Source organism: Ctenocephalides felis, unplaced genomic scaffold, assembly GCF_003426905.1.
Source record: "Ctenocephalides felis isolate EL2017-DRISC unplaced genomic scaffold, ASM342690v1 CF-g0.4_SCAFFOLD_00845, whole genome shotgun sequence".
Lineage (NCBI taxonomy): Eukaryota > Metazoa > Arthropoda > Insecta > Siphonaptera > Pulicidae > Ctenocephalides > Ctenocephalides felis.
Window position 1 is genome coordinate 89,167,261 of NW_020536999.1, and position 72,089 is coordinate 89,239,349.

At 29.9% G+C, this 72,089-nt stretch overlaps 4 protein-coding genes across 4 annotated transcripts; 3 read left to right on the top strand and 1 right to left on the bottom strand.

Moving 5' to 3' along the window:
* Positions 1 to 784: 784 nt before the first annotated feature.
* Positions 785 to 10,579, top strand: LOC113362911 (pyruvate dehydrogenase phosphatase regulatory subunit, mitochondrial-like). The gene is made up of 14 exons (XM_026605407.1): positions 785 to 1,749; positions 3,480 to 3,643; positions 3,720 to 3,883; positions 3,939 to 4,122; positions 4,187 to 4,356; positions 4,423 to 4,615; positions 4,677 to 4,832; positions 5,134 to 5,288; positions 7,216 to 7,364; positions 7,556 to 7,853; positions 9,146 to 9,325; positions 9,649 to 9,849; positions 9,950 to 10,056; positions 10,453 to 10,579. Exons 1-14 carry the CDS (start codon positions 785 to 787, stop codon positions 10,577 to 10,579), a joined length of 3,213 nt encoding a protein of 1,070 aa, XP_026461192.1.
* Positions 10,580 to 12,790: 2,211 nt separating this feature from the next.
* On the top strand, positions 12,791 to 30,393 carry LOC113362913 (condensin complex subunit 3-like). Its single transcript, XM_026605408.1, has 14 exons — positions 12,791 to 13,313; positions 13,521 to 13,811; positions 14,902 to 15,040; positions 16,734 to 16,875; positions 16,947 to 17,183; positions 18,782 to 19,009; positions 19,421 to 19,670; positions 22,059 to 22,242; positions 22,506 to 22,705; positions 25,594 to 25,938; positions 27,525 to 27,626; positions 27,783 to 27,971; positions 29,664 to 29,918; positions 30,073 to 30,393. Exons 1-14 carry the CDS (start codon positions 13,086 to 13,088, stop codon positions 30,328 to 30,330), a joined length of 3,048 nt encoding a protein of 1,015 aa, XP_026461193.1. The 5' UTR covers positions 12,791 to 13,085; the 3' UTR covers positions 30,331 to 30,393.
* Positions 30,394 to 39,872: 9,479 nt separating this feature from the next.
* LOC113362914 (protein Jumonji-like) lies at positions 39,873 to 52,927 on the top strand. The gene is made up of 13 exons (XM_026605409.1): positions 39,873 to 40,756; positions 41,222 to 41,876; positions 41,956 to 42,037; positions 42,179 to 42,247; positions 43,548 to 43,677; positions 44,042 to 44,346; positions 45,004 to 45,144; positions 45,219 to 45,270; positions 45,337 to 45,451; positions 46,737 to 46,855; positions 48,726 to 48,898; positions 48,957 to 49,238; positions 52,628 to 52,927. The coding sequence occupies exons 1-13, from the start codon at positions 39,997 to 39,999 to the stop codon at positions 52,925 to 52,927; spliced, it is 3,183 nt and encodes a 1,060-aa protein (XP_026461194.1). The 5' UTR covers positions 39,873 to 39,996.
* Positions 52,928 to 63,157: 10,230 nt separating this feature from the next.
* LOC113363628 (zinc finger protein 723-like) lies at positions 63,158 to 64,290 on the bottom strand. The gene has a single exon (XM_026606118.1). It carries the CDS (start codon positions 64,210 to 64,212, stop codon positions 63,160 to 63,162), a length of 1,053 nt encoding a protein of 350 aa, XP_026461903.1. The 5' UTR covers positions 64,213 to 64,290; the 3' UTR covers positions 63,158 to 63,159.
* Between the last annotated feature and the right edge of the window lie 7,799 nt (positions 64,291 to 72,089).

The following is a 72,089-nucleotide window of genomic DNA, read 5'->3' on the forward strand; positions in this document are numbered from 1 at the left end:
TAGAAGTCAGTATATAAAATACATCTGAAGAACTAAAGTTGTTATCGAATGATATAGAATATATTAATGAGCCATTGGATGTTATAAATCATTCTACAAATTTGATATTTCATCTGATATTAAACCAGAATCTTGTCTAGAGTAGCTGTGTCTTACTAAGAGCACCTTAAGAAGGTATAAAGTTGGTTCTATTATATGCAGTCAATATATAAAATACATATGAAGAACCAAAGTTGTTGTTAAATGATACAGAATATATCACTGAGCCATTGGATGCTATAAATCATTCCATAAAGCAAGAATTTGATATTTCAGCTGATGTTAAACCAGAATTTTGTCTAGAATAGCTGTGTCTTACAAGGAGCATCTTAAAAAGGTATAAAGTCGATTCTATTATATAAAGTCTGTATATAAAATACATCAGAAGATTAAATGATATAGAATATATCGATTAGCAATTAGATGTTATAAATCATTCTATAAAGCAAGAATTTGGTATTTCAGCTAACTTTAAACCAGAATCTTGTATAGAATAGCTGTGTCTTACAAGGAGCACCTTAAAAAGGTATAAAGTTGATTCTATTATTTAAAGTCAGTATTTAAAATACATCTAAAGAACCAAAGTTGTTGTTAAATGATACAGAATATATCACTGAGCCATTGGATGCTATAAATCATTCCATAAAGCAAGAATTTGATATTTCAGCTGATGTTAAACCAGAATTTTGTTTAGAATAGCTGTGTCTTACAAGGAGCACCTTAAAAAGGTATAAAGTTGATAAATATGTCTGAAGAAACAGAATTTGAGGCTTTGCAATATCTAATGAATATTGCAAATCATTTTATAAACGAAGAATCCAATATTTCATCTGATATGAAACAAGTATCTTCTCCAGAAGATAACACAACATGCTCAGAACTCATTATGAAGTCTGATGCAGCATTAGAAAAATATACTAAACAAGATAGTATATGTGAAATATGCAAACAGACTTTTGATACTCCTATCACATTAGCCCAACATTTAACAACACATTCTGAGAAGTCATTAATAAATAAAAATGCTGATGAGGTACCTGTAAAACCTTTAAATAAAATCAAAGAAAGACTTCATGAATGTGAAATCTGTAATAAAACATTCAATAGCCGAAGAAAATTAATAAGACATGCACAAACACACAACAATAAACATACTGTCACTTGTGAAATATGCTCTAAATCATTTTCTACTTCAAGCAGATTAAAAAGACATACTGAATTTCACTCTAAACAACTTCCTCACTCTTGTGATATATGTGGTAAAATCCTTGCAAATCGTGCATCACTAAAATCACATGTACTTACCCATGCTGCACGTTTACATGAATGTGGTAAATGTGGTAGGAAATTTACCCATTTATATGTTTTAAAACGACACATGTTCACACATTCTGATGAACGACAGCATACTTGTGAAACTTGTGGTAAACAATTTAAATTCTTGAATGATTTAAAAGTGCATCAGGTTATCCACACCGGAGAGAGACCTTTCAAATGTGATGTATGCGATAAAACTTTTGCTTATGCGAGTAATGTGAGGCAACATATGGTTGTTCATTCAAATAAACGTCCTTTCAAATGTGAGACTTGTGGTGTGGGCTTTAAAAAAGCGGGGAATCTGAAAGATCATATGAAGATTCATGCTAAGGATCGTCCTTTTGATTGTGGGACTTGTAGTAGCACTTTTATACACCTGAGGAGTCTCATTAGGCACCAGAAGAAACATAAACATAAAAATGTTGATTGAGAAATTATATATTGTAAAAAATATACTGGTTTTGTTTTAATTAAGTAATTTAATAGTCAATATGAATATTGTATCTTTGATGAATTGTAGTATTTGTAAATAATTGTAGTAAATAAACATTATTTTATCATTGTATTACATTTGTTTGATTTTTCAAGAGTTGTTTTTGTTATTAATTTTTAGCAGGGTAAGTTATTGTAATCGTCCAAAAATCGAAATTAAAAATTTTGTCTATCTTCACGTTTCAAAGGTTTCTGAACATTTTGGCATACCTCAGAAAAAATGGTTGTGTGTGTGTATGTATGGATACAATTTATCGTCTACGTTTTTGGGCGCACGGATCAACCGATTTGAATGATTCAAAAAACATTCGATTCCTATTGATAGGGAGATGTGCTGATTAGTTTTTGGCGAAGGCGATTTGGAGTTACGGAGCAAAAAATGCAGAAAATAGAAATCGAGTTTTTGAAAGAACAAAGCATCCGATTTGAATGATCCAAAAAACATTTAATTCCTTATTATGGGGAGAGGTGGTGATTAGTTTTTAGCAAAGGCAGGTCTAGCTGTTTGGGAGATACAGAGCTAAATGTGCAAAAAATGGCAGTTTTTGAGAGAACTAAGTATCCGATTCGAATGATTCAAATAACTTTTCGGTTGTGTTGACGAAACAATTTATTTTGAAAAAAATGGTTTTATTTTTTTTAATACCTTAAATTTTTTTTTCTAAAATTGTTCTTAGAATATTTAATTATGGTACGGGAAGTTCCAGCAATTTGCCTTGAGGCACTACTAGTTATTAAGTTCTATATGCTAATTTGTCCTTGTTATATTATATAATAATAATAATAATAAATGGTAGTCCTCCCGAAGACAGGTTCATGGTGTGAGATCCACCACAAATAAATGATTCCCTTACCATTCGTCTATCATTCCCATTACCACTAATTCCCCCCCCCCCCTCCCACTTTTATATTCATGTATTTTTCTTTCCAAACTTCTGGATCCATTTTTCTTGATCCTGCGCTTCGTCTTTCAGTTTCCTGTATTTTCTCTTCTCGCGTAAGTCATCAATCGTCTGCATTCTTCTTCTTCCTATTCTTTTCATTCCTTTTATTTACGGCACTCTTTTTGCAGAAGGGGTCCGATCCAGTTTCTTTTTCTTCTCAGCATCGTGCTCAGTAGAGTCACTTTTCTCAGGACTTCTTCATTTCTCATTTTGTCTGTTCACTCTATCTTCTCTCATTTGCCTCCAGCACCACATTTTAATACTTTCGAGGTAGTTAATTTTTGTCGGGCTTTATTAGAGTCCATGTCTCCGATCCATACAGAGCTATGCTCCATACAAAGCACTTTATTATTCTCTTCTGCAAGTCGAGATTTATTTTCCTCGTCAGTAGTGTTCTCCTTTTTGTGAACGCCAATTTGGCTCTTGCGATGCTTGTTCTGATCTCTCTCATACAGTATCTGTCTCTGATCAGTATATTAATATATATTAATTGTTATTCGTCTACTAAATTTATTCTAATACGAGAAGTTCCTATTGGACTATATACAACTAGTTTTTTCTTAAATAGACCAGACAAATTTATCCAAAATTAACTAACTTTCAAGATTTTCTAACTTTCAACATCAAAAGACTCTACAAAAAATGGTGTACTCACAGTTAGTGAATTGTGCAAAAAAAATCTTGCAGTTCCTGGAACATCAACTGTGAACTGGTGACTCCAAAGCAGTGCAAAGACTTGTGCCCCCTCCTACGTACGGATGATCTTGTCGGGGGGCTCTGGATTCCCGGAGACGGCGTTGCTGATCCATATCAGACCTGTATGACATTGATAAACGAAGCAAAACTTGGAGGTAAAGATCAAAAAGCTTATTAGCCGACTTCAGTCCTTTACTGTTGTAAATTGATTCCATTTACCATATTTTCCAGGTGTCCAAGTGGTGGAACACTGTCCAGTAACCGGTGTGATCCAGGAAGGGGGCAAAGTAGTCGCTGTTAAAGCTGGCACTGGCTTTGTGGAATGTGTCTACTTTGTTAATTGTGCTGGTTTTTGGGCCAGAAAAGTCGGCCAGATGTCCGAACCACATGTCAAGGTAGTAAATGAATCCAATTTAATCAAAATCTCTTCTTACCATTCTTGGTTTTTAGGTTCCTTTACACCCTGTTGAGCATTATTATCTGCACACCAAGAAGATACCAAACTTGGACCCTAATACACCTGTGGTAAGAGACTTGGATGGACACATTTACTTCCGAGAAAAGGATGGACATTTGATGGCTGGTGGATTTGAAGTTATTGCTAAACCTGCTTATGAGGATGGAGTCATACCAAGTAATAAATTAATTTTTGGAAGTCCAGAACATCATGAGTATTCATATCCAATTGTCTGTTTAAGTGTCAAATTTTGAACGAGTTTTACCAGAAGACTGGGATCACTTTTATGTCCTGCTTGAAGAAATGTTGAAAAGAGTTCCTACTTTAGAAGATGCGGTTTTGGAACGACTGTCTAATGGACCTGAAGCTTTTTCACCAGATGGAAGATGGATCATGGGAGAAAGCCCAGAAGTAAAAATCTCTTTACCTAATATTGCAATTTTGATTGTTTTGAGTCTAAAAATCTATTTCTTCTAGATTCAAAATTATTTGGTGGCAGCTGGCATGAAGACCGTAGGAATGTCTTCGGCTGGTGGTGTTGGACTTTCCATAGCAGAAGTTATTACACAAGGGTACACCAGATTTGATACTTATGAATTAGACATTAATAGATTTCTAGGGCTGCACAATAATAGAAAGTTCTTGAGGGATAGAGTCAGAGAAGTACCCGGTAAAATATACAATGAAGAAGATTTTGGAGTAGCAGTATTAATAGCTGTTTTTATTACCAGGTATGCATTATGGTTTGAAATATCCTTTTCCGGAGTACCAAACAGGACGGAATTTGAGAATGTCTCCAATATATCCAGCACTTCGAGAAGCTGGTGCTGTTTTTGGACAAGTTATGGGTTACGAGAGACCTGCTTACTTTGATCCACCAAATGAAGGTAATAATAGTTAGGATAAAATTATTTAAATTTAAAGTTATTGTTGTCAAAAAATAATATTTTAAGTACAAGGTATAGCGGGGCTTAAAGGTCCATTTAATATTAAAAATAAGGCGTTGGACCTTGTCCTGAAGCCTATGGGGTAAAAAGAACCAGATGACAAATTTTTGTGAAACATTTTTTGGTGAATTAGTTGGGTGTTTTACTAAACATAGTCAAGATACTTGTTTGTTTTATAAGTATGGAATAATGATGGTAAACAATAAGTTCTATTTCTAATCTGTATTTTTTTAATCTCCAGATTCATCAAACGAGTTTTCAAGACCTTACAAGATAGCTTACACGAATACTTTTAACAAACCTCATTGGTTTGATATTGTGAGTGAGGAATATGCAGCTTGTCGAGAGAAAGTTGGACTTAGTGACTATTCATCGTTTACTAAAATTGACCTATGGGTAAGTTAGTTATATTTAATAACTTAAATATCGAGCTGTTGTGGTATAATAATAATAATAAATAGTAGTGTTACTAAAGGCAGGTCCTTGGTATGAGATCACCACAAAATCAATGATTTTCTTCTCCTTCCTTGTTTATTATTCTCATTACCGTTTTATTACCAATAATTAATGACTATTAATCACTTTACATTTGTTTTCATGAATTTTCCTTTCTGCTTTCTTGCTTTCTGGTCCTGTGCTTTCGGCTTTCAGTTCTCTGTATTTCCTCTCCTCGCGTAAGTCATCAACCATCTGCATTCTTCTTCTTCCTAATCCTTTCAGTCCTCCCATTTTGTCTTGGACGACGTCGCGCAGGAGGCACTCTTTTTGTAGAATGGATCCGAACCAGTTTCCTTTTCTTTTCAGGATCTTGCTCAGTAGAGTCATGATCTCCATGTTGTGGAGTATGATAGTTTTATTGAATAGTTACATAAATCTTTAAAATTATTAACCCGCCGAAATACATATTAATTCCTGAATTTGCGAGTGGAAAGGGTTAATTCAATAATGTAGAATAAAAAGTTGATTAATAATTTTAAGATTATATTAATTATGTGATTAACTTCCGGATGAAGAAGATTGTTTTAGCCAGAAAATCCGATTTGCTAACTTTATATATCAAGTCATTCTGAATCTTTTGGCAACGAAAATGGAAAAAGTATGTGTGTAAGACAAAAATTGAATGTATTTGCCAGATAAGTGCAAAATGTTTCGTCCAAATTTTTGCCAAAAATTCTGATACGATTTTGAAAATCCAAATACTGTTTGTTCCGAAGCTTCCAAATACTAGTTAGAAATTTGCTTTTAGTAAAGATCGGCCAGGCCGTTTTTAAATTTTAATAAAACCTTGCATAGTGATAGTGTATGATGTAGTTCAACGAAAATCCTCAAATATTATAGGCTTGGGAAAAGTGGTTTAATTATAAAAAATTGCCGAGTGCCTAAGAGGCCTCATTATTACTTGCAACTTTGCCCTAAGTCAACTATTTGGCAAATTTGTGAAAAAATGGATAATTTTTATATGTTTCTAACGTTATTTTAATTTAATTATTTTTTGTAATATTATTAACATTTCTGTCTTAAATCTCTTGAACTTATTGGGCTATTCTGCCTCATTACATAGCGTTGTCATGGCAACGCTATCTTATGCTTATTTATTTGCAGACAGAATCTTCAATGATGCAGTTATCATAAGATTCTTCCTTGCTTGTTTATATGTGAAATACACCTGATCAGACAGCAAATATCTTTATCTATCTTTTCCAACTATCAATCTAACTCGTATGTCCTTTTCTCTATCTATATTTCTCTAAATAGACTTTTTACTACCAATAAACAAGCATAAGATAGCATTATAATGATAAAACTATGTTATGAGGCAGAATTGCCCCATTAATTTTTAACAATGCACTTTGTTCATAACAATAAAACTCATTAATTGCATTTTTACCAAAAAATATTGTAGTAACGCTTACCATACTTATCCAAGCCTAAGGAAATATGTATGGGAAAGCGTTCTGTTAGGTTTGGACAACATGGTAAGCAGTCATGTTCTTTTTTTAGAATTTTGTGAAAGTTTGTGGAATTTTTAACTTAAATTGCTATTATAAGTTCTGAGACAAGTCCTGTTATTGGAACATCACTCATGTTTTCTTGGATTATTAAAATATTTCGAAGTTGCCTTAAGTTTTATGTTTCTATTTTCAGTCAAAAGGTAAAGAAGTAGTTCATGCAAGTTGCCTTAAAATTTATGTTTCTATTTGCAGTAAAAAAGATACAGAAGTAGTTCATACAAGTTGCCTTAAGTTTTATGTTTCTATTTTCAGTCAAAAGGCACAGAAGTAGTTCATGCTCGTTACTTTAAATTTTATGTTTCTATTTCCAGTCGAAAGGTACAGAAGTAGTAGACACTCTTCAATACTTGTGTTCCAACGATGTAAATGTTCCAATCGGCAGCATCATTCATACAGGTATGCAGAACCGGCAAGGTGGTTATGAGAATGATTGCTCTTTGGCCCGACTTGCAGAAAACCAGTAAGTGGAAATGGAAATGGAACTTCTTCTCCATCTCTCTCTATCTGTCTATGAATATTCTTTTTTTTTCTATTTATCTCTTTTTAAATAATTATCTTAATCACATTTTCTCCCCTAACTATCAGTCTATCTACCTCTTTTTTTTCTATCTATTTATTATTTATATAATTTAATATTTCTTTTATCTCTAGTTATATGATGATTGCTCCAACTATCCAACAAACAAGGTGCAAAACCTGGATCCAAAGACACTTACCATCCGATGGTTCAGTGGCAATTTCTGATGTGACATCAGCCTACACGGCGATATGCATAATGGGACCCTTTACAAGGATATTACTGTCTGAGTTAACAGATACTGATTTGAGCCCTAAGAATTTCCCTTTCTTCACTTTTAAACAACTGGATGTCGGTTTGGCTAATGGGATCAGGGCTATGAATTTGACACATACCGGAGAATTGGGATATGTTTTATATATACCGAATGAGGTAAATAATAATAATAATAATAGTAAAAGTAATGAAGAAGAGAAACCTCGAATTTGAAAATGAAAATAGGATGAAATAAACTCATATTAACTTCCTTAGGGTAAGTTATTGTAATGGGCCGAAAATCGGAATTGAAAATTTTTACATTTCTCGACGTTTTGAAGGTTTCTGAACGTTTCAGAAAAAATGGATGTGTGTGTGTGTGTGTGTGTATGTATGTATGGAAATTTTCAGTCACGTTTTAGGGCGCACGGATCAACCGATTTGAATGGTTCAAAAAACATTCGATTCCTATTGATAGGGATACGAGCTGATTAGTTTTTGGCAAAGGCAGGTCCAGCCGTTACGGAGATACGCAGCAAAGAGTGCAGAAAATAGAAATCGACTTTTTGAGAGAACGGAATATCCGATTTGAATGATCTATAAAACATTCAATTAGTGATGATTGGGAGAAGTGTTTATTAGTTTTTGGCAAAGGCAGGCCCAGCCATTTCGAAGATACGGAGCTAAATATGTAAAAAATGGCAGTTTTTGAGAGCACTAAGCGTCCGATTTAAATGATTCATAGAACTTTCTGCTTGTCTTAAGAAAATAATTGATTTTGGAAAAAAAAATTGTATAATTTTTTTTTTGTTTTTTGTTTTTTGTATATCGAAAATAATTACAATAATGTTACAATATTTATAATAATCTATTTGAAAACATTCAGTATTCCTCGAACATTTTGTTACGGTACGGGAAGTTCCAGCAATTTGCCTTAAGGCACGATGCCACACACCCCACTAGTTTTATTTTAGTTTCTTTCTGGACAAAGCAGTAAAAAAATGGATGTGATAATAGTAGAAAAATAAATAGTTTACTTAGTTTAAGAAAGAAGAAACAAGTTATAAATAGATAGATAGTTTGATAGGGAAAAAAAGAGGTGGATAAAGATCAATGGATGTATCGATATATTAGATTAAGAGAGAAAATATGAGTGGTAGATAGAGAGATAGAGAAAGAAAGTTATAAAGAGATCATCTGTGAATAATATAACATTGCAATTATAATATTGTATAATAGATAAATCCATATTATCCCATATTCAGAAATATAATTTTAACATATTTGAAAATAAAAGAAACCAAAATAGCCATGGAGAAGTATCAAAACTTACAAAATAGGCATATAACAACCCCCTGCTGAGCATGGGCTTGAAATCATATTATTATGTATAATAATATTAATATTATTTAAGTAAAATAAAAATATTCTGTATAGTAACTTAGTATATTATATTTTTCTATTTCCAGTTTGCTCTGCATGTGTACAGTGAGCTAATAACAGCCGGTCAAAAATATGGTTTGAGACATGCAGGTTACTATGCAATGAGAGCACTTCGAATCGAGAAATTTTATGCTTTTTGGGGCCAAGATTTGGATACTGCTACTACTCCATTGGAATGTGGAAGGGCTTGGAGAGTTAAATTTGATGTAAAAAGGAAAAATACTTATGATAAATAGATACATTTTAGAGAGTAGATAATTAACAACTTGTTATTAATTTTAAACTCAACTAAGAATTACTTATTAAGATTTTTTAATTAAAAACACACTTTGAAGTCAACTAAGAAATTATTTTTCAAAGGTTTTAAATTAAAAATGTTTTCGAAAACTTATTTAATAGCCATTATTTAATGTTAAGATATTGAATTCAAAGGAGCTAAAGCCTATTATTAATGATACTTTTGGGTTTATTAATTTATCACTTCTTCCATTTAACAAATTTTATTTTCAAATTTCCTTTTCTTTTCTAGAAAGGTGTAGATTTTATTGGAAGAGAAGCTTTATTAAAACAGAAGCAAGAAGGTGTGAAAAAAATGTATGTTCAGTTGTTGCTAAATGATCATGATCACGAAACAGACATTTGGAGTTGGGGCGGTGAACCAATATTTAGAAATGGGGTTTATTGTGGGATGACTACGACTACTGGATATGGATTCACATTTAAGAAACAGGTAATAAATTGAAATATGTTATAAAAAATTATGTATATATATATATATATATATATATATATATATAATTAAATATTATAATTTTCTGTTTTTGTTTTAGGTTTGTTTAGGTTTTGTGATGAATTTAGATGCTGAAGGAAACATGCAACGAGTAAGCAATGAATACATTTTGTCAGGAGATTATGAAGTTGATATTGCTGGCATCAGGTATAAAAAAATAGCAAATTGGTGACAATTTTGCTTATTTATTTAGTATATCACTGATACTTGACTTATTTCTAATTAATTTTATTAATAATTAATTATAATATTATCTAATCACTATCTTTAAAATAAATTCTCTAAAAGAATTCTTATAATTTTTTCCTTGGTTTCTTTATTGGAATCTTTTTGTTAGATTTAAATCACTTGATATCTTTTTTTTCTTTCCATCAGACAATTTTTCATGATGATGATACAAAATATTACTAATGATATAAAATAATAATACTTACAACAAATATATCCATAACTATATAATTATAACTTTATTATCCATATTGAGAGTATTTAATTAATTATATGTATATAATTCTTTATTTATTTACTATTTTATCTATTTAGATATAATGCAAAAGTGAATCTCCATTCACCCAACTTGCCGACTAAATATCCTGATCAAGAACGTGAGGCTTACAAAGCTACGAGGGACAAAATTGATGAAACTAATATTCTCACTGTTGGAAGATAAATGAAAAGAATATAATGTATTGAAATATAATTAGATAAAGAAGATATAGTATCGACAATCTTCAATAATTTGAAATATTTATTTATATAAGTGTTTAATAAGTTGATCTGAATATTTTATTTTATTGTTTTACCAAAGTTTTATATGGTATTATGTTATAAATAAATATTGTATTTATTCTTGTTTATTGTATATATTGTACTTTATTTGTTTATATTATATTTAGATATATTATAATACAAAGAATATTATTGTTAAAGGAATTGATGAAGATTTATTAGTAGTCAAACATATAAAGATGAATTGTATCTTTGTTTTCTGAAATGTATAAAAGAAATTTTAATTAATTATTAACGAATATGATTATTGATTGATAATGTAATAGCTTAAAAAAATAATTGACATATTAACAATTTTATTTTAGTGCATTTGAATACTGTTTAAAGTTTTTGCTATCATTTCAACAGTTCTAACAATTGAATTATTATATTTATCACAAAAACTGTCCAGATGTATTTAGCTAATAAATAAACTGTCTGAGATATTGATAGAATAAATCAATAAGATTTTTACACAATTTGAATCATAAATTAGACAATGTTTACGAAATGTGAATAACAAGTTTAAGAACTTTCTAATAATATATATGATATGATATTTAATATGATATATTTATTTAACTCATAAATAAACTGTCTAATACATTGATAAAATAAATTAATAAGATTTTTACCATCACAAATTTTAATACAAATTTTAAATATTAAATTAGGCAATTTTTACAAAATGTTTAAGAACTTTTTAGAAATATAGAATATTTAATAAAAATCTAAATTTATAAATATTATATATTATTAATAATAATAATATATTAAGTAACAATTTAATTCTATAAACATAAAAATCACCATTGTTATGAAAATATTTTATTAAATTATAATATGTTTAAAAAATTACAAAGGTCTGTTAATAATTTAATTGTTTTTAATGTTGAATTAATTTTTACATTTATGTGAAAGTAGAGATTACCGTAAATTATAAAAATAAATTTTTATTTATTTGTGTATAATTTTATTAAATATAAAGTAGTACATATATCATTTTAAAAATATCAATTTGAAATTAAGCGCCTTTTTGACAAATTATAAATTGCACAAAGTGTACGAAATATAAATAACAAGTTTAGGAATTGTTTTAAAAATATTTTTTTTATTTTTAACTTCCCGTAGGGTAAGTTATTGTAATGGGCCGAAAATCGAAATTGAAATTTTTTACATTTCTCGACGTTTTGAAGGTTTCTGAACATTTTGGCATACTTCAGAAAAAATGGATGTGTGGTGTGTATGTATGTATGGATACAAATTTCCGGTCACGTTTTCGGGCGCACGGATCAACCGATTTGAATGGTTCAAAAAATATTCGATTCCTATTGATAGGGAGAAGAGCTGATTAGTTTTTGGCAAAGGCAGGTCCAGCCGTTACGGAGAAACGCAGCAAAGAGTGCAGAAAATAGAAATCGAGTTCTTGAGAAAACGGAGCATCCGATTTGAATGATCTAAAAAGCTTTCAATTAGTAATGATTGGGAGAAGTGATTATTAGTTTTTGGCAATGGCAGGCCCAGCCATTTCGAAGACACAGAGTTAAATGTGCAAAAGATGGCAGTTCATGGGAGAACTAAGCGTCCAATTTAAATGATTCAAAGAACTTTCAGCTTGTTCTAACAAAATAATTGATTTAAATTTGTATCATTTTTTTATATATAATTTTTAATTCTGACTATAGTTCTAATATACTTTAAACAAATAATTTCAATTTTGCAATTCAATTTATATAATTTTTATAAATATTAGACAATGTTACAATATTAATATAATAATCTATTTGAAAACATTCAGTATTCCTCGAACATTTCGTTACGGTACGAGAAGTTCCAGCAATTTGCCTTAAGGCACGATGCTATACACCCCACTAGTTTTTATTTTAATTACAATATTTATTACAACTGTTAAATAAATATAACATCTAACAATAAATAAATTTTGGACAGAATTATTCAAAGTTCTAACTGTGAATTTAAACTTCGCGCGCGTCGTTCGTACTGTCAGAACGACGCGTTATTGTTATGTTGGCGACATGTCATGCAAAACGCAATGTTCACGTTTTGACATGACTTTTCTTCAACGCGTTATTATTTTGTTGTGGGTCAATACGATAGTTTGATTGTTAAAATTTAATCCCTAGAGAATAAATAATAGACATTTACACTTGAGTTCAAATGTTGCAATTCATTTTCTGAGTTTGCAAGTTAAGATTCGTGCAGGATTTTTCGATTTAACTTGTTAGACACAGAGATTAGTTGTTTAGCGATGCTCACTACAGAATTCATTGTTTCAGTTTAACGTCAATTCGAAATATTCGTTATGCTACCCGATTAAAAACAATAATTGACAGCAGTTGCAGTTATAATTATTTTATATAAAATTTAATATCGTGAAAAATTACAACATGAAGCGCCCTAGAAGACCTGCTAAGAAACAAACAACATTACTAAAGGATAAGACTTATTTAGCTTTCGGTGCTATTGTGGTGGAAGCTTCAAAGTCAAATACAACACATCATAAATATCTTGCAGAAGCCCAAAAAATTGCAAGCAAAACAGCTGAAGACCGTCTATTCGACATATTAGTTATTTTATCTAAAAAGCACATTGCTCTCGGAGATGACATGCCACAGGTTTTTATAATACTTGGGATCATTCAAGTATTACGTAAGCAGATTTATTACAATTATTTAAAACCACCCCCCCTCCCCTTTGTCACCAAAATAAGCAAATCAATAATCCCCCTGCCTTCCTATAGTGCTTACGTAATACTTGAATGGCCCCTTTATCATTTATTAAGCCTTTAGAGTTGCAATCAATTTGTAATTTTGTTGTTTTAGGTGATTTGTTTTATGGAGTTTATAGCATTATTTTTGAATAATATAGAGAAAGAACATCAAACAATGTTTCATACTACCTTTGGAAAAGAAGCTGAAATGCATGGGTTAATGAAAAACATGCTACGATTTCTTATGGAAATATCATGTGCCGAATGTAGTGATACAAGAAAACTATCGTTACAATTTATTAATATAATATTGAATAATATGGGTGATAGATCTATAGATGACGATATGTTTGATGACTTAACTAAATGTGTTTTAGAACGCGCTCAGGATGTTAAGAACAAAGTGAGTGAAATTGTATTTATTTTTCATATTAGTAACATATTTTATTATAGAGTTTATATTTTGGAAACTAAACTAATACTTAAAAATATAGATGAACAATATCCCATTAAAAGTGGATATTTAGCACACTGTGGTTTGAAATAAAGTTAGACTAGCTGTAAGTGCAAAACTTTAGGACATCGTGCCTTAAGGCAAATTGCTGGAACTTCCCGTACCAAAATTTATTATTTTTTTAAAAACGATTAACATTTTTGAAAAAAAATTACTTCAAAAAAATATGATTTTTGAGAAACTATAAATTTGACAAAAAATTACTTGTTTTGAAAAAAAAAGTTTTTTTTATTTTGACATATTTTAGAAGATCTGAGCTTTTTTTTCAAAGCAATCGTACTTCTTTAACTGCAAAGAGATAAAATATAAAGCGCGTAAGCGCCGCGTCGCTTTTTAACGGGTAAACATTGGTACGGAACCCATAGGAATGTAAACAAAATTTATACTTATTGTTAAAATCTCTATAAAATATCTGATAATTTGATGTGCATATGTCTAATGATCATTTTTGACCGCCAAAATGGCATTTTTTTTACTTTTTTCGTTAGATCTCCGAAACGCTAGATCTGCCCTTATGAAATTTTGATCAATTTTTCATCTTGTCAATACAAGTAAAATGTTTTTTGAATTATTAAAATCGGACGCTCCGTTCTCTTAAAAACTGAGGTACCGTTTTTGGCACTTTTTGCCTCATATCTTCGGAACGGCTAGACCTACCTCCGCCAAAAAGTAATCAGCACGTCTCCTTATCAATACGAATCGAATGTTTTTTGAATTAATCAAATTGCTTCATCCGTGTTCCCGAAATCGTCGACGAAAATTTGTATCCGCACACACATACATACACGCACACACACACACACATACATCCATTTTTTCTAAGGTATGCCAAAATATTCAGAAACCTCTGAAACGTAAAGATATATAAAAATTTTCATTTTCGATTTTTTTGCGATTACTATAACTTGCCCTACGGGAAGTTAAAAATATATTATAAAAGAAAATGTTGCGTATATGTTAATAGTTTTTTTTTTTTTAGATACGGGCAGAAGCAATTCACACTGGCAAAAGATTACAAAATCCACACAATCAAGATGATTTAATATGCAAAACATACAAATATCATTTAAAAAGTGATCCTTCGGTTGTTGTTAGGAAAGCTGTCTTAGAAAATATTGGTATGTTTTTGTTAATATTTTTAGCACAAGTCAAAGATGCATGAACCTATTATAACTTCAATCCTGTTTTTATTTTCTTATCCATAAGTATTTTTCTTTATATTTTTATTTTTACTGTACAATATTGAACATAAGTTGCTAATAGTTAACATAAACTAGTTGGTTTGGTATTTAGCCTTGAGGCAAGTTACATGAACTTCCCGATATGTTTAAATAATTGACTTAATCAATAAAAAATAAATTAATTTATGAGTCATTAAAAGTATTCCGAGTGGATTTATTACACATAATTGAAACGAACGAACACTTTGACTCGGAGTATTTTCTAAAAGCAAAATTTATATAATTGAACCAGTTTTCAGGACTTTAATGGTTTATTATGTTCAAGACCAAGTACTCTATCATTATACCAAGTAAATAGTGTAATTTTAATTTTAACAAATCTCAAAAGAACTACTCATTTTTTCAAACTTTGTTTAATTTTTAAAATCAAACTATTTGTCGTAAGGCCGTAATATTTCAGTAAGTTCTATAAGACCATGGTATACATCACTAAAAAAAAATCCATAAAAATCAGCTTAAATTTTTTTTTCAACAGTTAATTACAAGAAAACTGCTCGGTAGATTTTCACCTAAAACTAATCAGTATCATTCCCAACTAATATCTTTGAACAATTTTTGATTTTTTTAAATCGGTTCGGTAGGATGAGCTTAAATGTGGACGAAAAGTTTAACACTTTTTTTCAAATTATAAAGAAACGGCTTGGCAGATCGTCGCACAAAACTGACAAACTATAGTTCTCACCGAAATACATCAAATGACTTTTAAATTTCCGAAATCGGTCAAGGCGTTTTTGAGAAAACGTCGATCAAAGATCTCATTTTGACAAATGTCAATAAAACGATACCAATTTTTGCAAACTTTGACGAATTTTTAAAGCTAAACGAGTTGTCGTAGGGCCGTAATATTTTAGTATGACCTAGAAAACTATGATATCTACCGTCAAAAAAAAAATCATAAAAATCGTCGAATTTTTTTTTTTAAAACTTCATTACAAGAAAACAGCCCGACCGATCTTTACCAAAAACTAATCAGCACGATTCCCAACCAATATCTATCGATTGGTTTTTGAATTTTCAGAATCGATTCAGAATTGCGGGCTAAAACGTGGACGAAAAACTTTTCACTTTTCTGCAATTTACAAAGAAACGGCCCGGCCGATCGCCGCACAGAACTCAGAAACGATAGTCCTCATCGAGATACATCGAATGGCTTTTAAATTTTTGAAATCGGTTCAGGCGTTTTTGGAGAAAACGTCGATTTACGACAAAAAATCTGTTCACACATACACACACACACACACACATATACTTTTTCCAAATTTGATCTCGTTCGATTCAGAATGGCTTGAAACGTCGAGAAAACATAAAATTAGCGAATCGGATTTTTTGATGAAAACATAAACTTCTCCTTCGGGAAGTTAATAACTATATTCTTATATTTTACTAAATAATATAATTTTTATAAAAGTTTCATATAATTTTCTTTCTCTTCAAATTTTTTTTATGAAGTTTTCATTCATTTTTAATATGCTGAACTTCATTTGAAGTATTTCTAACACAAAGTTTAATATATTGTTTTAGGTGATAAAAACTAAGGCTTATGTAGTGTATATTTTTATTTATTGCATAGGTTATTCTCAATTCACCAGAGAAGCAATAATTTCACGAATAATGGATGTTGACGAAGGGGTTCGTTTGCTTGCGTTTGAAAGGATCCTTCAAATGCCTTTAAGATCTATTAAATTGGCCCAAAGGCACAAGCTACTTTTCATGTATGAAATTGTGCACACTTGGAATTGTTTTTAAGTTGAACTTAGAATTTACAAGTCAATTTTATTTTCAGAGGTTTTCAAGATGGTTCTGATAAAATAAAAAACTTTATTGAAAAAACACTATTACCATCTTGGCTCAATCAGTCTGATAAATCTGTTGTATATCTTATCGATACTATTAGACATGATACAACAGATAAGAAAAAAGAAGAGAATGATACTGTGATAGAAAACGTTCTAAATGTTTTATTTAAACTTTTACCATTGCAAGAATTATATAATGATTTAAACTTGGATGATGAGAAGAGGTATGTTTAAATATATATTATATGCTGTTTAATATTATATTTCATGACATGCTTTCATGACATTATTCATAACAATTAATTTCAAAGTATTTTTTGATGTTGCCCAAAAAATGTAAACTAATTTTTCAGTTTGTATTTCTGGCAGTGTGGAAGTTTGAACTAATTTATCACTAGCATAGTTTGAGAGCTTGTTAACTTCCCGAAGGAGAAGTTTATGTTTTCATCAAAAAATCCGATGCGCTAATTTTATGTTTTCTCGACGTTTCAAGCCATTCTGAATCGAATGAGACCTAATTTGGAAAAAGTATGTGTGTGTGTGTGTGTATGTGAACAGATTTTTTGTCGTAAATCGACGTTTTCTCGAAAACGGCTGGGTCGATTTCAAAAATTTAAAAGCCATTCGATATATCTCGACCAGAACTATTGTTTGTCAGTTTTGTGCGACGATCGGCCAAGCCGTTTCTTTATAAATGGCAGAAAAGTGAAAAATATTTCGTCTACGTTTTAGCCCGCAATTCTGAATCGATTTTGAAAATTCAAAAACCGTTCGAAAGATATTGGTTGGGAATCGTGCTGATTAGTTTTTGGTAGAGGTCGGCCGGGCCGTTTTTTTGTAATAAAGTTTAAAAAAAAAAACATTCGACGATTTTTATGATTATTTTTTTGACGATAGATACCATAGTCTTCTAGTTCAGTTTTAAAAATTCGTCAAAGTTTGCAAAAATCAGTATGGTCGGTCTTTTTGGCATTTGTCAAAATTAGACTTTTAATCGACGTTTTCTCAAAAACGCCTGAACCGATTTTAGAAATTTTAAAGCCATTTGATGTATTTCGGTGAGGACTATCGTTTGTCAGTTTTGTGCAACGATCTGACAAGCCGTTTCTTTGTAATTCGAAAAGAAAGTGTTAAACTTTTCGTCCACATTTAAGCTCATCCTACCGAACCGATTTTAAAAAATCAAAAACTGTTCGAAAGATATTAGTTGGGAATGATACTGATTAATTTTAGGTGAAAATCTACCGAGCCGGTTTCTTGTAATTAACTGTTGAAAAAAAGTGTTAAATTTTCGTCGACATTTAAGCTCATCCTACCGAACCGATTTTAAAAAATCAAAAACTGTTCGAAAGATATTAGTTGGGAATGATACTGATTCATTTTAGATGAAAATCTACCGAGCCGTTTTCTTGTAATTAACTGTTGAAAAAAAAATTTAAGCCGATTTTCATGGAACTTTTTTTGGCGATATACATCATGGTCTTATAGGACTTACTGTAATATTACGGCCTTACGACAAGTAGTTTAATTTTACAAATTCGTCAAAGTTTGCTAAAATTATTATCGTGTGTTAAAGTAGGATTGATGAAGTATATTATTTACACATTTTTTTTTTTGATTAAGTCGATTATTTACACATATCGGGAAGTTCATGTAACTTGCCTCAAGGCTAAATACCAAACCAACTAGTTTCTTGTTTTGCTCGAAATATTGTTTCAATTCAAAATTTAAATTAATTCAAACATGAAAAAAGCCTAAGCTTGTTTTATAAATGTTAATCTTCTGTTTGATAAATGTGACTAATTCTCTATGAATTTTGCAGAATTTCACCACTTGAGAAGCTGTCACCTCAAAGATTGATATATTGGCGCAGTTTTGTTCAATATCTTATATCAAATGGTTCTGAAATTGGCGCAGACGTGGATCTAATTTTACCAACCTTAACAGATCTTGTTGATCTTATTTGTAGTTACGATGAGTATTGGGAACCTACTATGGCTGCACAAAATCCTACGAATGAGCAGAAACTTGATCAGCTAGACTATAATGTGTAAGTTGAACAATTTGAAGAATTTAAAATTTCTTGTTTCAATCATGAAAACGATGTTATGAAAAAAAAAGTGTTTTAGAAGTGTTTATATTAATTACAAGAATTAAATTTAAAATACTTATGTGCAGTACATTGTAGCTTCAAAATCATTTGTGTTATTGGATTTTATATTGAATTTGATCATTGAAATTATATATAAAATGAACTGCAATATAAAATGTAACAGAAACCTGTTTCTTTTATTTTATGTTATACTTTATTTTGTATTTAAAAAAAGAAAACAAAACAATCCTATCTTCTTTATATTATTTATCTTAATCACCAGTTTTCTTTTTAGTTTTTAGATTAAGCTTTATATTGATTAGTTATTTATAATAATAATCACACACTGTCAAATTATTGTAATTTTAGTGGTAAATTGGAATTTCTAAGAATGATTGAATTACATGATTGCTTGGGAGATGAAGTCGGAAGACACAAATTAAATAATTATTTACTGCACAATGCTCTTCATGCCAAAAACATGATTGAAGCTCATTATAATATAATTATCAAAATTTTACATAAAACTTGTTTGAGTTTTATGGGATGGCATACTGAATTGTTAAATGTGATTAACGACATTTATGAAGTACCTGTTACCTCTGAAGTTCCAGCCAAGGTAATAATGAAAAATTCTTGAATTCAATAGTAATAATAATCTTAAACTTGTTGATAGAATTTGGTGCTCAAAATGTATTTAATTTTGATTGACAATAAAGGTATGCAAAAAAAAAAAAAAAAATGATCCCCATAAAAAAATTGCATATTCTGTATGGTCTTATATTATAGTGCAGTAAACGGAGAGGAAAAAAGGGTATAATCTCTGAATTTTTTTACTGTGCTCCGAATTGAATGAAATTTTGGAATTAGGTTCATCTTACTCTCAAGTTCAAAAGTGAAAACAATTCGGGTTGCGCCATCACCCCCCGGGGGGATAACGCCCTTTCTCAATTGTGCAATTACATTTTTTCAAAATAACGCCGGAAATCGATGGAAGAACTAATTATAAGAAAAAAATGTCTTTTATAGTTTTTCAAAAAAACTAATACTTTTCAAGTTATTGGCCACTAAAGATTCATATATTTTTCGCGTTTTTCTTCGTTTTTTTGCAAATATCTCCTAAAATATACATTTTAACGAAAATCATGTAATGAACAAAATAATGTCAATAAAAATCTTAATCAATCGGCATTACATAAAGTGTTCTAGGAAAAATATTAAGCAAGATTTGAAAGAGCAAAGTCGTTTTTTATTTCGTTCAAGATTTAATTGTTGTATTTAAAGCCATCTAGTGTCGAGGTTTTACATTTTATGCATTTCGGTGAAATTGGGTTTTATAGTGCTCAACATAAGCTTTAAAATGAGTGCTGTTACAAGTTTTTTGCGTGTAAAATGAGTGAGTGAGCTATCATGCAAATAAGAAGCATATACGATATTTTTTTTCTCTTAAATCATACGGTTTAATGAGCACCATTTCCACCAGAACTAAAGAAATTCACATTCCATCTAGAATTCACTTCATCATAGACATGTTGATGGATTCTAGCAGATTCACTACTTTAGTACAAACTATTTTCAGAAAACTCACGATTTTATAAAAACTTTTTTTTCCAATTTGCGCGGCCGCATTTAAACTTTTTTAAACGATTTTATAAAAACTTTTTTTTCCAATTTGCGCGGCCGTCTTTAAACATTCATAACTCTCTCAATTTTTGTGTGAAAGAAAAATAATAAGACAATAATAAGCCAGAAAGATCCCTTTGATTTTTATTTATATGCTTTTATTCATATCTTTTATTCTTTTTGAGATATAATGAAAATAATTTCGATTTTTAAAAAAATTTAAAAAAAAAGTTTTTATAAAATCGTGAGTTTTCTGAAAATAGTATGTACTAAAGTAGTGAATCTGCTAGAATCCATCAAAATGTCTATGATGAAGTGAATTCTAGATGGAATGTGAATTTCTTTAATTCTGGTGGAAATGGTGCTCATTAAACCATATGATTTAAGAGAAAAAAAAAATCGTATATGCTTCTTATTTGCATGATAGCTCACTCATTTTACACGCAAAAAACTTGTAACAGCACTCATTTTAAAGCTTATGTTGAGCACTATAAAACCCAATTTCACCGAAATCCATAAAATGTAAAACCTCGACACTAGATGGCTTTAAATACAACAATTAAATCTTGAACGAAATAAAAAACGACTTTGCTCTTTCAAATCTTGCTTAATATTTTTCCTAAAACACTTTATGTAATGCCGATTGATTAAGATTTTTATTGACATTATTTTGTTCATTACATGATTTTCGTTAAAATGTATATTTTAGGAGATATTTGCAAAAAAACGAAGAAAAACGCGAAAAATATATGAATCTTTGATGGCCAATAACTTGAAAGGTATTAGTTTTTTTGAAAAACTATAAAAGACATTTTTTTCTTATAATCAGTTCTTCCATCGATGTCCGACGTTATTTTCAAAAAATGTAATTACACAATTGAGAAGGGGCGTTATCCCCCCGGGGGGTGATGGCGCAACCCGAATTGTTTTCACTTCTGAACTTGAGAGTAAGATGAACCTAATTTCAAAATTTCATTCAATTCGGAGCACAGTAAAAAAATTCAGACCTAAAACGCTTCGTTTACTGCACTATTAGTAAACCATTTATAATCTTGTACATTATACCCATTCAATTATTTTACCCCATTTTGAGCACAAATGTATCATCATTCTCAGCTTCATAAAAATCTGATACAAATAACAGAAGTGTTTTACTTCTCATGTCAAATATGATATATGCTATGGCATGAAAAATATGATTCACATATTTCTGTTTGTTACTTAATTTAGTTTTATTTAATTATATATTTTTCAAGATACTCAAATAACTTTTAATCTCAATTATATATATATATATATATATATATATATATATATATAAATATATAGATTAACAATTATAATTATCACCTTTTCATTAATGATATATTACTTTTCAATGAAGCAGCAAGCACCATCAGTGGAAAAATCTCATGAAATTGATGTGAAGAAAGCTAATTTAAAAATTGAGATAATTGAATTGGAAACATGTAGAGAAGAAGCCTTAAATGAGAAAAATTACACAAAAGCTAAAGAATGTGATGATAAATTGGCAGTAGTAAGGAAGCAGTTGGATGAGTTGCATGCAGGTACAATTTGCTAATTTTTTCATCAACGTTTCAAGTCTTCCTGTATCTTTTGTTAAAAAAAATTCAAGCACTGATGGATAGGTGGTCAGTTGGTTATTATTTGTTGATATTTTGTTAAGCCAAATAAGAAAGCCGCATTTAGTTAGTTGTCCACATAATATATGCATATATATATATATATATATATATATATATATATACATATATATATATATATATATAAATATATATATATATATACATATGAGTATTCTTTTTTCTAGGTACGATAATAATGGCTCCATTAGAAGATTGTCATGTTGATGAACCAGAAAGAATTACAACTGATAATCCGGAAGATTTAACAAAAATATTAATGATATTGTATAGTATGTTGAGTTTAGGTGATTATAAACCTACACCAGAAATGAACATTCTGTTCCAAGACGTTGTTCAACCGAATTTGTCATCTAATGATTCAGAGGTAATATATCTAAAAAATTAATGTTTGATCTACATTGTTGTTTCCTTCGAGAATAACGTTTTTTGGTCTCATATTTTTTACACCTTCAATTTACTTTGTTGAAATCTTGAAGAATTTTGAACTTGTAGCATGTTAATAAACTATAAATGTAATATATATATATGTATATATTGATTGTTTCTTTTCCGAACAGTAAATCCAATAATAAAAAACAATTTGTTTTTTGAAGATGTTTAATAACGACGTTTCGGAACTAGGTACGTTCCATCATCAGGTTTATTCTGTCAAATACAATGTTTTTCAAAAATATTGATTAACATTAATTAATGATGGTCAATACAGATTAATTAGAAAAAAAAAATTATAAAGGAATGGATTATGTACCGGAGTAAAGAGTAATAAGAATTAACTAAAAAAGGTTTTATATAAAATTGAGAAGCAAAAATTATTTACCTGTAATAATTTATATATCCATATTACTAATATTTTTTTGTTAAAAACACTCGATTTTTTTGGAGGATATTTGTAGATGTTACGACTACACAAGACTTAAACACACTGATATGGAGTTCTGTCGGCCAGATGTAAGGGACAATGTACGGAATTCTTGGCAAAAATGATTTTTTATGGCTCTTGTATTGGTATGTAAAGAACTCTTACCAATTTGTGGATCTAATCAAAGACCGAAACATTACGGACGATCAAATTTTTCTAAGCCTTGATGTAATTAACCTTTTCACATGTGTTTCCCATGATTTAATACTTGATTCAATTGAAAAACGCTGGCCCACTATTTGTAACTACACCGACTTTCCTATAACTACTTTCAAACACATCATTAACACTGTCCTGAATCGCTCTTATTTTAATTGTTTCAATAATTTTTATCTACAAATCAAAGGTACTGCTATGGGTTGCCCATTATCCCCTGGCATTATAGACCTAGTTTTACAAACCCTTGAAATTTCTGTTTTCTTCACATTAAATTTCCAAATATATTTTTATGTTAGATATGTAGATGACACTTTTTTATAATAGACAAAGAACAATCAGATATGATACTCGATACCTTTAACAATTACAATAAGAGCATTCAGTTCACACATGAAACACAAATCGACAACAAATTGAACTTTTTAGACGTGACTGTACACAAAATTGACAACATTATTTGCACAAATTGGTACAGAAAACCTACATGGTCAGGAAGATACCTTCATTACGCGTCATACTGTCCCAAAAATTATAAAGTCAATACAATCATTTCTTTGATAGACCACGCAATCATGTTGTCTCACTCTTCTTTTCATACCCAAAACTTTACTAGAAAACGGATATCCCCTCACCCTCATCAATTCCATTACCAATAAAAGACTTTCCTATCATAAAAGTAACAATTATCAATCCATCTCCAAATTATTCCAAGACAACAATATTAAACCAACTTTTCACAGCATGCCTTACATTAAAGGCTTATTCGATTATTTTGCCAAATTACTCAAAGAAGAAAATATTTTTATTTCAGGAACAGCTCTATATTCTTTTAAAGAAATGTTTTCAAAAATTAAATCCACCACCCCTCCTAAATTCAATACTAACGTAGTTTATTCCATCTCTTGCAAAAATTGTCAAAAATAATACATTGGCCAAACATCACAATACATTCATAAGAGAATGAGACAACATGAATTAAGCGTCACTCATCACAAAAGCCGAAATTTCCAAAGCACTCTTGTCCAACATTCCATTGAAAACTCACATAATTTTACCTTTGAACCCAATATTTTATATAGAGAGGACTGTACTTTTAAAAGACTTTTTTCTGAAAGCAGTTTAATCTTTTTGAATTCGTCAAATAGTGTTAATAAAAGATCACATCATAATATCATTCATGACTCGTATCTAAATTTTTTAAACCTGATTAAAAACAATTAATCCTAATAATTTTTGAATATGTATATATATACATGTATATGTGTTATAATATATGCACATCCATATAAGTGCTTATATGTATGTTTTTGTATATACACTATATACATGCACTTGCGTATATGTTCATGTATATAATTGTGGATACATTAATATATAGATATGTGCATATGTATGTATGAGTATGTAGGTGTGCATATGCATGTGCATGTATATATATATACATAATATTTCTCAACATTTACTAAAGCAATATTTCCTCTTTTTTCGTAAATTACCAATACAAGAGCCATAAAAAATCATTTTTGCCAAGAATTCCGTACATTGTCCCTTACATCTGGCCGACAGAACTCCATATCAGTGTGTTTAAGTCTTGTGTAGTCGTAACATCTACAAATATCCTCCAAAAAAATCGAGTGTTTTTAACGAAAAAATATTAGTGATATGGATATATAAATTATTACAGGTAAATAATTTTTGCTTCTCAATTTTATATAAAACCTTTTTTAGTTAATTCTTATTACTCTTTACCCCGGTACATAATCCATTCCTTTATAAATTTTTTTTTTCTAATTAATCTGTATTGACCATCATTAATTAATGTTAATCAATATTTTTAAAAAACATTGTATTTGACAGAATAAACCTGATGATGGAACGTACCTAGTTCCGAAACGTCGTTATTAAACATCTTCAAAAAACAAATTGTTTTTTATTATTGGATTTACTGTTCGGAAAAGAAACAATCAATATATTGAAAAAATCCAGGACTTATTGAATATATGTATATATATGTGTATATATATATACATATATATATATATATATATATATATATATATATATATATATAATATATATATATATATATATATATATATATATATATTAATGTATATAATTAAATTATTAAAATGTTTAATTCTATATGGTACAATTTATATTGAATCTTATAGGTTGAGTATTGGGCAATGTGTTGTGCAGGAGCTTATTGTATTCACGATTTGAACTTAGCTAGGACCTGTTTCCCAATATTCTTCACAAAAATGTTTGCGGATGCGCCAATGATACCCACACATCAAATGTCAAGCTATACTGATGCTATTAGTGCGGCTACAGCAGTGACTGTTAATGAACCCCATTCTATACCAGATGTGGCGCTAAAAATCGTCTTTGATATGATTCTTGCACATTCTGTCGAAAGTTTTGAAGTCCAAGACAATAATGAAGATAGCAGTCAAGGGACCAATCTAAGTTCACGTCGGGGGCGCAGATTATTTCTAATGGACCTGGAAGAACAAGTAAATTGTTTTTTATATTTATTTATTTATAAGCTATATTTATAATATTTATTTTATATTTATAAGCTATATAAGTTTTATATGAAAACAATAGGGATAAGCTGTCTATTCAACTATGCTGAAAGTAATAATCACTTACATAACAGCTTACATATATTTTTATCAAATACATATACTTTTACATGCATATTGTATGACTGATCAAATACTATAATAATGAAGACTTTTTTTAACTTTTCTTCGCTAATTTTGTTTTCTCGACGTTTCAAGCCATTCTGAATCGAATGAGACCAAATTTGGAAAAAGTATGTGTGTGTGTGTGTATGTGTGTGTGTGAACAGATTTTTTGCCGTAAATCGACGTTTTCTCAAAAATGGCTGGACCGATTTTGAAAATTTAAAAGCCATTCGATGTATCTCGATGAGAACTAGCGTTTATCAATTTTGCGCGACGATCAGCCAAGCCGTTTCTTTGTAAATAGCAGAAAAGTAAAAAAAATTTTGTCCACGTGTTAGCCCGCAATTCTGAACCGATCTTGAAAATTCAAATACCGTTCGAAAGATATTGATTGGGAATCGTGCTGATGAGTTGTTGGTAGAGATCGGCCGGGCCGTTTTCTTGTAATAAAGTGTTAAAAAATTTTTTTTCGACGATTTTTATTATTTTTTTGACGGCAGATACCATAGTCTTCTAGATCATACTAAAATATTACGGCCCTACGACAACTCGTTTAGATTTAAAAATCCGTTAAAGTTTGCAAAAATTAGTATCGTTTTTTTGGCATTTGTCAAAATTAGACCTTTCATCGACGATTGCTCAAAATTTCAGAAATTGTCTGAATCGATTTCAGAAATTTAAAAACCGTTTGATGTATCCCAATGAGGACTATCGCTTGTCACTTTTGTGCGACGATCGGCCGAGTCGTTTCTTTGAAATTTGGAAAAAAGTGTTAAACTTTTCGTCCACATTTAAGCTCATTCTACCGAATTGATTTTAAAATATCAAAAACTGTTCGAAAGATATTAGTTGGGAATGATACTGATTAGTTTTAGGTGAAAATCTACCGAGCCGTTTTCTTGTAATTAACTGTTGAAAAAAAATTTAAGCCGATTTTTATGGATTTTTTTTTTAGCGATATATACCATGGTCTTATAGAACTTGCTGAATTATTACGGCCTTATGACAAGTAATTTAATTTTAAAAATTCATCAAAGTTTGAGAAAATGAGTAGTTTTTCTGACGTTTGTTAAAATTAAACTTAGACGATTCACTTGGTATAACGATAGAGTACTTGGTCTTAATAAACCATTAAAGTCCTACAGAAACTGGTTCAATTAAAAAAATATTGAATTTTGAAAATTTGCTTTTAGAAAATACTCCGAATAACGTGTTTGTTCGTTTTCAATTATGTGTAATAAATCCACTCGGAATACTTTTAATCACTCATAAATTAATTTATTTTTTATTGATTAAGTCGATTATTTACATATATCGGGATGTTCATGTAACTTGCCTCAAGGCTAAATACCAAACCAACTAGTTTATATTTAAATTGTTGTGAAGTATAAATCAATATTTTTATATAGGAAGGAGAAGCAGAAGGAAGTATTGTGGATAAGACATGCTCTCAACCTGGAGCTAATCTAAATGCTACACCAGGCATATCCGTTTCTGCAGCGTTTATAGATGTAAGATATATTTTTTCTATATTTTATTATTTGCATTATCTTATGAGTATATACATTATCAATAATACTCCAAGCTTCTTTTTAAAATAAAATTGAAAACTTTATCATATATTAATTAATATTGCTTCATATTGTAATATGCTATAAATTTTTTAGATTATTATGAAATTATTACAAGAATGTGAAGTGCATTCTACCCGTCTTATAGTGGTTCAAGGCTTGATTAAATTGTTCTTGAACAATAAAATAACATCTGATAAAATAGTTGCTCATCTTCTGTTGATGTATCACCATCCAGAAATGGACTTGTATGAAAATAATGATATTAGACAACATATTGTTTTGGTGAGTATATTCCATGCAATGAGTAAACAATTATTTTAATAATTGAAACTCAATACTAATACATTTCCTTTAATACATAAGATAATGTTATTTAAATAACATTATCTTATATTATGTATTAAAGGAAATGTATTAGTATTGAGTTTCAATTATTAAAATAATTGATAAGGTTATTTATCAGATTTTAATATTGATATGACCATACTAATACACATGTGGGGAGTTTATAATTTGCTTAAGGGGTTAGGGGTACTTGGAGGCACAAAAAAATAATTTTCAGTATTTTTTTTTTGTTATTAAACGATGCTTTTTTACAAACATATTAATACGGCATTATAATACAATGTTTTGACTTGAAGTAATAAAAATTTTAGAAAAAAATAATAAATATTCCCAAAATTATAGCTATTTTTGTTGTTGACCCTGTTCCAAAAAACGGTCCTAGCGGTGACCATCATAATTCCTTAGAGATTCATCTAAAATCTATCAAATAAAAAAAAAAAAAGTTTTATAAATAGATAATCCTGGGCCTGATCGAAGGTTTTCTTTTTTTTTTTTGCAAAAAATAACAAAATGGCAGAAAAATTTTTCTTTGATTTTTGGGTAAAAAATCAACAGTTAATTGGTCTTAAAAAATTGAAATTTTCGAAAAAATAAAAAAAATTCGATAAGGCCCGAGTTTATTATGTACTCTAAGAGCTGTATAAATTTCATTAAAATTAACTAAGCGATTTTTGAGTTACAGTGGTCACCGGTACAAAAAACATAGTTTTGAGAAAAACGCGTTTAAAGCTTCACATTGGATTTACGTACAGAAATTCGAATTATTGAATTACTTAAACAGAGTCATCTATTTCTGGGCAATATAATAGTTCATCAGTCATTGTGCAAGTTTCCAAAATTCCCATTTGCTGTTGCCTACGAGGCATTCTGGCCCCCTGAGTGTTCTCGTTGGCGCGCTGATCTGCCACTTTAACAAATGCAGCATCCAATTTTTCAGCATACCAATGGCAATTATACCCACAATTAGGTCCTAGGGTATCCATAATCAATAATAATGATTATGTATATGTATTCAGCAGCCTGTACGATAGTAGAACTAGTAATCACGGTTTTTAGGCATATTTTTTACATTGGTTAGTTGAAGCTTTTAATTTTTTCTGATTATGGATTCAATCTTGAACTACACATCTTGAAAGTAAATTATCATAGCTGAGATCAGCGTAAATCGGTTTAAAAGATTTTAAAACATCAGCAGGTGAGGGAGAATAATCTTGAGTATAAGTATTGAGCTCTCCACTTGCGTCAACGCGCGCTGGTAAGAGTCCAATAACTCAAAAAGTAATCATCGGATCAACTTGAAATTTTCAGAGAACATTTGCAAGATATTACACTTGAAATGCAAAAAAATAAAAATCGATTTTTCAAAAATTCCATGTACCCCTAACACCTTAAGGCAAAATGATAATTATATTTAGATTTTTAACAAATAGTTCAAATATTATTGAAAGAATTCTTAATATTAGCACATTTGTTAATTTGCAATATTAAGATATTAGCACAAATTAGCATATTTTAGTAATTTTCCCATGTAAATATACTTCTTTTAGATGGAATTAAAATTTTTGATTGCTAATTTTATATTATACAATAGTAATTACCTGAATTTTAATTTTTTTTTTTTTAAATTAGTTATTTTCTGCTATGGGTTATGGTGATGCTGGTGGCCCTGATGCTTTAATTAATGCACTCATGCCCGCTGTAATGATTTGGTATGAAGCACCTTCTTCAAGTCCTCTGAAACATATTGAGTGTTTTAATATGTTAAAGCTTGTAATAGCTCTAACACATTCGAATAGAGACGATAATGAATGTATACATAACCAACTTGCTCTAATACTTTGTGATGGTTTAAAGCGTATTCGCAAAAATGAAGAACTGGAATTGGTATGTAAAAAACTATTATGTAAGAACAATATTTTTATATATAATTTCAATTATACCCAATAAATTAAAGCATTAAATACATTATTTAATTTAATAATTATTATATATACATGCGAATCCACTTATGATATAATATTGTTTATACCATTGACAGGATTTATCAAAAGCTTTATCTCTATGCGATATTAACGCAGAAGGGCAGTTGAAATTGGATCTGACACCATGCATATCAGAATTATTGGCAACAATAAGTAATAAAGTAGCATCTAAATATCTGAGACAAGCATTAGCAAATATTGAAATGGGCATGGTTCAAGTTGACCAAACCCAAGAAAGTCGGAAATCTGCCTGTGCTAGTCCTTTAAGTAATGATAAAGAAAATATAAGTAATGATAATGAATCACAGGAATGATTTATGAGAAGAATTTATGCCTCATTCTTATGATTTTGATTTGATTTAAAATTAAATGAAATTAATATCTGATTATATTATTAAAAATTTTTCAAGTTTAAATTAGCATTAAATAATATTTCTAACATATTTTTTATTTAAAATTTTTATCTAAAATGAAATTAATATCTGATTATATTATTAAAAATTTGTTTAAATTAGTATTAAATAATATTTTTAACATATTTTTTATTTAAAATTAAATCAAATTAATATCTGATGATTATATTATTAAAAATTTGTTTAAATTAGCATTAAATAATATTTTTAACATATGTGAAATATAAAGGATATTATTAAAACATATAAATCATATTTATGTAATATATTTATAGAATGTGCATTTTTAACATATTTTTTATTTAAAATTAAATGAAATTAATATCTGATTATATTCTTTAAAATTTGTTTTAAATTAGCATTAAATAATATTTCTAACATATTTTTTATTTAAAATTAAATGAAATTAATATCTGATTATATTCTTAAAAATTTGTTTTGAATTAGCATTAAATAATATTTCTAACATATTTTTTATTTAAAATTAAATGAAATTAATATCTGATTATATTAAAAATTTGTTTAAATTAGCATTAAATAATATTTTTAACATATGTGAAATATAAAGGATATTATTAAAACATATAAATCATATTTATGTAATATATTTATAGAATGTGCATTTTTAACATATTTTTTATTTAAAATTAAATGAAATTAATATCTGATTATATTCTTTAAAATTTGTTTTAAATTAGCATTAAATAATATTTCTAACATATTTTTTATTTAAAATTAAATGAAATTAATATCTGATTATATTATTAAAAATTTGTTTAAATTAGCATTAAATATTTTTAACATATATGAAATATATAAGATGTTATTAAAACATATAAATCATATTTATGTAATATATTTATAGAATGTGCATTTTTAACATATTTTTTATTTAAAATTAAATGAAATTAATATCTGATTATATTCTTTAAAATTTGTTTTAAATTAGCATTAAATAATATTCTAACATATTTTTTATTTAAAATTAAATGAAATTAATATCTGATTATATTATTAAAAAATTTGTTTAAATTAGCATTAAATATTTTTAACATATATGAAATATATAAGATGTTATTAAAACATATAAATCATATTTATGTAATATATTTATAGAATGTGCATTTTTAACATATTTTTTATTTAAAATTAAATGAAATTAATATGATTATATTCTTTAAAATTTGTTTTAAATTAGCATTAAATAATATTTCTAACATATTTTTTATTTAAAATTAAATGAAATTAATATCTGAATATATTATTAAAAATTTGTTTAAATTAGCATTAATTATTTTTAACATATATGAAATATATAGGATATTATTAAAACATATAAATCATATTTATGTAATATATTTATAGAATGTGCAAAGCCATCAATTTTTTGTGGTATGGATTAATTCAGTTTTCTTTATACATATATTGTTACTGAAGGTATGGGTACATAAAGTAATTTTTAATTTATAACTTTTTATCTTGTTTATTTTTTTGTTTGCTATTTGAAACTCTGTAAAAATAATGATACTGGCTTTGCAAAGCTCATGTTTTAATTCTTGCAGAGCCCAACTTTTCGTCTATAGGATACCTAAATCTGATATTAGAAGGGAAGAGAGATGCTCTATTTTTGAAGGACTCTGGGGCACTCTTTAAGTTTATTCATACAAAAAGTGTTTTAAATTTTAAATTAATTTCGAAAAGTCTTAGAATGGTCCTAGACACTATTTTAACCGGTGTTTAGAGCCGTGTCTGCAGTAGTTGCGTAGATTGTAATCTTTCTCTTGTATATATACCCCCGAAGAAGTAACATTGTTTCAAATATATTGACTCAATCCATCCAGTGTTTCATTCTACCAAATTTAAATAAATAAGAGTACAAAGGATAAAATTTACATTTTATTTCAATTTACTGTAGTATGATGATTTAATGTAAAGTATTTAATATAAATATTATATTTATAAAGTAATAATTTAATTCTTTATACATATAAATCACTATTATTATTGCAATATTTGATTAAATCATAATATAATATTTTTATGTTTTTAATATTGAATTAATATTTGCATTAATGTGGATGTAAAAATTATAAGTTTTTATTTATGTTTGTGTAGTTTTATTAAATATAAAGTAGTACATAATTTTGAAAATATCGATTTGAAATTCAGCGCCTTTTTTGACAGTTCAATTTGCGTCTAACTTCACTCCATAGATGTCAAAACTGTCAAAAGTTCTCACAAAGACGTTATGACTCAACTTGCAAAAATTTACATAAAAACCTAAAAACTGTTATAAATAATACTTTATTATCATCCCAAATTATTTTTTTCGATTATTAATAATACCATTCTTTATCATTACTATTTATTACCATTATCCGCCATAAATTCGTATCGCAATTTTCCCCACAGTTTGCAAAACTTAGCAAAACTCAAGGGATGAAAAATAAAGATGGATGCTTTTGTGTACTCTTGTGTCAGATGCCGATTTTAGATTAATAAAAATAATAGTTTTAGTGCTAGATTAATAATTCTGAACGATGTGACAATTAAATAGTTAATTAAATATGTGAAGTGTTAAATTTGCGTTAAAAAGCACGACGAAAATATTTCGAAATGGTCGTGCCGAATAAAAGAAAGCGTAAAGACGCTAACAGAATTGACATTTCGCCAGAAATTACTAAAAGGTAAATAGATAAATGATTATTGGTAATTGTAATGGATTTTATGCTTGAGGGTAGTATGTTATTATAATTTAGGCTTAAGGGTAATATATTTGCAGAATTTAAATTTTCTTTTCCATTGTTTATTCACACGCCATGTTTGTACCAAATTTGTTTGCATAAATTTGCAAATTTATTTAATATTTTGTATTAAACTCATTGTGGCAATGAGTTATTTAAGTTGTATTTAATATGCAATATTATTATTCATTAAAGGAAAACTAAATTGAGTATTTTTTTTGTTTAAATCAGACAATCAAACAGAAGCCTTTTGTAGTGCTTCTGTTTTGCAACAGTTTTGTTGCAAATATTAAATATATATTTGTATTAAGTTAATGATGTAGTTTAAAGCACAAATTAATGTGATAACTCATTTGTTCAAATTAATTGTTGTTTTTATCCATTTGTTTGTCCAGGACACTCAAGACCATTGCTCGACTTGTAAAGATTTCTGTTTTGGAACATATTTTAAATATCTATTTATTATTTTAAAGATAAATTTAAATAGATATTTATATCAAGATAATGATGTAGTTTAAAGCACAAATTAATGTATTAACTCATTTGTTTAAAAAATGTGTGTTTTTATCAATTTGTTTGTCCAGGACACTCGAGAACATTGCTCGACTTGTAAAGACTTCTGTTTTGGAACATATTTTAAATATCCATTTATTATTTTAAAGATAAACTTAAATAGATATTTATATCAAGTTAATGATGCTAGTTTGAAGCACAAATTAATGTAATAACTCATTTGTTTAAAAAAATGTTTGTTTTTATCCATTTGTTGGTCCAGGACAATCGAGAACATTGCTCGACTTGTAAAGACTTCTGTTTTGGAACATACTTTTAAATATCTATTTATTATTTTAAAGGTAAACTTAAATAGATATTTATATCAAGTTAATGATGTAGTTTAAAGCACAAATTAATGTAATAACTTATTTGCTCAAAAAATGTGTGTTTTTATCCATTTGTTTGTACAGGACACTCGAGAACATTGCTCGACTTGTAAAGACTTCTGTTTTGGAACATATTTTAAATATCTATTTATTATTTTGAAGGTAAACTTAAATAGATATTTATATCAAGTTAATGATGTAGTTTGAAGCACAAAATAATGTTTTCACTCATTTGTTCAAAAAAATGTGTGTTTTTATCCATTTGTTTGTCCAGGACACTCAAGAACATTGCTCGACTTGTAAAGACTTCTGTTTTGGAACATATTTTAAATATCTACTTATTATTTTAAAGATAATCTTGAATTGATTTTTATATCAAGATAATGAACAAATTAATATAATATCTTATTTCTTCAAAAAAATGTGTGTTTTTATCTATTTGTTTGTCCAGGACACTCGAGAATATTGCTCGACTTGTAAAGACTTCTGTTTTGAAACATATATTGAAGATAAACCTGATATTATATATTATATAAAAATAATAATTATTATTTTGCATGTTTGTAGATACAAAATTCTGTTTTGCAGCTGTTTTTTTTTCAAAGATATTTTAAATATGAAATGGATATTAATATCAAGTAAATGATGTAATCACTAATTTGTGCAAAAACATTGTTGTTATTATCCATTCGTTTGTCCAGGACACTCAAGAACATTACTCGACTTGTAAAGACTTCTGTTTTGGAACATAGTTTAAAGATAAAACAGATATTTATGATTAGGTATAAAGTTTAAATTAATTATATTGCATATTTGTACATACTAGTTTATATTATTTGCTTTTCTTTGTTTAAATAAGTAAACTTGTTGCATAATTTTGTACGATTTTTTGTTCCTTTCGAATCCTTATAAGGCTTCTATTTTGCAACATTTTTACTGCAGAACTTTTGTTTGCAAAATCTTATTTAAATAGTAAATAGATATTTGTATCAATTTAAAAATGTTGTAGGCAAATTAATGTTATTTCTCATTTGTTTAAGAAAAAATGATTGTATTTATCTATTTGTTTGTCCAGGACACTCGAGAACATTACTCGACTTGTAAAGACTTCTGTTTTGGAACATATATCTTGAAGACAAAACTGATATTTATATTTGGCATCAAGTTTAAACGAATTATAATGCATATTTGTACATACAAATTTTGTATTTGTTGCTTTTTTTGTTTAAATAAGTAAACTTGTTGAATATGTTTGTACATTTTTTGTTCAAATCAGTTGAATCTTTATATAAGACTTCTATTTTGCAACATTTTTATTGCAAAATCCTATTTAAGTAACAAATGGATATTTATTCCAATTTAACTTTGTTATGGGCTCAAATTAGTGTTATTTCTCATTTGTTTAAGAAAAAATGACTGAAATGAATGTTTATATTCATTTGTTTGTTCAGGACATTTGAGGATATTACTCAACTTGTAAAGACTTCTGTTTTGGAAACATATTTTGAAGACAAAACTGATATTTATGATTAAGCATAAAGTTTATGTTAATTACATTGCATATTTGTACATACTTTTTTTTATTTACTTACTTTTGTTGAGATAAGTAAGCTTATTCCAAATAGTTAAATATTTTTTGTTCAAGTTAGAGCCTTATAGCTTAAAGGGCTTCTGTTTTGTAACTTATAATTGTAAAAACTTATTTGAAATATTAATTGGATAGTGATATAAAAGTAACAATATTGTTTAAAGTTCAAATTAATGTTATTACACATTAAATTATATATATATATAATATAACGTTTTAATTAATTATATCATATGGTTGTTTGTGAAATTATGTTGTTGAATATGTTTTTTTGTTCGATGTAGTCAGAATGGTGCATAGCTTGTGAAAACATTTGTTACTAAACATAATTTTCATTAAAATTAGATGAGATAAAATTTTAAAACAGAATTGTTGTTGTAAAATAATAGAATAAATCATTGTGCATTAAATTATTGTTAAATTAAAATAATAGAATTGATTGTACTTTAAATGATTAATACTATACAACATTTTAAATTAATCTTAAATGTTCGTATGTGCAAATATTTTCTTTTATAAACTTTTTCATTCAAAGAGTTAAAATTATATATGACTTGTGAAAACTCTCATACTCATTCATATCGTTTATATTAATAAATTAGTTTAAGAGTTACAAGAGACAATAAACGCACAATTTAACAACAAACTTGTCATAAAATTATTTACCTAAATCAATCATATTCTATCTTTCAGAGTGAAGGTCCACGCTCAAAGAAAATTTGCCCAAGGAGCCCTGTGCCCCCCAATAATCCTTCCACTGGTCCAACCACCCCGAGAGGAGCCTTCCAAACCCCAGCAGTCTCAATCGACAAGAAACTTCCAACTCCAAGATGAGTCATCTTCCCAAAACAGACCAAAGACTGAAGACTTCCTTACATTCCTATGCTTTCGAGGCACTCCAATGCTTCCTTCTAATCTAGACTTCCTCAATTATCCTCATGGAAGCTCTGAAATAAACCCCAATCAAGAAACAAGTGTTAACAACAACAACAATAATGCTTCTACGAGTTCTAATAACACAGGAGGAGGTGAAACTCCTAAGTCTACACCACCACCAGTGAATTTTATACCATTTGGTGTCAGGAAGAGGGCTTCTGTGTTTCCTGAGAAGAGTGGTGTTGGCTCGAGGAAAGTTAGGGGCAGGAAGAGTAATGAGAGTGTTAAAAGTGTTGGTAAGGATGTGCGGGATGCAAATCAGATCAAGATGGATAAGACCAGACAGCACAGGGTGACAGTGCAGGCGCTGAGGAAGAAGTATCAGGAACAGAAGATGGCTAAGTTGAGGGCTGTTGCTTTCAGTAAGATCAGCGACCACTCGGTATGTTAAAGTCAATAATACATCAATTATATTATATAAATGCATATCTGGGAGTAGTATAACTCCTAAAAATATTTATTGTATAGTAATTTTTACATCTGTCCTGATTTTTTTTTTTTTTTTTTAATTTCAATAATTATTACAACTGCTAATTTATTAACATCAAGTAATATTGATAAATAATAATATAAATTTAAATAAATAAAAGAGCAAAAAAAAATGTGTCCTGAAATGGACATTAAATATTTCCTTCATCAAAATACCTAAAAATTTGTAAAAGAAAAAAAAAAATTGTAAAAATATTTAACAATAATAATAAAAACGATAATAATAATATCATTATTAATAATAATAATAATAATTACAATGAAATTAGACACTTAAATTTGTTAAAATATCATAAAATAACCTAAAATTTGTTAATATTGTAAAAGTATTGTAGCTTATTAAAATACTTATTAAATTTTTAAAAACACTTGCAACAAACAAACTAGTTATATTCAAAAATAATTATAATTAACTAAATATAAATAAGTTTATAGTAAATAAATTAAGTAATAAAATAGCTAATAATTAATTAAATTATATTAAACCTATAAAATATTGACTTAAGCCTTTTTATAATATTAAATATTATACCGACGGCTTGTAAAATTGATAAATAAATAAAAAAATAAATAATAAGTAAAGCACTAGGATTATAAAAAGGGCTTTAAAAATACTTAACTGTCTGATCATAATCAGAGATTTATGATTTATGAGTCATGTAACATGCATTTCCTTTTCAATCTTGTGCTGTGAGTTTTGATGATCTTCGAGACGGCTTTTATAATTGTCTGAATGTGTTCGTATTTCATTGTTTACTATGTTAATGTCGGCGTATTTAGATGTTAACCATTTTGGAATATACTTTGGGACATTCAAAATTTCTTTAAGTAATTTATTTTAGCATCTTTGGATTTTTAACACATTTGATTCAGAAGCTGGTCTCCATAGTTGTATACCGTATGTCCGAATTGATCACGGTTAGCTTTGAAACAAATGTAATTCCAGATATTTTACCATAAAACTTCCAAAAATATTACATCTTTCCACCATTTTTCTCGGAAATGTCCGACGGTTAGTGTTTTATTTAGATTTTCATTATTCTAGGTTCAAACTAGGTCATGTGTCCCAGTGACCAAAGTACGCGCAACCAAAAGAATCACCGAAAAGCCACCACAGACGTCCACCAATCTTAAATCTAAATCCATTGTCAAAAAAACAGCAAATTTACCTTCAATAAAAACTAAACCAACAAAACTGTTACAAAGCAAAGCGACTGCCATGAAACCCAAGAATTTGGTACAAAGTAAAATTTTGGCAAAAAGACGAATGTGCTTGAGGAGTTCGGCGTCGACTGGAGGAGGTAGGGTGATGAAAAAAATTGCTCGTAGTTTACCAGTAAGAAAACAGATTGAAAAGAAATTGGTGGCTAGAAGACAAGCGCGGGAGGATGTCAAAGTGGATAAAGGTAAAATCCCAGAAAGTGTTAAAGATGTTGTTAAAGAACCCAAGAAGTTGGTCGTTAAATTAGTTAAAGATGCTGAATCGAAAGATAAAACCAAGCCTAGCACCAGGAAATCAAATACAGCGGACGCGGATAAAACAAGTTCAGTTAAAGATGATAAATCAGTTGTCAAGAAGTCAGAAGTATCAGAATTTTCTTCTGATGATGATGAGCCTTTACTGAAGGTCTCTAAGAAGCGGCAGAAAGCCAAAAATGAAGCCAAGAAGCAAGCCAAGAAAAGTTTAGATACTGCAAAAACTAAGGATGATAAATCAAGTGAATCCGTAGACAAAGTGGTGGATAAAACTGCAAAAATCACTAAAGATGCAACAAAGACTGTTGATAAACCCAAAGATGAAAAACCAAGTAAAGCATTGGATAAGAAACCAAAAGTTGAAAAAGAACTTGACAAATCAATCCCTGATGATGCAAAACTAGTTAAGAACCAGGCAGCATCCACCAAGAAATCTTTATCCAAAGACGAATCAAAAATCTTGACCAAAAAATCAATCTCCAAATCCAAGGCTCTAGATTCATCAAACGTGTCTGATTCTGATGTCTCCAAAGGCAATCGTACCCCCAGACCGAGTCGCAAAACAAAAGAAGCCGCTACTTTGTACATGGAACTCCTCGGACAAAGACTGAACACATCCCACAACTTTGATGAAGACAACTCTTCCCTAGATAGCTTTCCAGAGCTTCCAAACGTCAGGAAAACTGAGCAGATGGAGAATGAATTGAAAGCACAGAATGTCAAAACTGGAAAAAGTGGTAAGAGCGCCAAAAGTGGCAAAAGTACTTACAGTGATAGCAGTACCATTAAACCGAGTGTTGTGGAAATCAAGACCGAGAAAAAGGTTGTAAACGAGCTCAAGACTGATTATTATTCCAATAGCGAGACTCCAAGTGAATCTGAAGGACAGTTGTCTTTGTATGAGTTAAATAGTGTCAACATAGATAAAAGTTCTAGGCGTTGTAATTTGAGATCGGATAAAAGTACGGGATTGAGTGATAGTAAAGGTGAGGAAAAAACAAAGAGAAAAGTTGGCTCCAAAAAAAAGGTGCAACAAAAAAAGTCGTTTCCTAAAAAGTCAACCAAAAAAGTGGAGAAAAGTTTTAGCGAATCCGATGAAGAGCCTTTAGCTTTAAAGATCAGCACAAAAAGCAAATCTGATAATGAAACAGTCTTAAGTTCTAAAAAAGATCAAGTTGATATCAGTGATGCCTTAAAAAAGATTTCAACAATGAAAAAGTGCATGGAAGCTCGCAAGAAAGCTGAATCTACCATCAAAGTATCTGAAGGATTCAGCACTAATCCTGTACCGAGTTTTGAGGAGTCCCAAAAAGTTTTTGGGATTGCCAAACGACCCCAGAACGAAAACGAGGACTTAAAAAACCCTTTGTATAACAAGTTGTACCAAAAACCAGCAACCAGCCGTGACGTGGACACGAAAATTGACCTTCAACGCAACAAAAGGAAAGTCAACATGTCCAGTGAGGAGATCGAGAAGTGGTTGAACGAGAGTTGCCTGGAGCCCGAGCCAATGGAAGATGACTTGGCGATGTCCGAACTGGATATAAAGAAGTTCAAGGAGACTGTCGAGATCAAGAACAAGGAGTTTTTTGAAAAACCGGCGGTAAAAGATGATGAGAAAGGTAAAAACGAGCGGAAGTTGATATTTCATCAAAAACGTAACACTTTAAAGATAACTCCGAATAAAAATATGTCGACGAAGAACAAACAAGCGTTCTCTCCTGATAACGAGACAAGCGTGTACTCTTTTTGTCTTGATGATCAAGGACCACCTACATCAACTCCTTTTAGACCAAATCTACATCTCGACACCAAAAGGAAACCAGAGCCAGAAGACAAACCAAAATTAACTAAAACTCAACGTAAAAATTCAAGTGTAGACACATCCGACATCTTTACACCACCAAAAGTGCTTCCTTCAACCAAACCCGTCGAGACCAAGTCTTGTGACACCAGTGTCGACGTTATGGATGTTGGCACATCTAAAGATTTAGATTTGGGTAATATGAAGTCTTCGATTGCTGTTCAGTGTGATTTCCAAAGCGATCAGCAAGCAACCAAGATCACTTTGCCTCAAGGGAACTTGGCTGATTTTAGGAATATGGAGATTTCTACGCAGACTGATTATGCTTTGGCTAACGAGGGGCATCTATTTTATATTCCTTTGCAGAACTCAAAGACTGGAGAGAACATCTCGGAGCATCTCATTCAAGGTAAGAGATAAATGATAATATAATAAGACTTTGACAAGAAAATCCGATTTGCTAATTTCATGCTTCAAATCAATCTAAATGGTTTGACATCGAAATTGGAAAAGGTACGCGTTGTACAAAATTTGCCTTTTTGTCGACGTTTTCTTAAAAACGGCTGCACCGATTTCAATAATTCAAAGACCGTTTGTGGAAACTCGAAAAACTTGTGTCTATTATTTTTATGCGACTATCAGCCGAACCGTTTCTTTAAAATTAACCACATAAATGTAAAATTCACGTCAACGTCTTGACCAAAAATTAAAAACCGATATTTTATTAAAAAAAACTGTTCGAAAGCGATCATTTGGAAATAATGTTGATTAATTTTGGTAATGTTAAATATTGTTTTTTCAATATTTACACATATTGAGGAATTCATGCAACTTGTCTCTAGTTACTTTATTATTTTCTTTTTTTTTCTAACAGGAGTTGCCGTCAAATTAGGCACCGAAGGTCCAGACGGCCCCAACCAGCGCGTGATAATGCGTGCCAAACTAGTAACCAAAGCCCAAATGTCTACCACCAACCAAACCCAATTAGCAACAACATCCCACGAAACTCTGACAGCCCTATCACCAAGCGAAGACTCCCTAATAATGGCCAAGAAGACCATTGACTTACCCAAAAGCAGACGATCAAACCCTCCACCTGTCGGAACCGTACAACCACTATCCAGGGAAGAAAAACACATACCCAAGACTGTCAATACATCACCAAATCTCACCTCTAACCAGGGCTCTCAATTCAAGTCCTATCTCAAGGAAATGGATGCACAGAAACACTTGAACGACAAGAAACCTGATTTTAAAATCAATCGCCGAGTTGTGTCGCCTGGTTCTGATATTAAGAAGGTTGAACCAAAGGAGGTGAACAGTGGTGAGATATTGGATGCTCCCACGTTTTACCCTTCGGAGAAACAGTTTATGGATCCTATAGCATTCATTGAACAGATCACGCCGATTGCTTCCAAGTTTGGACTGTGCAGAATTGTGCCTCCTGCTTCTTTTAAACCTGATTGTAAGGTTGCTGATGATATGAGGTTTACTGCTTACAACCAGTATGTTAATCGGATGATGTACAGGTAAGATAAAGGACACATGTGTAATGGAAATTTGTTAGTGTGATGTACTATTTATAGTATTTATAAAATATTTTTATAGGTTTGGACCTTCTGTTCAAGAATTATTGGCGATTAAGAAGTATTTGGAAACTCAGAGCATCACCTTGACACATGCACCTTTTGTAAGTAACAGAATATTTTTAGTAGATTTAGATTTAGTGCGCCAAAAAAACTACTATTTTTGACCTTATTATTTTATTTATTTGTTTTTGTTTAAGTTTGTCTGTACTAAATTTTATTTATCAAAGTTATTTTTTTATTAGATTGGTGGAATGGAAATCGATCTGCCAAGACTTTATCACACTGTTCAAGATCTTGGAGGTCTCAAAGAGGTAAAATATATATTATTTATTTATTAACTTCCCATAGGATATGCAAAAAAATCAAAAATGAAAAACTCTGGATATCATTTTAAAGACTTCTGAACAGTTTGGCATACCTTAGAAAAAATTGATGGATGGATGTGTATGTTTATGCGTACAATATGTATGTGTGTATGGATACAATCTTTTGTCAATGATTTTGGGAGCACAGATCAACCAAGACATTTTACTTGTATTGGCAGAATAAAGAATTGATTACATTTTTCCCAAAGCAAGTACAGCAGTTTTGGAGATGAGAAAAAAAGTTCAAAAAACTACCATTTGTTGATCGAAATTGATCATTACATATCATTATTATGATATAAAATACAAATGTAATTATTAGTAGACATGTTGACATGTAGGAAGATAAGCATTGGAGGTATGCAAGTAGACAGGTAGACAGGTACACAAGTTATAAGGTAAACAGACAGAAAGATAGGCAGATGGCTAGGTAAACTTAAAGAAACATCTATAGGTGGGCAGATAGGTACCAGTATACGGATATGCCGGGTAGACAGGTAAACAGCTGATGAAGTGATAGACTGGCAGATATACAAATCTAATTCTTATTGATTAAATCTGTTATTTATCAATTAATCAACGAGTTCAAAAAACTATCATTCAATAATAAAAATTGACCATTTCTTATGAATTTTATTATATTAAATACAAATAGAATTATTGGTAGACATGTTGACATGTAGGCAGATAGGTATTGGAGGTATACAAGTAGACATGTAGACAGGTATGCAAGTGAACAGGTCAACAGACAGAAAGATGGACCAAGACCAGGTAAACTGATAGATAGATATGTGGACAGGTAGGCAGATATACGGACAGGTACTGGTATTCAAGTAGACAGATGAACAAGTGGACAGATAGAGAGGTAAACACTTAGATAGTTAAACAAATAGATGGCATGACTAGCAGATTATATACAAATAATAGGTAGATAGGCAGATATACAGACAGGTAAACAGGTGGACAGTTATAGAGGTAAACACTTAGATAGTTAAACAAATAGACAGTTTGACTAGCAGATTATATACAAATAGCAGTAGATCAGCAGATATGCAGACAGGTAAACAGGTGGACAGTTATAGAGGTAAACACTTAGATAGTTAAACAAATAGATAGTTTGACTGGCAGATCATATACAAATTAAAGTTTATTGATCAAATTGATTATTCACTCATTGTCTTAGGAAGTTCATGCAAATTGTCTTAAGGCAAGATACCACTTACACTTTGTTTTATTTCTTTTGAAGGTGATTGAAAAGAAGAAGTGGCACAGGGTTGCAGAAGAAATGTGCATACCCAAATCAGCACAGGACAGGGTCACCAAGCTGGATGATATTTATTGTAAATACTTACTACCCTATGACACGCTGTCACCAGGTGAATATTGGACGTTTTATTTATTTATTTGATATATAGACCTATTACCAGACATGCTAATACACAATTTCAGACCAGACCAGCTTGCTAATACACAATTTCCCAAATTTATATGAATTATAAGAAAAAAGTTAAGTAGGTGTCATAACTTCAATGTATCTAATTGACTTTTGCTCTAAGAACAATCATGCTAATTTGATTAAGAAAGAAACCAGATAGATTTTAAGACTTATCTGATTATTCTTGACACCCAGAAATATCAATTCTATTGGAACAAATTTTACATCAGTTTTCAGGCCCATCACCTTCTAAAATAAAACCTTGGTGTACCTTAATCAGTTCCTTACTTTTCTTTTTCCCCCAGTGGAGAGACAGAAGCTGTTATCCGAAGTGAAACAGGAGTGGACTCGAAAAGAGACTCTATACCGCCAAAAACAACACGAAAAGAATCAACACTACAAGCAGTATGAGTCTGATAACCAGCCTGACAAGGAAAGGGACACCGATACCGAGAGCAACAACAGTATTGATGACTTCGATTCTGAGACTGATAGGGATTTAAGGGAGTGTACTTTGAAGGGACGAAATATGGCTCTGAGTCAGTTCTTCAGGATTGCAAGGAACACCATGTCTGTATGGTTTAAGAATGGGGCACCTGAACCCAGCGAGGTAAGTTGATTTATAGATAATACGTTGATTGCGGGCGTCGACATCATCCAATCCGTACTTCCTGGTATGGCAGTAGGAAGTGCCACATTTCGGTCGAAATCATCCAATCCGTACTTCCTGGTGCGGCAGTCGGAAGTGCCACATTTACTTTAAATCTACTCTCAATTTATTCGTATAATAGAACCAACTATTTAGTAATTTCTATGGATGAAGGATGGATCCAAATAATGCTTTTGCATTCGCCACTGAATTACTGTTTAAAGAAACTATTTTTTAAACAAAACATTTTAGCATAGCAAAACAATATAGGTCCAAAGACCTCCGCAGTCAATGTGTTAATGGTGTTTAGCCAAAAGAATGAGTTTAAGTATGCCAGGTCTACATGTTTTGGTTGTTTATCTCGGTATCACTAATAATAATACTGTCTAAAATCTGTTTTTTATTTGTCTCTTGTTTCCACGGAAATTGCTATCACGCAGTACTTTATGGGGGGAGGATCTTGAATGCTATTCTTCCTTCTCTTTTATTATTCATTGATTAATCATTCTTTACTTTTAAATGCCATGCACTATCTTTTTCTGCGTGGAACACTGGTCCATGAGGATATTTTTAGCTATTGGAGAGATGTGTGTATAAAAATGTATTTTTCTCTTTCAGGTTGAGAAACAATATTGGGAGCATGTGTCTCGAAGAGATAAACATATATGTGTGCATGTTGGCTCGATTGACTCATCAGGCTTTGGTTATGGATTTCCTGTCAAGAGTAGTCCTGTTGCTAGGCATCCATGGAACCTTAAGGTAAGAAACAGAGAAACAAATATAGAAAGTTCTGATGTTGACTTGATAAATTAACTGTTAATGATATTTGACAGGTTTTAACAAATAACAATGGATCAGTGTTAAGATCTTTGGGACCAGTTATGGGTAAGTTATAAAATTACACATTAAAATACAATGACATGAATCAAAAGTATTTTTTATTTCCTTAAGGTTTGACTGTGCCAACTCTTCATGTTGGAATGTTATTTAGTGCATGTTGCTGGTATCGGGATCCTCATGGATTACCTTGGATTGAATATCTTCACACTGGGGCAAATAAAATATGGTAACATTATTATTAACTTCCCGTAGGGTAAGTTATTGTAATGGGCCGAAAATCGGAATTGAAAATTTTTACATTTCTCGACGTTTTGAAGGTTTCTGAACGTTTTGGCATACCTCAGAAAAAATGGCTGTGTGTGTGTGTGTGTGTGTGTGTGTATGTATGTATGGATACAAATTTTCGCCCACGTTTTCGGGCGTACGGATCAACCGATTTGAATGGTTTAAAAAACATTCGATTCCTATTAATAAGGAGAAGAGCTGATTAGTTTTTGGCAAAGACAGGTCCAGCAGTTACGGAGATAAGGAGCAAAGAGTGCAGAAAATAGAAATCGAGTTTTTGAGAGAATGGAACATCCGATTTGAATGATCTAAAAAACATTCAATTAGTAATGATTGGGAGAAGGCGTTATTAGTTTTTCGCAAAGGCAGGCCCAGCCATTTCGGAGATACAGAGCTAAATGTACAAAAAATGGCAGTTTTTGAGAGAACTAAGCGTCCGATTCAATTGATTCAAAGAACTTTCTGCTTGTCTTAACAAAATAATTGATTTTGGAAAAAAAAAAATTTGTACCATTTTTTTTTTTTTTTTTTTTTAATTTTTGTATATCGAAAATAATTCAGATTTTATTTTTAATTCTGACTATAGTTCTAATATACTTTAAACAAATAATTTCAACTCTGCAATTCAGTTTATATAATTCTTATAAATATTAGACAATGTTACAATATTTATAATAATCTATTTGAAAACATTCAATATTCCTCGAACATTTCGTTACGGTACGGGAAGTGCTAGCAATTTGCCTTAAGGCACGATGCCACCCACCCCGCTAGTTTAATTATAAAATTTATAGTAAATGTGAATATTATATATATTTCTGTTTCCAAACCTTCTGATCATATAGGTATACCTTAGAAAAACTGCAGAATGCATTCTTTATAAAATGGTTGTATGTGTGTGTTGTATGTATGTATGTATATATGTGCAAATACATCTTTTGTCTAGCCGCGGAATTATTGGTAAACAGGTAGGCAGCTAGACAAATAGGCAGGTACGTAGTTGGACAAGTAGACAGGTATAAAGGTAAACAGGTAGCCAAGTAGACAGGTTAAAAGGTTAACAAGTAGACAAGCAGACCTTTAGATTTTTTATGAATCAAATTAATATTTATCAAATTGTTAATGCATTGCCTTAAGCCAAAATGCTACTTTTACCTAGTTTTATTTAGAATATTATATTTTTTTACTATTTTTTGTTATGGTTTGTGTATTTTTTTATCTTTTAGGTATGGAATACCAGATAGGGCATCAGATGCCTTCCGGGATGCTTTAACAGTTTTGGCTCCACAATCAGTACTTCCACAGACAATTTGGCTGCCATCAGATTCAGCAATGATACCACCAGGTAATGTTAGAGAAATGTTTAAACAATATTATTTCTTTTATATATATTTTGTATTTATTAGTCAGACAAAATCATTATTATATATAATATGACTATGTTACCATTTTCATCATGTAATATAACCATGTTACCATTTTCATCATCTTTATTTATTTGATCAATCACGCATATAGTTAGTCGAATATAACAGAAATTTCGGGTCTTCGGACTTAGTCTTGTGGTACTCCACACACTGAATTGAATGTTTCACTTGTTCTTACTGTTTTGGAGTCATCCATCAATCATGTGAGACTTATAAGGGGTGGTGGGGTTTGACAAAAAATTATGAAATACGACGTGCGGAACTGGAGGTTTAGTTAAGATGTTACGTGTATTTATTATTTACCTGAATCTATAAAAATCATAAACGCATTTTTCTTGGTACTAAAACAACATGTAATGTTGGGCTGGTGAGGTGAAGTAATTTTATCACCAGGAATCACCAAAGGAACTGGGTGGCCTACAAGTTCTTCAAAATCCAACACATGATTATTGGACACCTCCTTTCCTCTAAGTTTATTTTGTACAAGTTAGTCGTATATGCAAGGTATTACGGGGATCCTAAGACCGAACTTTGCGGTACACCATGCTTTAATTTACATATTGCACTTGTAGAATTCCCAATCTTTTACCAAACAAGTAAGGTCCTATGACCTTAGGATACGCGTGGTAATCCCTACGTTGACCTTCTTGTTCTTTCTGACAAGAATTTTTGTAACATATTAACAAGCTTATCTTCCACTATCTAGAAGTGGCGGCCGAAAGTCCTTAAAAATTGTGCAGGTGATTAATGGACACCTCCTTTCCTCTAAGTTTATTTTGTACAAGTTAGTCGTATATGCAAGGTATTACGGGGGTCCTAGGACCGAGCTTTGCGGTATACCAGGCGTTAATTTAGGGGGATACTCGTAGCATTCCCAAAGTTGACCTTATTGTTTTTTCTGACAAGAAATTATTCATATCATGCTGACGAGCATACTTTCCACTTTTTAGAAGTCATCAGAATTGTAATGTAGTGTGGAAGAAACAGATAATTGGTTAAAAAATTATAGTAGATATAATCAGTAAATGCACAAAGGGGGCATCCATTAATTACAACCAAAAGCCCTTAAAAATTGTACAGGTGATTATTGGACGCCTCCTTTTCTCTAAGTTCATTTCCTTTGTCCTAACTTTGGTACACCATTATCTAATTTATATATTTCACTTATAGAATTCTCAAGGTAAAACAAGTAAGGTCCTAGGACCGCATCTTGTGGTACTTTGTTAAACGTTAAATTGCATATATTCGTGACATTCCCAATGTTGACCATATTGTTTTTTTCTGATAAGCATACCTTCTACTATTTAGAAGTCATTTTATTAATCCATTGGTTAAAAATTATAGATGCACAAAGGTGACAACCATTAATGATGTGATTGCTTTTAAGGATTTTTGGACATCTCCATCTTCATTGGTGATACGTGATGATATTATAAATTATTCCCTTTCCCCACATATCTTGTACCTAAATTAAATGTCAAATTTTTGGATTTTTGATTAAAAAATGTTGGATAGAGGTAAAAAATAAATACACTTGATACTTCACTTGATAACCCCCCTTTTAAACTTCACTTGATCAATGGACGTCTCCAAATGACTACGATTAATATTTCTGGATACTTCTATTTTGAACGCACAATTAGTTCTATCTTTTTTTTCCATTGACATTTTCTATTTTATCCAAAAACAAAACAAATGTATTTATACACATTTGATATAGGCGATGGCGTTTTTCTAAATGTTTTGATACTAATAGTTGTATTTTTATACTTTATTTTTTGGGCATAGGTGAACTGTTGTCTCGAAACGTTCCTCTTTCGAGAACCGTCCAACGTCCTGGTGAATTTGTCCTCGTGTGCCCTAGGGCTTACACTTCGAGTCTCTGCACCGGATACGCTGTCTCCGAAAGTGTCTATTACGCTACCACGGACTGGCTTGAAGGGGCTCAGCAGGATTTCAAGGTAAACCATCAATAATTCAGGGCGCTCTAATCAAATCTATAACTATTTTTTCACTTAGGATATCCAAGAAAGTCGTGAACCAACAATGTTCTCCCTCGACCAGCTCCTGGTGAGCATCGCTTCAGATGCAAGGGCGCAAGACGTTGTTTTGAAATCGATCCTGGAGCCTTTGCAGGAGCTGGTGGGACGAGAGAGTAGTGAACGTGAACAGTTTTTGAAAATAGTCAATGATGGTTTGGATAGTGCTGGTGATTGTGATAAAAGTGAACGTAGTGTTCAAGTGAAAGAACTCAAAGATAAGGAGTGCGATGTGTGCAGGGCTAATCTCTATGTCTCAATGGTAAGTAGAATAGATATTTTAAGAAAAATTTGTTTTATATATTTGATGTTGGATTAAATATAAAATATTGAGTTTGCAACCAAGTAGTTGATCGGGAATGTTAACCTATTTTTTGTATAACTTTATGTTAGGTCTGTTCTTTCTCATTTGTCACGTGATACTGGTCAGTACTGCGTATTTTGATGAAAACTATTATTTGTGGTGGGTTAATTTTAAATAGAGTGTAGAAACAAATTTTCTGGGCATGTAGACATCTGGGCAGTTTATTTCCATAATGAAAAAAAAGCTACTGCGGCTCGTAAAAACGGTAAAGTTTATAGTGTTTTTTGCTCAACAGAACGCACATACAGAATTGATATAAAGTATTCCGTTCTGGAGATTTTTTTTTTTTTGAAGATGAACAAAGTTCGGCCAACTGAAGTTGATGATGACCAAGTCAAAGTTATCATTGGAGATGATCATCAGATAACCGTATGGGAAGCTTGCTCGGAGACTGCATTCAGCATCAAAACTTTGCTAAAACAACAATTAGAAAACATTTAAAATGTTTTGGTCCAGTTGCACAACTTGATACTTCAGTTTCTTACCAAAAATTGTAAGAATGTATATAACACAAAAAAGCAATGACAAAGGCTTATGAACCTTAAACAAAATCAAACTGTCTTTTTTTGAAAAAGAGTCATCATGGGGATTAATGGACTGCCACACAAGAGACCAATGTTATGGCAAGGCTATGTTATGAAGAACTTTCCATACTAAATATTGGCAAAAGCCATGTGGTTTTTGTGCAGGCAGGCGTTTTTCTCAGGTTGTCAGATAAAAAACCTAAACCAGAAACCGCACAAAGATCAAAAAAACGATCTTAGAGAACAGGGTCTTTCTGACCCAGCTTCATAACATACATGTGACTTTGCAGTTTATGTGTAAAACACCTGAATGCACAGCAAATACCTGGCATTTTGACAGTATTCAGTATAATGTATTACATATATTCAGCGCAATGTATGGAAGTTGGAGTGTAACATGGCCTTGCCATAACATTGATCTGTTGTGCGGCAGAATCGACCCATAAAAGTGGGTCCTGTATAGTAACATAGTTAGTTAATGACATCGAAAGCTTGGCATCTAAACAAAGATCATGCTGTCAGTTTGGTCAGGAATTATAAAGGTGTTGCGTCTTAAGCTGCTTTCAATTAACCAAAAGATCAATTATAATATTTACTCGATAAAGTAGTAAAAAAATCAGCCAGAATTGTCAAATTTAAAAGGTGAACAACTTTGGCAACTCGTGGAAAATTATTGCAGCTGTCTGGCAATGATGTCCCGCCCCCATGCATTCCTGGTCTGGCAACATCTGATCACTATCTATTTTGGAGTTTGCTTAATGGTGAAACTGTCAGAAATGATGATCACCAAAAGATCAATTATAATGTTTGCTGGATAAAGCAGTAACAAAATCAGTTGGAATAATCTAGTTTACAACTTTGGCAACTTGTGGAAAATTATTGCAGCTGTCTGTTCATGATGCCTCGTCGTCCATGCATTCCTGGTCTGACAACATCGGATCACTATCTATTTCGGAGTTTGCAGAACGGTAAAACTGTCAGAGATGACGACCACCAAAAGATCTATTATAATGTTTACTGGATAAAGCAGTAAAAAAATCAACCAGAATTGTCAAGTTTAAAAGGTGAAGAACTTTGGCATCTCGTGAAAATTATTGCAGTTGTCTGGCAATTATTTCTCGTCGTCCATTCATTCCTGGTCTGGCAACATCTAACCACTATCTATTTCGGAGTTTGCAGAATGGTAAAGATCAATTATAATGTTTGCTGGATAAAGCAGTAAAAAAATCTGCCAGAATTATCAAGTTTATAAGGTGTACAACTTTGGCAACTCGTGATAAATTATTGCAGCTGTCTGGCAATGATGCGCCGCATCCTCATCCAATCCTGGTGACATATCTGATCACTGTTTAGTTTGGAGTTTGCAGAATGGTAAAACTGTCACAAAAGATGACCGCCTTCACTCTCACTTGGTTTAGTTTTTTTGCTGATTAGAACCAGGATTTATGCTGGTAAGAGCAAGAAATCGTACAAACCAAAGAAAAATAGATGGCAAAAGGAGGTTATTGAACAAACTGAATAGCACTATAACAAATCATCCAGGGTTGTCAAATTTAAAAGATGTACAACTTTGGCAACTCGCGGGAAATTGAGGCAGATTGTCTGGCAATGGTGCATTCCTGATCTAGCACATCTGATCACTTTCTATTTTGGATCTTGCAGAATGGTGGTTCAGTTTTTTGCTGAATAGAACCAGGATATCGAGAAATTGTGCAGATCAGAGAAAGAAAAATTGCAAACGGAGGTCATTAAACAAACTGAATAGCGCAATAAAAAAAATCAGCCAGAGTTGTCAAGTTTAGAAGGTGTACAACTTTGGCAACTTGTGGAAAATTATTGCAGCTTGGCAATGATGCTCTGCTCCTCCCCCCACGCATTCCTGGTCTGGCAACATCTAATCACTATCTATTTCGGAGTTTGCAGAATGGTGAAACTGTCCACCTTCACTCTAACTTGGTTCAGTTTTTTGCTGCTTAGAACCAAGATTTGCGTTGATAAGAGCAAGAAATTGTGCAGCTCAAAGAATAATTGATGGTAAAAGGAGGTCATTGAACCAAATGGAAATTATGTGTTTATTAAAAACTGTTCTCTGGTGAAATAAAATAGTACGCGGAGTCTCTCCGAATGGATGAAGTGTTTTTTTTCCAGATCTGTTAACTCCATTAACTTTAGTTATCATAATCCAATTGGGTTATGATGACAAAAGTTAGATCAAGGTAAGATACCAAATGTTTGAGTTCTATCATACTGCATCAATGGTAGTATGCATTTGTTTGGTTGTTGAATCATTCTTACCATTTATGATTTCTTAACCAAATTTGTTCTTAAGAAGTTGATCAGGTTTCAGCTTCTGATATTGAGAAACTCGTATTAGAATCTCCTGCAGAAATTACTGGATTCTCACAATAATCTATTTCTTCACCAGTTACGGTTTGTGAACAGAGTTTGTGGACGTACAGTGGATAGTGGCGATAAAAATGTTGCAATAAATAATTTAACATTTTATATGGCTGCATTTGGTAAAATATAAATAGCAATTGGAATCAATTTGTACTCCAATTCTTTTTGGCATTCATATAGTCACATCAGGATTTATTTGAGTAAGGAGCTTTTATCTTTAAATGTGAAGTGGATTAATGATCAACTATGAGTGGATTTTTGATCCTACAAAGAAATCAAAATTTAGTATGATTACAGCATTGGTACAGGTGTAAATCTTCACTTAAATCCACACAAATAACGCCTCCATTTATCCTCTTCCAGGTCTCCCACAAAGAAGAAGACTCCACCATGTGTCTCAGACATGCAATACGCTTCCTGAACCAGAAAAGGCAAAAGATCGCCAACGAGAACTCGAAGACATCAGGAAAGAAGAAGATTCTGATCACCGAAAGGGATTTCCTCAACAACTGGCAACTGGTCTACAGCTATTCGATCCAGGACCTGGAAAGTCTTTGTGATAAAGTTAAGAGTCGGTTGGAAGATGGAGGCTCAGTTGTCCAGGACAGTGTCAGTAGCATCAGTGCTGGCAAGGGACAGGGTAAGAGGAAGAAAAAGTTTTAAAGGAAGAAAAATATTAGTTTGTAATAAACTAGAAGTGTTTTATTTTATATTGTGTATATTTTTACCCAGTTGTACTATGTATAGTATGAAGTAACTTTCAAATGCATTTATTTATTCCCAAATTAATATCATAGTTTAAACCTGGTACTATATATAGTACATCCTTTATATTATTTTTATTATAAAAACTATGCCAAATATATTTATACTCTATAGTATTTAGGTATTGATATTATATTTTATTTTATACGACAGGGTTTATACTGATTTTTTTGTAGAAAGAAAATATTTATTGTGTAATTAATATTTTTAAGTGGACCATTCGAGTTGTGCCATCTTAATTTCAGGCCATATCTCTAAATTTTAGAACACGATAGGATTATTTGCATTTGTATAAATTAAATGAAAAGTAGATGTAGAAATGTTATTCGAGATGAGTAATACTCAACTGATAATAATAAAATATATATTAGGGTGGTCTTTAATTGGACATTTTGAAATTTCTTTGCTCCCAAGGGCTCAAATGCTTTAAAATTAATGAAAAAAAAAAATTATGAATGTTTCAGCTCTTAATATTAACATTTAGATAGTCCGCAATTCAATTAAAAGTTCTGTGTATTTTTTTTAACATATATCATTAAGTAAATTCTTGCGCCATCTGTGATAATAGTTTTGTAATTTTGATGGCAATTTATTACTGATAATTTGAGTATCACCAATTAAATAAATATTTTGCTACAAAATTAATTTTCATGCCATGATGAATAAATATTTCGTTAAACACTCCACATGGATTTAATTAGATGTTAAGTGTTTTATATTTGAGTTCACAAATGCTATCACAGATGGCGCAAGAATTTACTTAATGACATATGTTGCTAATAAATAAGCGAAACTTTTAATTAAATTGCGGACTATGTAAAAGTTAATATTAAGAGCTAAAACTTTCAGAAAATTTTGTTTTATCAATTTGGAAGCATTTGAGCTCCTGGGAGCAAAGAAATTCGTATACTTTATTATTATCTGTTTTTTTATAAAATTAAGCTTTAAGCATTTTGTCAAATTTATGAATTTTTTTTTTTATCACGGAAAGAATTAGATTCATTGGAGACGATATCTAGAATATTGATTTAAAAAGAGTAGTCGTATATATGGAGTGTCCCAGAACTTAACGTCAAGTTGAAATGGAGTGATAGTATAGACCTGTTCTGAAAAAAAAAAAATGAAAAAATACTATCACAAGTTGTTTGATAATTATGAGCTTTTATGTGCAACCTAAATATGATATTATCAAAATCTTTATATTCTTAAAATATATAATAAAAGATATTATTATTAAAGATATTGAAAAGATATTAGATATAAAAGAAAGAAAAAGATATTGTCTAATATTGTTTATCAATTATGAGCTTTCAAGTGCAACCTAGAGCTTTGTTCAAAAGTACTGTCCTGAAAAAAATAGAAAAAAATATTATCCAACGTTGTTTTGAAAATTTTGAGCTTTTAAGTGCATCATAGAGCCTTGTTTAAAAGTACTGTCCTGATAAAAATTAGTATAATATTTTATTATCTCACGTTGTTTTTGAAAATTATGAGCTTTTAAGTGCAACCTATAGCTTTGCTAGAAAGTACTGCCTATAAAAAATTATAAATTGTTATAGAAATTGTGTAAAATGTACAAGCAAAAATCATGTCATTTTTAGGTTCTAATTTTTACTTCAAATTTTTCAATAATAAAATTATCAAGTATTTTACCAATTTACAATCCTGATTAAATGCTCCAACTTTTGATGAAACTTGCCAACACACTTTAATGATTTTTTTAAAGGAGGGCCTCTAAATTATTAAGCACAATAACCGACAAATGGTCATAATTTCACCAGAAATTGCACTTTGAAGCTTATAATTTCAAAACAACATGAGATAAATTTTTCTTCCTAATTTTTTACAGGACAGTTAAGGTTATACAGACAATTATCCTGCCAGAATCTTTAGTACATTTTTTTAAAGGAGAATCTTACGATTTGAAAATTTTAAATTCATTCATTCATTCAACAAAGAGTCTTAATTCTTGAAAACTTGGGGCAATTGTGTTATTATTTTTTACTGTGGTCCTAGAAATGTTATGCACGGTTACTGTTCCAAAGTTTAAATAACAAAATTAATAAATATTGACCAGAATAACCGAAAAATTACATATTTTTACCAAAGCTCTAGGTTGCACTTCAAGGCTCATAATTTTCAACCAACATGAGATAATATTTTACTAAATTATTTCAGGACAGTTAAGTTAAATATTATCACCCTGTTTGGACTTGACGTTGAGGTCTGCGATACCCTGTATATATATATATATATATATATATATATATATATATATATATATTTGTAATATTTTTGCAGCCCAATCGTCGAATAAAAAAAAGATTAAATAACAACATTATTTAAACGTTTCGACACTTGATGTGTGTCATCATTCAGTAATCTAAAAAACATATAACATAAATACAAAGTTGATGATAAATATAAATATATAAAAAACCCGCTCCCACTCTTTCACTACACTTGCGTTGTAACCTTGATTAGTGTCCATAATGTACCGCTATTAATAACATAAAATATAGAAGGGCAATATGTGCTCCTTCAATTTTCTCGTTTGTTAATATATAGTATAATATAATAGTATATAATATAATAGTATATAATATAATAGTATATAATATAATAGTATATTATTATTTTACACAAATTTAGTGTTCAATCAATTTTACATCATAATTAATTTTTTCTGTTGTTTTTCCTGGTTTGGTATGTATAATTTCCTCCTTTTTTTATATATTTATATTTATCATCAACTTTGTATTTGTTATATGTTTTTTAGAGCACTGAATGATGACACACATCAAGTGTCAAAACGTTTAATGGAATAAATAATTTTGTTATTTAATCTTTTTTTTATTCGGCGATTGGGCTGCAAAAATATTACAAATATGCATCAACGTCGACAAAACTATCATATATATATATATATATATATATATATATATATATATATATATATATATATATATATATATATAATGAATGAATGAATTATCAAACAATCTTAAGAATTATATCACATTCTTGAAATAAAATATACAATTATAACCAGATTAAGACTGTAAATATTATAAGTGTTAGATTATTATATAAATATATATATATATATATATATATACATATATTCCATCATTATACATCCAAATATTCATTTCTGTTCAAGATTTTTATAATTTTTTAATACAAAATACATTTAACACAAAATAGATCAAAATAGATTTCATTATTCATTCCTTTCACTCAAACACTCGATACACACAAACAATATTTTGTTTGAAGAAACTTAAATACTCATATATACGATTAATAAATATCAAAATTCATAATAAAATAGAAAATAATTATAGCACGTTAAGAACTATACAAATGAATTTAGTTTTTTGATTATTCTTTTATATAATTTTCATTCTTATCGAAAGTTCATACACTCGTGTCAAATAGAATAACTTTAGCAAATAAATAATAAATTAAAAAAGAAATTTTAGAAAATAAATAAAAAATAAATAAAGACTTATGATATTCATTAATCGTTTTTCTCAGCAGTTTAAAAATATTTATAGAAATTTATGGATATAAGGTGTTAACGTATTAAACAGATGAATATGTATTATTTTATATAGATATTAATGTTAGTGAAAATATGTTGAAATCATAGCGATACTAATTATAATATTATATATGTATATAAATATATATATATATATATATATATATATTAAATGTTAAATATGAACAACACTCAGATTTTTACACACACTTTACTTAATAATTACAGACGTTTTGAGACCATGGTATACCATGGAATGCCTCATCTTCAGTGTAATTTCAAATAACCAATACATTATTTAATAGTTTATTTAAATTATATTTAATTTTTGGAAAACAAAAAACACCAACTATCTCTTATAATGCTTGACACAGTACTAAACATGTGAATATATACAGAAATATTTGAAAACAAACCTAAGTGTCGAAGATCAAGGATGGCTATTATTATAATGATTTGCTTTCAAATATTTCTTTATATATTTGCAAATTTAGTACAGTGTCAAGCATTGAAAGAGAAAGTAGTGCCAATTTGAATAAAATATTAAATAACGTATTAGTATATAATTTTTATTGTTTAGAAATTACACTGAATATGGCCATGGTCTTGAAACGTGTGTAATTTATTAAATAAAGTGTGCGTATATATATATAATATATATATATATATATATATATATATATATATAGATAAATTAATTATGAAATATGAACACACAACACTTTTTCACATTATTTATCAAGTATTCTTCATTTTATAAACGTTTCGAGACTCGGTTTATCTTATCATCATTGTAACAATTTTATATCTTTATTAGATATAAAGATCACTAAAATATACAGTATAAGAAGCCCGTGTTATCTGATGCACGACTCGGCGGTAAAGAACACAAAATTAAATAAGATAAGTCATCCAGCCTATTAAGTCATCCTACTTGTATCCCAGTAAACAACAAAACGTAATTAAACGTTAATATAACGTAACGTCAAGAAGTTACGTCAAACATAGCTATTACGTCACGTAGAAGGCACACAGACGTCTCTATTTCTGGTCTCAAGAACGTAACGGTTTCGATTTTGTTACATATTATATATATATATATATATATATATATATATATATATATAATATCAAAGAAACAAACATACAATATTTAAATAACAAATGTAAAATGCATCGTGGGCACAGAAAACTACAAAAACCTTTCAGAATTAGCATACGTGAAGAAATGACATAAATATTTTTTTGTTTTTTTTTTTTAAGAAAACATTGACTAATCGATGCCTTTGAGGCAAATTCAAAATAAGTATTCCGGAATATATCTAATTTTCTAATTAACTTTCAACAATATATTTTATATATACATATATATACACATATATACACATGGTAATGGATTATATATACATATATATATACACATGGTAATGGATCCTAAAAATTACTGGATTATTAATAAAAAGAAAAGAATAGCATTCTAGAGTCTCCCCCCATGAAGTGTTGCCTCTTGGTATTTTCCATGGGGACAAGAGGTAACAAGTAAGCAGAGGCAAAAAGGATTTTAATACACCTAGTAGTGTATATACATATAATCTATACACTTTTACATAATTATGTATATCTATACACTTTTATATATTAATCTATATATTATAATAATGTAATCATAGAATCTAATAATCTATAGATACAATGTATTGTTACATTGTTAATAGATGTTTTACAATTTTATTTTTGCTCTTCTTGCCTTTTGTCCACATGGAAACTGCCATTAGGCAACAATTCATGGGGGGAGGCTCTAGAAAGCTATAATCTCGTTTTTTATTAATATATTATTATTATAAAGTTATAAATATATATATGAATATATAATAATATACATATTAATGGATCTTAACAAATAATGGATTAATAACAAAAAGGAAAGAATAGCATTCTGGAGCCTCTCCCCTTGAAGTGTTGCCTAATGGCAGTTATAATCAATAGGTTATATATATTGTTACTTTGTTAATATGTGTAAAACAATCCTATTTTTGCCTCCGCTTACATCTTGCCCCATGGAAACTGCCATTAGGCAACCTTTTATGGGGGGGAGGCTATAGAATGCTATTCTTTCCTTTTTATTATTAATATGTACATATATATATATATATATATATATATATATATATATATAATATATACATACATTACATGATAATGGATCTTAAAAATTAATGGATTAATAACAAAAAGGAAAGAATAGCATTCTAGAGCCCCCCCTTGGAGTGTTGCCCCATGGCAGTTATAATTATAAACTATAGATTCTATGTATTATTATATTGTTAATAGGTGTATTACAACCCTATTTTTGCCTTTGCTTACCTCTTGCCTCTTGTCCCCATGGAAATGGCTTTTAGGCAACAATTCAAGGGGGGAGGCTCTAGAAAGCTACACTCACCTTAAGTTCCTTTAACTAGGAAAACTCTCAGTTCAACATTTTCAAGTATTTTCTGTCATTTTCAACAAATTTGTCCTGTTTCAAATATTAATCTACTTATTATAATTTAGTCCTTTATGCAAGATCTTAGTCTTATGCTTATTTATCTATTATCTTAGTATCGCTCTGCTTTCTACAGAATTAAATAGAAACTTTTAGTATTATTAGAAGCTTTCAATGTATTTGTACATATATATACATGTCATTTTTGTACAAATTGTGATAATAAAGCGTAACATAATATTATAACTAGATAAACAACTTTTTGTAACGAAGAATTATAATAACACATCAAACTACACACAGTTTTTGATTTCTACACACTGGATTTTCTTTTTTACATGAATTGCATTTTTTTAATACTGATCATTACAATCAATCAGTCAATACAATCAATTTTGCATGCTGTCTTAAGAAAACATTGACGTTTGAAGTCATTATAGATCGTTTGACACTGAAAGTGTATGTGTGTGTGAAAACATTAACGTCTTTTTAGGGAACTGAAAGTATATCATATTTCATTTCAATAATCTACTTTTTGAGATCTATTAAATGGTATATAAAATGCCTAAATGCATTAGAATGTTACCTATTGGCAAATTGCCAAAATGTATCACAATTACTTTTCGTATTTCTAGTTTTTCCTACAGATAATTATTGTTTTCAAATATACATTATGATGATATTCATATGTAATTTGCAGCATTCTAAGCAGTATAGTCCTGAGGAGCTTCTGAGTTTTAGTATTGCATTTTACACATGCGTGAAGTTAGAAAGCAATTCATTTTGGAACTATCTTCAGATTTAATTTACCGATAGAAGGAAAGGTGTATCACAAACCTCGCACATAAAAGGTTTTTCACCTGGTAGAGTTGTTCTGAAGTTTTCTGGCGAGCAAGTTCGGGTGATCAGCTAGGCGATTTCTATATTTGTGTGAGTAAGCGATTATTTCATCCTTAACTGTGCTAGTCCCTGTGTCTTTGTGTATTAACCAATTTGGAACATACTTTGGTGCTTTCAAAATTTCTTTTAATAACTCGTTTTGAAATCTTTGAATTATTAAAGCGTTTGAGTTGGAAGTTGATCCCCATAGCTGTATGCCGTATGTCCAAATTGGTTTAATGATGGCTTTATAGAGGTAAATTTTATTATGTGTGTCAAGTTTTGATTTTTGTCCGAGGAGCCAATAATATCTTCTATACTCGGGTATTTACATGTTTTATTGCAGTATTTACATATGAAGTCTTCAGATTTTTTGTGGCAAACAATGTGTTTGTTTAGGAGATAAGTATTTGCGAAGAGTTTACCACAAATTGCTCATCTTTATCTATTGTTAATTTGGGTTTCACCAGTATTTCCAAAATTGATGTTATGCCATCTCTCAGAATCGTCCAGCATTATAAAGCAACATGTGGTAACACCATATATATTGGTGTCAATGTGGTGCCTTATTGGCAACACTGTTTCCGCCAAAGAGGAGTAAGGTAATAGTCAGTCTCATTTCAACTATGATTGCAATTAGTCTCAATCATATTGTAAATGTTGCCTTTGTTCAATATTGTTTAAAAACACAACTTTTTTGACTAAAAAAAACTCTATTACAAACCTTGCACATAAGAGGTTTTTTATGGGTATAGAGGTATGAGTCTTTAAGAGTGATTGTAGATGACTCGGGTATTTATATGTTTTATTGCAGTTTTTACTTATGAAGTCTTCAGATTTTTTGTGGCAAACAATGTGTTTGTTTAGGAGATAAGTATTTGCGAAGAGTTTACCACAAATTGCTCATCTTTATCTATTGTTAATTTGGGTTTCAACAGTGTTTCTAAATTGATATTATGCCATCTCTCAGAATCGTCCAGTACATGTGGTAATACCAAAAGGATTGGTAGCACTGTGGTGCCTTATTGGCAACACTGTTTCCGCCAAAGAGGAACGAGGTAATAGTCAGTCTCAGGTCAACTAGAATAACAATGAGTCTCAATTATATTTTAAATTTTGCCTAATTCTTATAAATATATATTCAACACGTGTGTACGTTTTAAAGTTTCTTTATTCAGAAATTATCATCTGCAAATGTGTTGTGCCATGCACAGACTTCATTGTCTGATATATTTTCTGATTCTTTGCTTGTTTTTTTGGCCTTTTTTGCATTATAGTCACATACAATAAATATAAATTTGAAATTCAATTGTTTGATAATTTTACAGTTTCTGAGAAAATCACACATAATATATGACTTCAAAATTAAGTAAGTAACAATTATATTAAATTGAACGGGAACTTTGGGCACATCTTGTATTACAATTGTTTCTTTATTATACTCCAATTTTTTATTATGAGTTCTCTTCATGTGACCCTGTGATGTATATGCAACTTTTTTTAAATAAGTTCGTCTTGCCTGTTTATATAACAAGTTGCTTAAAAGACCTGAAAATAAAGGTAAGACTTATTGTAACACATTAACATATATAAATCAATCTATATGTGATCAATATGATTTATTATATTTTATATTTACATTTGTATAGTAATAATAGTATTTGAATTACGTACCATAACTGGTACTTAGTCAGATGCACATGCACCAATATAAAATTATATTAAAAAAAGTTATATTCGTATTTATATACAATCATATAATAATTCCTGCATTATATTTCAATTTGTTTCTATAAACTTTCTTCCTCAATTCAGGATCATGAGAAATGAATCATATTCCTTTATTTGAACTAAATTATTTATTTATTTGATATAATTCGTACATACTGTATCTCAGTCAGACAATTGTTCTGGTATGATAGATCACAGCAATTATAACAAAAATAAATCTAAATTTTATGTAACAGACTTGCATTAAGACATCAATATATTTTTACTTATTACTATTATATACACAGAACGCTTGCGTACATACATACATGCTCATACTTAATTGTAATTAATATTTTAACAGAACAGAAGTAATATAGTATTTAAAATAAGGAATTTTATCTCATTTATTTCATTTATCTTTTATGTAATTTTTCAATTTAATTTTGAAATTGTTTTGGTCCGTCATTGTCTTTAGTTCCTCCAGTAGTTTATTGTAAAGGCTGTTTGCACTTCTTAGAAGACTTGCAAGTCCTTTACTAGTTTTTGCATGTTTCATGTGAAAGTTTTGGTTTTGTCTCGTTTGATGGCCGTGTATATCCTGGTTTGTCTCTATTGTGGTGCAAGCTTTGATTCTGTTATTTTTTATTTTGAATATTAGTAAACATTTTTCTATTTCTATTGTTTTGTGTAGTGGTATGTTCTTTGTCTTTTGTAGAAGTTCTTTTCTCAGGGTGAGGTAGGGATAATTGTAAGTTGATTTTATTGCTTTATTTATCATTCTTTGTAGTGTCTTTATATTTTTATTTGTTGTTTGACTCCAAATCGTGATGCCGTACGTCATAATCGGCATTATATGAGATTTTAATATTAGTTCTTTGTTCTTAATTCCAAGATGTCGTATTCTTCTTATGGCTCCAGAAAGTGCTCAAATTTTTTGTTTGATTTTTTTCAATTTGGTCACTCCATTCTAGTTTCTGGTTTATAATCATACCCAAATATTTAGGTTTTTCTATTTATTTTATTTCAGTATCGTTGATTAATATTTTTATATTGCATTTTTTTAAATTTTGTTATGTCGGAAAAATATATAATTAGTTTTATCTGTATTTATAGTGAGTTTATTTTCTGTTAGCCATGTTGTATATTTCTTTAAGTTATCATTGATTTTTTTTCCTAGTTTCTTCAAATCTTTATCAGCATATATAATCATGGTGTCATCTGTGTACACTATGTATCTACCTTCTAAATTTTTGTCCTTTAAGTTGTTAATATATACTAAGTATAATAGTGGACCTAGGACTGTTCCCTGTGGTACTCCGGATTTGACCATTTTTTTTTATAGCTGAAGCAATTTCCTATTTTGGTCCTTACTTCTCTTTCAGATAAGAAATTAGCAATTGTTGTATTCATATTCAAATTTCTATAAATACAATCTATCACTCTTCTTCTTTGTTACAAGATTGTACAAAATAAATAATATTTCATGGTTGTGCACCAATCGTTGTTTGGTTATGTCATCTCTTGTATAACAATAGTTCCTTTATTATACTCCAATTTTTTATTATGAATTTTCTTCATGTGTTTCCTCAAAGACACCAAATGTTTGAATTCTTTATCACACAATTCACATTTATATTCGGGTTCTTCAGAATGTACGAACATGTGATGTTTTAGTGAATCCACCTTTGTAAAAGTTTTATCACAGACGTCACATTTATACGGCCGATCTTCCTCTAAATGTAGCCTCATGTGTTCTTCTAAAGAAACTAAATCTTTAAATACTTTATAGCATATTTCACATTTTTGACGATCTGCTTCTAAATGAATAGCCATATGTCTTTTTAAATACAGATTGCGTTTGAATACTTTATTGCAAGTTAGACATTCGAATATAGGTTCTATCCCGTGAGCTTCTAATTTATGTGATCTTAAATAACCAGGCCTTGGAAATGTTTCATTGCATAATTCACACTTATAAGGCCATTCTTTAGCATGAACAAACACGTGTTTATTTAAATAATCCATGCTTTTAAAAGCCTTACCACATAGCTCGCATTTAAAAAGTCCTTCTTCCAAATGTGTGTTTTCATGCTTCCTTAGAGCACTTTCTGCAATAAACTGTTTATCACAAGTACCACATTTGTGTTTGTATTCCCCCGTGTGCGAAGGCATATGTTGCACCAGGTTACCTTTGATGGCAAAGCCTTTTCCACAGAATTCACATGAAAAAGGCTTTTCACCCGTGTGTACTCTTTCGTGTGTTTTTAATTGATTGGTGGTTTTGAATTGCTTGTCACAGTACGAGCATTTGTAACATTTGGGTCTTGTATGGTTTCTACGATGATTTCCTAAATATTTCTTTTTGGCAAAAGACTTACCACAAATGTCACAGGAAAGGGAGTTGTTTTTGGTTTTGTTTTGGCTCGGGTCTTGTTGGATTTTCTCATCTATCGTTACCTCGCAATTCATAAGAGATTCTAAACATGTTTCATCACAATCTGATTCATCCTCTTCTTGTTTAATAGAAACATCTTGGAGTTGATTACCTTCTATTGTCTCCATTTTAACTTGTAAGTGATCTTCTAGAACAATCAACTCTTCAGATGTTATTGATAATATTTTATTCGTGAGTAAAACGCATTTGCAAGAAAAAATAATGAAAAGTAAATAAATATTTCATTTTAATTGAGTACATATCTGTCAACCTAAAAAATCAGATGTTGTGCCATCGGGTAACTCAATACAACGAAATTGCATTGTGGCAACACTAATAGAACTTACCGCCATTTTTGAATGTAGAAAGAGATTTTTATAGTAAAATTTAATTAAGAGTAGCAAATATGTTAAAAATAATATTGAAATATAACAAGAATACTTTTATATCATTTTTTCATGTTTTAGATTTGTTTTTGTTATAATTGCTGTGATCTCTCATACCAGAACAATTGTCTGACTGAGATACAGTATGTACGAATTATATCAAATAAATAAATAAATCATTAAAAAAAAACTTTTATATATAGTAATAATTTGTATTATACATTCTAGTAGTATTTTAACATTAAATTGATAAAATGTTTATACATCTTTATATATATGTATATATATATACATAGCTGGGCATTAACTCGTTAATCCGTTAATCGTTAATTAACGAAGTTAACATTTTGATTAACGGATTAACTTTTAAGTTAACTTTTAAAAATGTTAACGGACACGTTAACTTCCGTTAAAATGCGAGAAGTCCGTTAATCGTTAATCCAATGCCTACTATTTACCGCACGGCACAGCTTTAGCCAATGCCTTATTAAACGGCATAGAGAAAAGATTTGGACTACTCCTGAATGATGAACAGTGCCAACTTGCCGCGGCATTTCACCCAAAGTTTCGGTTAATGTGGCTGGAAACATATGACAGCAGTAGAGAGGATGCAGTAAGAAAATGCACAGAAAAAAAGGTAGAAGATGCCTTATGGCAAGAAGCAGCGAAAAATTCGAAGGACAGAGATAGTTTAAGTGGCGGAGGGAGCAATGCGAGTAACAACGATGATGACGAGAAGGAAGACTTTTTCAATTCTGTCACTCAGTCTATAGAAAAACCAAAGAGCTACGAACTGTTTAAAGAACTAGCTGTAAGTGGAATTCTGTCTTAAGGCAATTAAGGCGTTGTGCCTTAAGGCAAATTGCTGGTACTTTCCGTACCTAAAATTATTATTTTTTTAAAAACGATTAACATTTTTGAAAAAAATTTACTTCGAAAAATAAGATTTTTGAGAAACTATAAATTGGATAAAAAATTACTTTTTTTTGAAAAAAAAAATGTTTTCTTTATTTTGACATATTTTGGAAGATCTGAACTTTTTTTCAAAGCAATTTTACTGCTTTAGGACTGCATAGAGACAAAATATGAAGCGCGTAAGCGCCGCGTCGCTGTCTAAAGGATAAACATTGGTACGGAACCCATAGGAATGTAAATAAAATTTATACTTATTGTTAAAATCTCTATAAAATATCTGATAATTTGATGTGCATATGTCTAATGATCATTTTGACCGCCAAATTGCATTTTTTTTTTACTTTTTTTGTCCATATCTCCGAAACCGCTAGACCTACCTTCATGAAAATTTTATCGATTCCTCATCTTGTCAATACAAGTGAAATGTTTTTTGAATTATTCAAATCGGACGCTCCGTTCTCTTAAAAACTGAGTTACCGTTTTTGGCTCAATTTTGCCCCATATCTTCGGAACGGCTAGACCTGCATTTGCCAAAAACTAATCAGCACGTCTTCTTATCAATACGAATCGAATGTTTTTTGAATTATTCAAATCGGTTGATCCGTGTTCCTGAAATCGTCGACGAAAATTTGTATCCGAATACACATACATACACACACACACACACATACATCCATTTTTTCTAAGGTATGCCAAAATATTCAGAAACCTTTGAAACGTCGAGAAATGCAAAAATTTTCATTTTCGATTTTTTTGCGATTACTATAACTTGCCCTACGGGAAGTTAAAAAAACTCTTTCCCTTTATTTAGAATAAAATTCTTGTAAAAACAATATGCAATCATAAAAACGGAAAGTTGACCAATAGCGTTATCACGGTATGTGATAATTGTGCCATTTTCCTTATACACACGGAAGTGTATAAAACACCGTTTTCGGCACTTTTTGTCCCGTATCTTCGGAACGGCTAGACCTGCCTTCGCCAAAAACTAATCAGCACGTCTCCTTATCAATACAAATCAAATGTTTTTTGAGTTATTCAAATCGGTTGATCCGTGTTCCCGAAATCGTCGACGAAAATTTGTATCCGCACATACATACACACACGTACATACATACATACATACCAACACACACACACACACACATACATCCATTTTTTCTAAGGTATGCCAAAATTCTCTGTTCAGGAACCTTTGAAACGTAAAGATATATAAAAATTTTCATTTTCGATTTTTTTGCGATTACTATAACTTGCCCTACGGGAAGTTAATAAGTTTTTTAAGTTCACTAACGCAACGATATAAAAATGTAATTTTACACATATTAACGGATTAACGATTAACGTTAACTTGCGTTAATTCTTCCGAAATGTAACGCTTTAACGTTTAACGAAGTTAACTTTTTTTGTAGCGGATTAACGATTAACGAAGTTAACTATTTGATTAACGGTGCCCAGCTATGTATATATATATATATATATATGATATTCAGTTTTCAGGGCAATACATCAATTAAAAAATTTGTATGACTTTAAAACATTTTTATTTATTCCATACGTTTCGACACATTGTTTTGTGTCATCTTCAGTGGACTCTAGATTGAAAGAACAGATAGAAATTATTAAATAAAACTAATATATAAGAAGTGATATGGTATGAACTTACATGCAATTGAATTAATCCTAATTATTTCATATTATAAATGTTCACAATGCACAATCTTAATTATTTCATATTATAAATGTTCACAATGAACAATCCTAATTATTTCATATTATAAATGTTCACAGTGCACTAAAAAACTAATCCTTGTCATTTTAAGTTGAACAATATATAAATTTTTGACTGAGATTTTTATGAATTTGTGAAGAACATCGACATGAGTCAATCACAGATAGATGGGATGAGATTTCTTGCCACACCACCCTTTCCCTCCATTGGTTTCGAGAGTCCATTAAATTCATAGTCGCGAATACTTATTTTGAATTCAATTCACAATTTTATACACAAATTTTTGGTACCCCCATGGGATCGCCTATCTCACCTGCTCTTGCTGAACTCTCTCTACAACATCTTGAAAAAAATGTTTTTAAGCTTTCTAATGTTGAATTTTTCCTTTACTACAGATACGTTGATGATATAATTACTTGCATTCCTAAAAATAACTTTGATTCTTTACTAAAAAATTTTAACTCCTTTAATAAACACCTAACCTTTACCTTCGAAAAAGAACACAATAGGTCAATTAGCTTTTTAGATGTAAATATCATAAAAACTACAGATAATAAAATTATTACTAACTGGTACCAGAAACCAACGTGGTCTGGCAGATATCTCAATTTCCATTCTTATCATCCCACTAACATGAAAATCGGTACCATTATCAATTTAGTTGATCATGCTATTCTCTTGTCAGATAAAAAATTTTGGCCTTTTAACCTATCTCTAATCCACAGAACCCTATTAAATAATTGCTATCCCCCACACCTTATAAAATCAGTAATTAACAACAGACTTTCCGTCCTTAACACAAAACATAATCATCTTTCCCTCGTGTCCCAGAAAAAAGAAGAAAATAAGGTTGTTGGCACTATTTGTCTCCCTTACATTAAAAATCTCTTTCCTATTTGGAAAAAACTATTTGAATTCGCGGATTTGCGTTTAGTTTGCAATATTGATCAGACTCTCAACTTTTTATTTTCGAACTTAAAATCACCGACAAGTTTAGATCGTATTTCTAACATCGTATATAAAATTGACTGTACAAATTGTGAGGCCACTTATATTGGCGAAACTGGACAACATCTTAAAAAACGTCTTAGACAACATTATAACAATTCCAAAAATAAAAATCAAAATCAAACAATGATAACTGATCACATACAAAATTTCAATCATACTTTCAATTTTGATGTGGCCACAATTTTATATCACGAATCGAATACATCTCAGAGACGCTTTTCAGAATCTTGTCTGATACACCTTTACAAAAATAGTTTAAACAAAAGATTGGATACTTCCTCACTGTGCGAGAATTACCAAGTAGTCTTAAACAATGTCTCGAAATTCATACCTTTAAAATAGTTACCTATCATGATCGACGTTTAATTATATTAATTTTATTGCCAATTTTTCTTTTTCTTTTTCTTTTAATTTTGATCTCAATTTTACTAATTATGTCCACCCTCACAATTGTCATGTTTTTTTATATTTCACTATATGTACCCTCTCGCGTTGTCAAATCTTAAATTCTTTGGTCAGTTCGTTTGCCTTGTACCTCAGCCCTCAACATGTGGTTCGCACATTGACGTACATTCAGTAGGCACCCATACATCGGAGCACAGAAATGTATGGCGCGATGTTCTTCACAAATTCATAAAAATCTCAGTCAAAAATTTATATATTGTTCAACTTAAAATGACAAGGATTAGTTTTTTAGTGCACTGTGAACATTTATAATATGAAATAATTAGGATTGTTCATTGTGAACATTTATAATATGAAATAATTAAGATTGTGCATTGTGAACATTTATAATATGAAATAATTAGGATTAATTCAATTGCATGTAAGTTCATACCATATCACTTCTTATATATTAGTTTTATTTAATAATTTCTATCTGTTCTTTCAATCTAGAGTCCACTGAAGATGACACAAAACAATGTGTCGAAACGTATGGAATAAATAAAAATGTTTTAAAGTCATACAAATTTTTTAATTGATGTATTGCCCTGAAAACTGAATATCACATATTTCAACATCAAAATTATATAAAAAATTTAATATATATATATATATATATACATATATATTAATTTGGAAATATGAACAAACAACACTCTTTTTTGCACTAATTTATTATATAATAATTTTCACAAACGTTTCGAGACTAGGTTTGTCCCATCATCAGTGTGTTATAATTTATATATATATATATAATATTTGTTTAATATAAGATATTTTCTACTGCCAGGATTTATGTAATAAAATAAAACAAAGGCTTTTGACAATTGTTTTGTTGTATGATAAACCTTTAATCATCTTTATAATTGTTATAATTGTGATTTGATAACGTCTAATTATCATGTATGTGTGGAATAAAATATAATGTATATGAAATTAATTTGGAAATTCAAATCACAGTCAGAAACATTTAAAAACAGTCAGAAAAATTTAAAAGCAAATAATCAATATTTTGATAATATCTCTCCAATTTTTGCTATTAAACATGGTTAAATCATAATTATTTGTTATTGTAAGCTTTTAAAACAAAGAATATTAATCAAATTTAATAACTTTGAAATTTGAATTTAGCGCCTTCAACTTTGTCACTTTGATTAGTTTAGTACTTCATGGCAGTTCGTCTTTGATGGCGGCCATTTTTATAGAGAATTTTGTGACAGGTGCATGCAAACTAATTAATTAGTGTTTTTAATTAATTTTCTCATTAGTTTTAATTAATTGATGCATTATATTGTTCTACTAATTATGCACATCAATTTGATATAAAATTCGTGTGTAATGATATGTTTTTAGAGCAGATACGTACCGAGGTTCTTCAGCCTTAACCTATCTCTGTCAAAATTTTTAATTCTAATTAATTGTATAATCAAATACTTTATTTACAGCTTCCAATGTATCCTTTATATTTATTCATATATGCAATTGTCAAATATGTAAAGTATGTAAGATTCCGAAGGCTGCAAGTACTTCTGTAATGTATCTGTATTTTGTCAAATTCTAGGTCACAAAATTCTCTAATGTGTTCGTTGCTTTGTTGTTCGTCGTGTCGTGGGTTGAGTCCCGAAGACTCCACTTGGACATTTGCAAATTATAAATTAAGTCTATAAAGTCAGTGATCAAAGTAGTGTGATGTAGTGATTCACAAATGTTAAGCTTTGAGGCTTCTGGCAGATGCTTTAGAGGATTTATTTTGAGGAGGAGATTTGGATTTAATTCCTAGCAACCTGTGGAAGCGTCAATGTGAGTCCAAGCAAACTTTATACACCGACGAGTCAATGAATACTTTTCTGAAATCATAAACAGGAATTCATTGTACAGCAAATAATGCACTGATAATGTTCTAAAACATATAACAAATAATTTCTTGCATTTCAGTACGTATTTCAGTAAATATTTGTTGGCTCGTGCACTAAACCTTATAATACATGGACTGCTAGTATTTGTATGTTTTCCATTATATCCATCCATTGGTTTTCAAGAAACGATAATAATAATCGTCATTATATTATTGAAATGAAACTATCACAGATTTTATTGATTATCATAATAGATATTATTAATATAATTTCTTACAATATTAGTCAATTGCCATGATATTATTAAAATAAAACATGACATTTAATCAATCATGAGAGTTCCACAGTCCCTTCTATCTTTACACACTTATTTAGCGCTCCACTAGCAGCCCACGTAGTATAAGGTTTATACTTGTGCATCTTTAATATTTTATGCACATGTATCTGCTAAATGTTTATTTATTTATTTAAAACAATTGCGAAGTAATATTATTGATACAGAATCTAATGTTTAAAGCTTAAATTAATTTTTTTTAAATTGGAGCTCATATATTAGATAATTTATTTAATAAATGTTTATATTTGACATGATATTATGCTTAACTATATTTTGTCATTGTTTTTGCAATTCTAAATACAAATTAAATACAATTTATCTCAAGTACTACTTTAGCAGACGTATGTGCAAAATTGTCGAATATCACTTGCACATTTGTGATATCTATCTTATATTAGACACACTTTATTTAATTGTTAAATTTGCAAGTGATGTTCTTTATACAAATGATTTTATACATTTCACTATGGGGAAAACATATTGATTCATTTTTCAATTTCAAAAATCAATATAATACAATAGTTTTTGCTTCTTGTATATATTAGTTGACATTAATTTATTTTAATTATACTTGCATAAATAATAAATTAAAAGAAAAGGTTTCTCTGAGATCTTCTTGTAAAAGTAATATGACTTGAATTGGTTTCAATTATTTGTTGAGCTACTTTTTTTTAATCATTTGTGTAAGGGTTATGTAGAATGGGCCCTGGCATCCCTCCTTGTGCAATTCCTGAATTATTGGTATTTCAGATAGAATTCTAGTTCTGTAGAATCTGTTTATCAGATAACATTTCAACAACAAATATATCTCATATGGCAAAGATTTTTATTCTTTTTACCTTTATATTTTTAAAGAACTTTAGAATTACGTTTCTAGTATCATGAATCATGTGTTTTCCCAGTAGCGATATTGACTACATGTTCATTCTTATTAATGACAACACGATTGATGGCTTTGATCAAAATATTTAAAACACTATTATGACTTTTCTAATTGTTATTGATTAAATGCAACTTTTAAAAAAATTTCATAGTAATTTTGTTTCAAATTTATTTAATTATATTGCTACGTTGCTAAATACAGATTTTTATTCTTCTATTTCTAAAGACAATTTTGATCAAGACCTGCAATCGATGATGATTTGATTAATTCATATGTTGAGAATTGAATTAAGAATTGCTCAACATGTTGATAATTGTCTCGCCATATTTAATTAGACTCTACTCAATACTACATTAACTCTATAGATTTTTATATAAATACAATGGTCGATTAACTTTGCTTTGAAATTTTTTAAACTGTTTATTCCATAATTGCTTCTGA

Coding starts and splice junctions, on each gene's coding strand:
- LOC113362911 (XM_026605407.1), top strand. CDS start 785: ATGTCTGAAGAAACAGAATTTGAGGCTTTGCAATATCTAATGAATATT. Junction 4,833..5,133: donor CTTTGATCCACCAAATGAAG/GTAATAATAGTT, acceptor TTTAATCTCCAG/ATTCATCAAACGAGTTTTCA. Junction 7,365..7,555: donor GCCCGACTTGCAGAAAACCA/GTAAGTGGAAAT, acceptor TTTTATCTCTAG/TTATATGATGATTGCTCCAA.
- LOC113363628 (XM_026606118.1), bottom strand. CDS start 64,212: ATGGAGACAATAGAAGGTAATCAACTCCAAGATGTTTCTATTAAACAA.
- LOC113362913 (XM_026605408.1), top strand. CDS start 13,086: ATGAAGCGCCCTAGAAGACCTGCTAAGAAACAAACAACATTACTAAAG. Junction 22,243..22,505: donor GTTGGATGAGTTGCATGCAG/GTACAATTTGCT, acceptor TCTTTTTTCTAG/GTACGATAATAATGGCTCCA. Junction 27,627..27,782: donor TTTCTGCAGCGTTTATAGAT/GTAAGATATATT, acceptor TAAATTTTTTAG/ATTATTATGAAATTATTACA.
- LOC113362914 (XM_026605409.1), top strand. CDS start 39,997: ATGTCCAGTGAGGAGATCGAGAAGTGGTTGAACGAGAGTTGCCTGGAG. Junction 42,038..42,178: donor CCTTGACACATGCACCTTTT/GTAAGTAACAGA, acceptor TTTTTTTATTAG/ATTGGTGGAATGGAAATCGA. Junction 46,856..48,725: donor TTCAGCAATGATACCACCAG/GTAATGTTAGAG, acceptor TTTTGGGCATAG/GTGAACTGTTGTCTCGAAAC.